The sequence below is a fragment of the Perna viridis genome, chromosome 2 (assembly GCF_037379345.1).
Source record: "Perna viridis isolate PV_CMFRI_1.1 ecotype Kerala chromosome 2, ASM3737934v1, whole genome shotgun sequence".
Classification (NCBI taxonomy): domain Eukaryota; kingdom Metazoa; phylum Mollusca; class Bivalvia; order Mytilida; family Mytilidae; genus Perna; species Perna viridis.
In genome coordinates, this window is record NC_142446.1 from 54584343 (window position 1) to 54639623 (window position 55281).

The 55281-nt window shown below is 33.1% G+C and overlaps 4 protein-coding genes and 1 long non-coding RNA gene across 7 annotated transcripts; 2 read left to right on the plus strand and 3 right to left on the minus strand.

The window, feature by feature from the left end:
• Positions 1 to 267: 267 nt before the first annotated feature.
• Positions 268 to 10164, minus strand: LOC148626074 (ADP-ribosyl cyclase/cyclic ADP-ribose hydrolase-like). The gene is made up of 8 exons (XM_088569697.1): positions 9798 to 10164; positions 6732 to 6861; positions 5589 to 5676; positions 5133 to 5275; positions 4272 to 4345; positions 3117 to 3209; positions 2355 to 2441; positions 268 to 1437 (listed from the first exon to the last, which is right to left on the minus strand). Exons 1-8 carry the CDS (start codon positions 9989 to 9991, stop codon positions 1278 to 1280), a joined length of 969 nt encoding a protein of 322 aa, XP_088425823.1. The 5' UTR covers positions 9992 to 10164; the 3' UTR covers positions 268 to 1277.
• A 7777-nt stretch (positions 10165 to 17941) lies between these two features.
• Positions 17942 to 25234, minus strand: LOC148626075 (uncharacterized). The gene is made up of 4 exons (XR_015919984.1): positions 24769 to 25234; positions 24118 to 24267; positions 22867 to 22962; positions 17942 to 18146 (listed from the first exon to the last, which is right to left on the minus strand). It is a non-coding gene; the product is annotated as an uncharacterized LOC148626075 (long non-coding RNA).
• Positions 25235 to 29881: 4647 nt separating this feature from the next.
• Positions 29882 to 39741, minus strand: LOC148626076 (ADP-ribosyl cyclase/cyclic ADP-ribose hydrolase-like). The gene is made up of 8 exons (XM_088569698.1): positions 39497 to 39741; positions 36829 to 36958; positions 34576 to 34663; positions 33676 to 33824; positions 32658 to 32731; positions 31617 to 31709; positions 30612 to 30698; positions 29882 to 30261 (listed from the first exon to the last, which is right to left on the minus strand). The coding sequence occupies exons 1-8, from the start codon at positions 39688 to 39690 to the stop codon at positions 30117 to 30119; spliced, it is 960 nt and encodes a 319-aa protein (XP_088425824.1). The 5' UTR covers positions 39691 to 39741; the 3' UTR covers positions 29882 to 30116.
• Positions 39742 to 43476: 3735 nt separating this feature from the next.
• Positions 43477 to 49030, plus strand: LOC148626077 (uncharacterized). The gene is made up of 5 exons (XM_088569703.1): positions 43477 to 43651; positions 44786 to 44819; positions 45446 to 45589; positions 47326 to 47580; positions 48603 to 49030. The coding sequence occupies exons 1-5, from the start codon at positions 43649 to 43651 to the stop codon at positions 48635 to 48637; spliced, it is 471 nt and encodes a 156-aa protein (XP_088425829.1). The 5' UTR covers positions 43477 to 43648; the 3' UTR covers positions 48638 to 49030.
• A 755-nt stretch (positions 49031 to 49785) lies between these two features.
• LOC148626078 (uncharacterized) lies at positions 49786 to 55055 on the plus strand. Of its 3 annotated transcripts, none has more exons than XM_088569702.1 (6): positions 49786 to 50011; positions 51897 to 51951; positions 53029 to 53056; positions 53354 to 53497; positions 53900 to 54154; positions 54893 to 55055. In XM_088569702.1, exons 2-6 carry the CDS (start codon positions 51949 to 51951, stop codon positions 54970 to 54972), a joined length of 510 nt encoding a protein of 169 aa, XP_088425828.1. In that variant the 5' UTR covers positions 49786 to 50011; positions 51897 to 51948; the 3' UTR covers positions 54973 to 55055. The 3 variants fall into 3 exon arrangements, with proteins under 3 accessions (XP_088425828.1, XP_088425827.1, XP_088425826.1); XM_088569701.1 differs by lacking the exon at positions 49786 to 50011 and adding an exon at positions 51716 to 51799; XM_088569700.1 differs by lacking the exon at positions 49786 to 50011 and having other exon boundaries at positions 51806 to 51951.
• Positions 55056 to 55281: the final 226 nt, after the last annotated feature.

Here is a 55281-nt window from a genome sequence, read left to right on the forward strand (position 1 = left end):
AATATATAATTTTTTTTATCATTATTGCTCAAATCTTGGTTTCCTTGATTACCCTTTCTTTTTACAATAATATAACAATGACATATACTCGACTGCGACGCAGATCCATATATTTTATATGTCTTGCTCACTTCGAAAATTTGAAATGTTGTGGTATTTGTGATCACAATACAAATCAATCAATTCTTTTTCTATTGATGTACAGATTGAATTGTTCGTCAGAATTGACATTTTTGATATTCAAATATTGAAATTATATAAAAAGTATTGCTGTTTTATATTTTTATTTTTAAAAGAAACTGGAGGTTTTGAAAAAAAATCTCAATTTTTAAGTAGCACTCCACATAAGAATCATGCAAAATGTGATTCATGGTTGGAGAGCCTACATATTTTTATTTTTTTTACTTTGCTTAAATTGTCATAGTAAACAGAAAGTAACATGTGGTAGTTCATATAACCTTTGTTCATAGGAGAAAAAAATAAACAGAATGTAATGAAGACTTCAATATAAAGGGAGATAACTCTGTAAATGGCACTAAAATACAGTAGAAACCATTGGACTTTCAATTATTTCCTAAGAGCAGACAGATATTGGAATGAATAATTATACATTTCATCATATACATGTAGATCTATAATGCAACTTAATTACAAAATAAAAAAAATGTGTAGCTTTTTTGGATGTGTATCAAGTATTACATAATTTGCATGCAACAATGGTAAATGTTATTGGTGATCGAACTAGGCCATATGACTTAAAGCAGTCACCAAATTACATTTTCACAAACATGCTGTATGATCATTACATTTTAGTTATTTAAGGAATGACTGTCATATTTTTTCGGTCTATGAAGAAATAACCTCAATCACGTGGTGTAAGCCGGATATGCTGGTTATTTTCAAGTGTGCACCACTGGTATTGAGGTTATTTATGACTAAAAGATGTAACTGTCATTTCTTATAATTAAATTTAATTATCGAAACATCAACGAGTAAATCATTAAAATAGGACGATGGCGTCATAGTCACTTAACTTTGATCTATGAGATGATGGACACATTTTTTGTCCAATCAGAAAGCATGTTACCTCTGAAATTAAATTATCATATTCATGTTCGGAAAGCAATGTATTGAATGTATATTGAAGACATTTTTAATGAAAAACACAAAGAATGATTTACTATATTTCTATAAAAAAAGGAGAAAGAAATGAAACACACAAAATAAAAACACTAATGGAGCAAAATTGGTTTGCAATGATTTACAAATTCAAACATTCAAACGAGTAAAAAAGATTTAGTATACAAGTATAAAACCATTGCAATTTGAGTAAGAAGTACAACAGATTTCGTTGTCTCCAAAGAATTGGATGATGACACTAACGATTTACAGTTGTCGTTGTCTGGCTGTTCAGAACACATCAGGTACTGTACATCTCTTCAAATAAGAAAACAAAAATACACGGTCACGAAGGTACTTCACCCAAAAACATTATTATAATAAATTGAGCATACATAATTTTATTCCTACGAGAAGTATTTTTTCTGCAGTCCGTCAATTTCCATAATAACATGCCAATGACTGTCCGTTTGCAATAAGTACTTTTTTGGTTATTTTATGATAAGTTTTACAAGTTTATTTTACGACAGATTTTGCAACCAGAATATGTTTGTACCTTTAAACAGGACAGGATATACAGGGAAGATAACGCAAGCATAATTATGAGGATCTGAAAACTGCCCAACGATGTTAGAACTATTAAATTTGCAAAGTAAATTTTAGGTTGTTCCCATGCATGGCACGACTCGAACTCGTACTCGTGACATCTATGGCAGCATCACCTGCACTCAGCGCCTTACACCACTCGGCCAGATAAAAATATAGCTTTTGCGTCAGAAGCTTTGCAAGATTTGAGTCCTGTATCAGCTTAGATTATCGTCCCTGTATTTAACATGATCCGATGGATGAAATTGGTTTATAAAGAAGATTTACAAATTCAAACGATTGTTGACATACTAGTATTCAAATCATTGTCTCGTGAATAGCATCAGTATGGTTCTTAGATTCTAATACATGTATGACTTATGGTGTGCTTCAAAACTCTTTAGACCACAACCATAGCAAAAGAAGTGATGAACATATGACCAACATTTCGTGCAACTCATAGGCTGCGTCTATTCAACAATATGAAGAAACTAGTCATATTAGAATCGAAATAAATCACGGAAACTCCATTTTACTTATCACGGACTGACCGTTCATGTCGTTATTTAACTCCTCGCTATTTGACATAAATGGCCAGCCCGTGGTAAAACAATGATAAAATGGATTTATTTCTTAATTAATCAACCTACCTAGGATTATCAATGCAGTCAACTTGTATTCCTTTCTGTTCAAATCTCGAGTGTAAAGTTTTGATCGAGGGACTGTCACATTTCTCTCTATCAAAATATAACTTTTAGAATAACGTGTTCTTATGGATTTTTTGTTGTTTATTGTAAGCCGTGGTGGAATTTATTCCCTATTTTCTGATATCAGTAACGCATTCATTGAGATAAGGAAATGAATAATTGTTGTCAAATATGTATTATTGATATCAGTAAATGTGATTATTTGATTGGTTGACCAATTAAAATTCTGCTTCCATATTTGGTCATGACTGTATAGACATATTCTGAGGACAATAGTTTGCATGTACTTTCAAGCTTGAAATGAAAATCATGAAATATTAATTTGTTTTACAACATAAATTCTGTTATGTCCGAAGAAATATATACACGTAACTAATAATCAGAAATACAAAATGCAAACAAAATTTAGGGCTATAAAAATGGAATTACAATTTCCGTCCGACCATGAAAGCCCATTCCTACTATACTGTTCCATTCATTGCGATTGAACTTTCTATGTATGTTTTTTTTAATTATTGTGTCATTGTAAGGTTTATACAAGCATCTATCAATCAGTAACATTATCTATAGTTCGAATTCTATTGTGTTATTATCTATTCACTTATTCATTATCACACTTATCAATTATAACATTTATTTTGTCATTTAGTGATTTATTTTAAAAATATGATTTTTGATCTTAGTTATTATTTATATAGTACTTACAAGACTTGGTCTGATGGATAATGTACCATTAAAATAGTCGCTTTGCTCACTTTAGTTGCGTTCAAATTTGGAAGTTCATACTCTGTAAAGTATCTGAAATGCATCTATATTCATCTATTACAGTATTACTATAGGATTCTATCAAAATAGAGCACATATACTTGCGATTAGTTATGGAGCAAAATCGGCGAAGATTAAGTTTTGTTTATTGTATACTGAGATCTGGACAATTAAAAATCCTAGATAATAAACATGTTGAATACAAATCTTTAAAATGTTTCCAGTCGACATTACTCAATACTACCATCAATGTCAGTGGATAACTTTAGTGTTAAAGAGGAATTTTCCAGTAATTAGAGTATTTTTTTTTAAATTGTTACGGCTGAATGTGAAAAATAAGCAAAGTAGAATCTCCCCGTATTTCAACCACTTAAATTGATAATTGAGAACCAATGACGTATAACACGAGGTACAGTTTGTACTGTACGAAGAGAAATATGTCGTTATGGGGTAATTGAAATGCATCAAAATTAAAAAACACGACATGATCTTGAACATAGGAAACAAAAACCATCCTATAGATATCTCTGTTTGTTAGCTGGGGAAATGTCCATTACCGATACATTGAATAAATGTCATAAAAAGGAGTGCGATCCACAGCTGACGTTTAAAGTTAAAATGAATGCAAACTTGAAAGAAAATAGAACAATTTTAGTGAAAAAAAAATGACAAAAACAAACATACAAAACTCATTGCTTACTTTTGAAAGAACGACAATGAAACATTTAGTATAATAAAATAAATAACATATATCTAAGAGGGTGATAGAGAGGTTACCATCCTTTGAAAATACATTGTCACCCTCGGCTACGCCTCGGGGTTATATCGATTTTTTTTGGGTATCAAACTGCTCTATCACCCTCTTAGCTATATGTTATTTATATAGTATCATATTTAAATTGAATAAAAAGTTTCTGGTTTAGACATGTTTTTGTATTTTCAGTTTTCGGTTACGACATGCTTCACTGTAAGTATGTAATGACAGAAACTACAGCTGAAAATTAATAAAAAGAGATTTTTTTCAGATTTTTTAAACATCGACTTTGTATTTTTATAAGTTAAAATATAAAAGTTCATGCCACACGTATTACTCACGAAGATGAAACAAATGCAGGTGACCTGCTCGCATTCATCATCACGTGGATTTCCCCATTGGCCTCACGCGCAAACTATAATACAAGTGACAATAATCATAGTATTAGGTACCAGCGTATAAAATGCAGAGACTTCCTTTAGAAGAGATGATTCATGGTATAAAAACCCAAAAGAACAAGCGATATCTTCTTGGTCTGCATATGATAAATCCCTTTATGCAACAATAGTCATTCATGTGTACAGAAAACCCTACATTCATCCCCAACTAAAATCAACCAAGCCAAACCAAATCAAGTACAATAGCCCTTGCGAAGTGTCAACTTTATACACAATTTATATATTTTTATCTTGAAAGTTTGGTGGTCTTTAAATGTTTTTGGTCTAAATCAAAAGAAAATTAGGTGGTTTTGCAGGCAGCTGTGGTGCAATTTAGTAGCTTACTGGTTGGTTAGAACAAATATTCATGTACAAGAAGTGGAAGGAATGCAAGATTACAATAAGAGTCCCCAACGTTTATTATATAAGCTAATACGATGTAACAATGTCTTTAGCTTTGTTTTATAAGTATAATACTACGAATGCAAATATTTTCATCAATGGCGGCTGAATTGTTTGTGTATAGTCATCATTTTCATATTGCTGTTTCGGTTATTTGAAAGAACGGTTTTCTCAATCACGAGTGACCAACACAACCCAAAATTGTTCAGAAATATATATACACATACTAGTCACTAAGAAATTCCATACTCGCATATATGCTTAATCCAATCGTGTAATAAAAACAAAATGGCAAAAACCCACCATCCAACCAACCAACCAAAATAAATTATATCAGTTCTTTATTTTATAAGTAAAACTTACTTGTGTTGAGGCCGTTGCCCAGAATGTTGATTGCGCTGATTGTTGGCATCCTCGATTGAAACCCGGACAAGATTTAGGATATTTCTCTATTCCGTCTGGTTCTGTTGAGTTTCCACACCATTCCATGTTATCAAATATATATCCTAATAACACATTTTACTTTAATCAAACCATTCACACACTCAATGATTGTATTGTTTGTTTTTAATTTAAAGGCACAAAGATTTTCGCGAAAACCAAAAGAATGTACTTCAGGGACAAAAACATAAATCACGTGACATAAATGTACTTGGTGCATAATTGCATTATCTTGTTCGAGTCAATTGTGTTTTGTTTTCAGCATTTCATTTTTATGAAATGTACACCATTGTAATTTAAATGCAATATTTTTAGGAACAACAGCGTCAAGATATTTAGTAAAGAGGTAATTCATTAAATAAAGGCGAGCATATTTACCTGTCAGTGTGTCTGATATCGTGTACAATTTTCTTCCTTTGTTGCTGTATCTCATAACAAATGGATAAACTTTTGACCAAAATAAATGCTAAAAATACACACCGGATCTATTCGTATTATATACCATATATGAATATGAACATGGCTTTCAGAACATTTTTTTAAAATTAGATACACCTTGGTTAAGGTGCATAACTCTTACTGATCATTGGTTCGTATGTATTATTTATCGTACTTAAATCTCATGTAAGCATTTAGTCAACTAATATTTCTGTTTCAAATGAATGATTGACGGGCAGGCGAAACTGAATATAGTACCAATAAATCATTTATTATAATAGTTACGTCCCTGAGCCCAGGTCTACCTCCCTAACTGATTTTTAATCTTTTCATTTAGTTCTGTTATGATTTTGGTCTTGGGTTATGCGACCTCAGAGTTAATCTCATCTCTTCATATCGCTTTTCTACGACTACAAGGACGAATTTAATTGATGGCCGGTATGATGTATCTATTTGCATCCTGAAGACCAATGTATTACATTTGCCTATTTTCTCTTTCCTGTTATGATATTGGCATGTGTAATTTGAAAAAATGAATCACGCTTACCCGATAGTTGCAACATGTGTATGTTTCAATTTTTGTTGGTGAGTCGTAGTAGATATTTTTTAAAAATATTTTATGAATGTTGTTTATTGTTTTAAAATGTTTTTGTTCACAAAAAATATACATATCCATTCGTATTTTGATAACAACTGAACAATGCCAAGGATGATGATATCTATTAAGTATGCAATATGATAAATGTTGATCACAGAGTTCGATGAAGCAAGTTCATCACTGTCGTACGTTTTTGCTTGTCAATAGTCAGCAAAATCTATTCATTTTAAGTTTTTTATGTAATTTTAAATTTTGAATTTTTTTTTTCTAACGATAAGAATATAGTATGTAATATGTAAGATGCCAAGTATGATGAACTGTTTCAGGGCCAGTTGAAGGAGGTTCATAATATGGGAAATTTCTCACAGTTCATTAAAGGCCCATAGCATGCACTTGGATGTCTTGTTAAAGGATCGTCGTTTCTTCGATTATTCATGTTTCACCTTTCAACTTTATTCCAAACTACCATTTATATTGATATTTACCTTGTTGGTCGGTACAAAATGTTGACTTGACATAACAAATTCCTCATAGTTGTTGGTTGGAAAACTACATTTTGGTTGATTTTCAACTGCTGTCTTTATTTGCAACCATAATTCAGTGCAATTAATTTGGCTAAAATACATTGATTTAGAATATTTCTTTAAAACAACTGTTTAAAGTATTATGAGAGTAAAATAATACATTGAAACTCAGATCAAGATTTTCTTCATATATTTAAAAAAAAAATAGCTGGGCAGTCAAAGTATCCCTTTGAATATTTTAGTTAATAATAAACTCGACCCGTTTCACGCTAAATTTGTAAGCAATTCAAAAAAAATATTTTTTTTAATACTTATTTCAACTTTTTCACTTTAATAAAATTTGCATATGGTCTCAAAATCCGGTGACAATTTTCAGGAACCTGTAAATCAGCAAGTGTTTATGGTACTAAGGTTTACTTTCGTTATAAGTGATTTTACAAATGCATCGATACTACTAACAAAAACAAAAACAAAATCCACTTTGCACGCTGTTGTTATATGTTACAATAAGATACTATTGGTTTGTTTTTAATTTTACGATGAATTTCCGATTAAAGAGTCCCATTGGGCATTTAACAAGGGACAACGCAAACCTATTGAACCAGAGTTACAACGTTAATCAGATAGTACATAATGCAAGAAGAACGACAACATAAAGAAGTATACACGCACAAAAAATAACATGAAATAATTCGCACATAAGATCAAAAGTAAATAAGCAACCCAGAGAACACTTAAACTAGGAGCGGGCATGAACCAGAAGCAAGTCATCACTTGAAAAATGCTGCAGTGGACATGATGGAATCTTTTCTTTATCTAAACCACCATTGTTCTTAATGTTTCTCTCTAGCATTTAAACTATGCTTTGACATTTTATGAACAAATCGGTAGATGCATATAGAAATGCAGAGGAAGCTTACTATATCGGTGCTCTTGGTGCTTACACCTAGTTTCAAATGAGTTCCTGTTTGCTAATTTTTTCTTTAGTTTCTGTGTTTTTTATTTGTATAACTATACATTTAATTTTATTTTCTTGGTATAGTCTTTGTTGCTATATGGTAGTCACATTGCTTTTACCAACGTAAGCCTTCGCCAGTATTTGCAAAATGACTATTTTTCTATGATAAATGATTTAACTCTCTTAATGTCACCTTTCCCATTAAATGACGCTATAAGTACTTTCAGAATTAGTAGTTGCATATAATAATAATATCAGTAAGAACCGGTAATAATAGTTAGGTTTCATAGACTTGCGCATTTAAGTAGCAGTCTTTCTAAAGATAATAAAATAGACACAAGGTGATTCAAGCATGGCAAAAACACAACAAGTTCAGATAGATTTCTTGTTCAGAAACATTTACTGATCACATAACCAGCATTAGTTGTTGCACTTTTGGGATAATGATTAATTAGACATGAAATTAGCACTTCGCAAGAGTTATCGTTCTTGATTTGCATTCATTTTGTTGTTTCTATGGGAGATGACTGCATGATTTTCTTAAAAGGTAGAGATCCTATTGCAGAAATGATTATCATAATGTGAAAATATAGCACATATAGACTGAAAAAAGCATCGTTTGTTGGGCAGGTTTTCTACACCATGAATCACTTTACCATTGACAGTTTGAATTTTATGTGGACTGGTATTTAAAACCACATAGAGGCAGATAAACTACGCTTTCTCTGAAAGAAGAGACAAGTGTACTTTGTGTGCCTGTATTAGATTTTATGTGTTGTTTTTATTAAATTTGATTTAATGAATATTTATTTGCATTTCAAATGTACAATTCCATTTCAGATTATTAACTAAACTTTGAATTTGCAGCCTCTATATGTACATACATGTACATGTATATTATCATACATATATGTTCTTTTCTTGACATTAATTGTTTTATCATATTTCAGAATGATTATGATTATTTTATATGATTTGTATATTAATCATTCTTATCTTTATTTCAGCAATCAACATTTTGAGTAGTCTTATGTTAAATATCTAGTTCTATCTGGTTTTTGTATTTGCTTTATAAACTGTACATTTTTTAAGAGTAATCAAGGGAACCAAGGTTATAGCGTAAATCAAAAGAATGTAATCCAGGGACAAAGACCAGACATGGAAAACAGACATACACAACAAAGAACACAAAGTAACTAAAGTCATACGTACAAAGTAACAAAAGTAAATGGGCAACTCGGACTCCACTAAAAACTGGGAGCATGAACCAGGTGCACCGGTAGGGTAAGCATCCACGAGTTCATGATGACGACCATAAAACTTCTGTATCAGTGCCTTTTTCTGTTTGATAAATTACTATTTTCTGGAATATACTGTTACTGTGATTGTAAGTACTTATTTTGAACTTTTGTAACTTTTGTAACTTTATTGTAAAGTAATTTCTAGATTTTAATTTAGCAAGATAAATGCTTTATGTATTTCAATAGTAATAGCTAAAGTTCTTATATAGTACTTTGTATAAATATTGCTATTGAATATAATGTGTTAATGTTTATTTAGTCTGAATTGTTTATTCTGTAAATGCTTGTTTTGTTTAACAGTAAGATTTCTTTTATATAGGATTATATTGGATCTGTGTATTTAGAGATGATGTAAATCCATGACGCATATATTACGCTAATTCACTTCATCACACTGTTGGTACGATATGTTTTATATTATTCCTGATCTTATTGTTTTAAATGAATTTCGTATAACATGTATAATTGTAATATCAGAAGCTCTGTAAATTTCCATTAGAATTTACAAGTATATGTTGTAACTAAAATGATTTCATATTTCATTTTCAAAGTTATTAATTTGATATAATTTATACCTAATGTCTATGTATTGTGCCAATATATGAATACATGCTTATATTTATATATATTTTTGTTTCTTTATAGTTGGTGTTTAAATTTAGCATTCAATAAATAATTAAAGAATCGTAGAAAGGACTTCCGTATTAGTGTCTTACGAAAGCCTGTTATTTGACACCAAGTTAAACTGTGTTACAAGTTAAATCTTACCTGTTACAAAGTAGTTGTGGATCAAAATTATTTTTGTAATTTAGACATCTGCCGACTACCAAATCTTTCCATTGTTCGGCGGTCCTAAAATTATTTTCACCAGCACATTCACTAAGAACAACATCACCGCGGAGAAACAATGCATTTAGAAGAGATATGAAAGTAAAACCCTGCATGTGTTCGAAGATATGCATTGTTTAGTATACCTGTTGATCGAGGGAAAATATACAGATGGTTATCGTAAACACATGTCTATTACATGAAAATCCTGGTTGGTTAATTTGGGTCACAAGTTTATATGATTAGTTCCACTTCCGTTTGGTAATAATACCCATAATATGGTATTTGAAGTAATTACCGGTTGTTAAATCAAGAAAAAGAAAATGTATCCTCTTTCACGGTTATTGAAATTTTAATATATAAAATATTTATTTAAAAGTCACAAATTTTCACCTTTAGTGTAAAATCCGCGAACGTGTATCATTTCTCAAATGAGTAACATCAATAAGTAACACCAGATTTATTTGACAAATAAAGAAAGATTAATGCAAATTGATATCTTTAATGAATAAATATATAAAATGATGCTTACAATATAAAATGGAAAAGATCGAATAATTAAATTATTCAATCAACAGAAAATGCTTGATCAAGAAAAATCGGCATGTGAGTATAGGATGCTTACCCTACCGGTGCACCTGGTTCATGCTCCCAGTTTTTCGTGGAGTCCGAGTTGCTCATTTGCTTTTGTTACTTTGTATGTATGATTTTAGTTACTATATGTTCTTTGTTGTGTATGTCTGTTTTCCATGTCTGGTCTTTGTCTCTGGATTACATTCTTTTGATTACCGCTATAACCTTGGTTCCCTTGATTACTCTTTTATTTAAGAAAATTTATACGACCTTAAAATAAAACAAAATGCGGTCGTATTATGTTATGATGTTGTCTCCGTTTTTGTTTTTGTTTCCGTGCGAAAACTAGTTGTAGGGAACCAAATGTCATGCATTTCTAAACATTGTTACTTGCTGCTACACGAAGGTTGCCATTTAAAATGGAGTCTCTGACCCTTACTTTTCTACAAAAGGGGTCAAAAAGAGTTAACTAGATTTTTATTTCAAATTGATGTGGATAGTTAATTTTATTTTATTACATTTGACTATTTGTTTTTTTTTTTAAATTGTTTCTTATTAAGTAGCAGTCCGCCTAAGAATCATGCAATTTTCACTGAAAGTGATTTATTGATGTCAGATATGTTACCCAAATTGACTTTAAATCAGATGGATATACAAGAAAAAAATGAATAAAACGAAAAATGAAAAATGTTTTCACCGTTACGATAGCAACAACCACTCCTTAGCAACCACCAACTTAGGGCTTTATAATCACAAAAATGTCACAATTTGAATGTATTTTTGTATTTTTTTGTAGATATGTATATCTAATGGTGAAAATTGACATTATATCCCATTTCAATTTTTAATTCCTGTTTTACTGAAATGCACATCTTCATATCAAAAACGTCCCAGGATTACATTCTTTTGATTTCCGCTAGAATCTTGGTTCCCATGATTACTCGTGTAGGTTCTTGTTTACAGGATATTTCAAAATGTTTTATAATGTTGTTGTTTAAACATAATGTCACAATACTGTGACTTACTAAACATGGAATTTTGTGCCAGAAATATAGATAAGAACAATCGAAAAATCAACATTTGTAATATATTATAGAAATATTATAAATGGATAAATAGAGGCTTAAGAGAGCCTGAATCGTTCACCTGGTTTACCATTTGCTTATTAGAAAAAAATGGTAATGAGACAGGCTAAGTTAAAATTAACTGAATAGTCAAATGCAGGAAATTTTTTTAATAGCATTTTATGACCTGAACCAGAATTTTGCTGAAGGCAACAGTTTTTGAATTATTAAAAAAAAACTCTTCTGTTCCCTATGTTCCATTTTTAGTATAGGCAGCCATATACATTTTTAATGGATTAAAAACATTTCAGTCATTTCGAGCACAATACACTAAAGAATTAATATGCTTTATTTCCATTAACTGATCTTAAATGGTTTTACAGAAGATTTTCAAAATTGCACATGTACATGTGGAAAAATTAAGAATTGTTTCAGGAGCCATAACTTCTACATTAGTAGATGAATCGTTTCGAAAACTTATAATGCTGAACTATATAACCCTCCAAAAAATGGCATCAACCTTTGAGTGGTTCGCAAAAAATTGCCTTCTGACACCTATGTTCTGTTTTAATAACAGGGGTTATGTTTTTGTAAAGGGTCAAGAATCCCAACATTTATTTTGTGTGGAATACCATACAGAAAGAGTAATCAAGGGAACCAATGTTATAGCGGTAATGAAAAGAATGTAATCCAGGGACAAAGACCAGACATGGAAAACAGATATACACAACAAAGAACATAAAGTAACTAAAATCATACATACAAAGTAACAAAAGTAAATGAGCAACTCGGACTCCACTAAAAACTGGGAGCATGGACCAGGTGCACCGGTAGGGTAAGCGTCCTCTGCTTTTCTAGAAACACCCGCCGAGTTGTTCATAAAAAGTCAAGTCCGGGGGAGACAAACGAGGGAAGGAAAACTATGACCCGTTGAATAAACCAGTTTTCATGGTGCTGATGGATACACCATAACGATCCACGAGTTTATGATAACGACCATAAACTTCTGTAGTGATGACTTCAATCTTGTAGCAACATGACCCTGTTCCAGAAGCCTATCTATTTGCGTAGAACAATTGTTTTTTTAGGTGAGTATTTTCAAAGTTGTACGTAGGAATGCCAAAAAAAAAAACTTTTATAGGTGTCATAACTCCTACATCAGTTGTAAAAATCGTTTGCAGAATTTCGGCGTAGGTTTTCTCTTAATCCTGGACAACATTATCCCCTGCCAGAATTTCGCTAAAGGCAACGGTATTTTTGAGTTATTTAAATAAATGCCTTTAGACACTTATGTTCTATTTCTAGTAACGGCGGGTATGTTTTTTTTCACGGATCATAAATCCAAACGGTCATTTTGTGCACAAGTATCTAGAGGAGGAGAATTTCGAAAATGTTTCGATGACGAGGGACGCCAAGTGATGGCATAAACTTACTTGGCCTTTGACCAGGTGAGCTAAAAACAACAAATGTTTGTTTACTGGCCTGTTACCCTGCATCTATTACTTGTAGTTGTGTAGAAACTATGTGAGAACCAAACATAGATAACCTAAAATTATACATTTCATCTTGTCGTGGCATTTAAGAATAAATTGCATAATTCTAAAATGCGAACTACTTTTATATTAATTTAAAGTCAACAAGTTTACATGATCTTTCTACTTATTACTGCCCATAGATGAGATCAGAAGTAAACTTTAATACAGTCAATGAAATGTAAAATAAAGTTTGCAGACTTCGTATGGATGCTGATTCAATATCCTTGATGCATCCGTATATGACTTCAGTTATATAATCCTGCCTTTTATATTTAATGAGATATGAAACCAAAAGTACTAAATCGTGATGTTTTTACAACAAAATACGTTTTTGTCTTCTTTGGCATATTCCTTTATATATTTTCCCTATATTCAACTATATTGGAACACAGACATAAACATGTAGGTAGATTTATATGAGAAATACATTTAGAAGGACCTAGATAAAAAAGGAATTAGAGTGTTAAAACAGGTATAGAAAAGATTGCAAGAAAAATGAAATTTAAAAACGATTTTTGAAAATAAAGTTTATAGGCATTAGAAAAGATTGCAACAAAATAAAATTTAAAAAAAGATTTTTGAAAAAGTCAACAATGGCAGCAGACAACTACAACGAACACAAAGTGATAGCAATAGCTCACACTGACCTTCGTCCAAGATGATCTTAAATATACGATGAGAAAACCAACCTCTTCTTACTAAATTCTGTTACTCAGAATTTTAGTTTAAAACGCCAGACTTTGATTAATTTAAGTTTGAATTAATCTAAATTAAATATCATCGTATTGGAACAAAATGTAAACTTGACCTGTAACTTATCATTGTGAACTTATCATGTCATTATCTGCAAGCGAAAAAAGTCCTTTAACGATTATTTCTGTAAAGTTTGCTAAGTTCAAGGCCCGTAATTTCGGTAAAATCATCGAAGCGAAACCAAACACAAACTTGTATTGTAAATTATCACGGTTAATTTATAATACAAATCATGTCAATATCTGCAAATGTTCAGAAAAAAAATGTCATGAAAACGGTCATTTCTGTGAATTTTGATAAATACAAAGCCCGTGATTTCGGTAAAAATTATCGAATAGTAAACGTGACTTTTAACTTATCATGGTATACTTATTAACCAAAAACATATTTCAATATCTGCAAGTGTTTAAAAAAAACCCGGAAAACTTAAGATGGACTGATGGACTGATGGTCAGACGGACGGGTCCAACACATTATACCCTGCACAACTGCATTGCGTGGGGTATAATTATTTAAACTCACTGGAGTTACGCACAATCAGGTGATAAAGGGCAAGTGATTCTTTACATTTACGACATACTGTGAGGTGAAATATTGCATGAAATCAGTCATTACCTTAAGCCAAAATCGTGTATGTCGTTTGAGCATAAGGTCAAAGGTCATGTTAAAAAATCTCACACCTTCGTACATGACACTCAACCTTGGCGTGAAATACCCAAATACGAAATGTCTAATATCATAGTAAAAAGGCAAAAAAGTTATGGCTCAGGCAAAAATTTGGGTGGTATTTTGCCAAAATGTGTATCTTATTTGACCATGAGGTTGACAGGGAAGGGTAAAATTTCATCTATTCTGGTACGCAACATTCCACATTGAAAGGATATACCAACATACTAAATATTAGAAGTCTAGGTCAAAAGACAAAAAGCGTTATGGTATGGACAAATTTTTTATGAATGGCGTCAAAATTTGGTTTGTTATTTGAACATGAGGTCAAAAGTCAAGTCAAAACCATTTTAGTATGTGATGCCTGGCCTTCTGGTTTTATAATCCCATACCAGTGAAAATACAAAACAATTTTAGCCCAGACAAAATTTTGTATGGTATTTGGCCAAAGGTCATGGTCAAAAGTTACCGTATATTGAACATTACACTCTATCTTAATGTGATTTACTTACATACCAAAAATCAGATATCTTGGTAAAAAGACAAAAAAAAAAAAAAAACAATATGGCCAAGACAAAGTTTTTATGGTATTTTGCCAAAACTTTTGTTATTTGTCCTCAGGGCCAAAGGTCAAGGTCAAAGGTCACCTACCTATAACATAACTCCTGCCTTGGTGTGATATACTTAAATGCCAAAGATCAGATATTTAAGTAAAAAGACCAAAAAATAATAATACAGAAAAAATTATGTATCGTGTTTTGCCAAAATTTGTATGTTATTTGACCATGAGGTTAAAGGTCAAGGTCAAAAGTCTCCCACCCTGGTATGCGACAGTCTACCATGAGAGGATATACCAACTTACCAAATATTAGAAGTCTAGGTCAAAAGACAAAAAAATATGGTCTGGACAAAGTTTGTATGAAAAACGTTAAGAAGAAAAGTCCTTATGGGGATTATTTTTGGGTCCAGATGAGCAAAAAACAAAGATATGCTACATATTTTTATTTTTGATATGTCTCAGTGGAGAGAACCTACCACACATCCATGCATATATTCAATTGATATCCTCTTGCTCCTGTTAGCAGAACGGGTCTGAACATATTTTCGTACATTTCAAATTGTCAAAAATTAGGAATTTTGGTTACTGTGGTAACCAGATCTAATCCAATCAGATTGCTTTGTACTTTATTGTAAATTGTTTTTCCTAAGACATACTTCATTATATAATTATGTAGTTTGACAAATTTCCACAATTAGATATAAAAAATACATTCAAATTGTGATTTGTTGTGTTTTTAGGCCCAAAATTGGTGGTTGCTAAGGAATGGTCGTTGATGGTTACGGTGAAAACATTTTTCATTTTTTTATATTAATTCTTGTTTTTCCATTAAATCCTATATATTGCAAGTCAATTTGGTTCAATTGTCTGACATCGATTATTAGGTGGACAGTTACTTAAATTCTGTTTTAAGAACATTGAACAGGTTTTTGAAATAGCATTTAGCATTTTCAGACTGAAGGGGGCAAAGTGGGGACACATCCAATAGGCCACACAATGGAAATTAAATTTTCTTTTAAATTTCTGGTCCGATTTTGAAATTTTGTTTTCATTAAGTTCCTTTTGGATGTGTAAACACGTGGATTTAAGCATGAACAGTTTTCGAGCATTATAACTATATATATTTATATCGTAATACACAAATGTGTATAATTCGATTGTATTTAGATTGGATTAAATATATGTGTAACCTCATTAATTATCCCTGTGAATGAGTATTGTCAATTTTACAGGGAACACTTCATAGTTTTTTGGAATATTTTGAAGAAACTTCCCAAATATCATCTTTATACCGAATTTTTTATAACTCGTGTCGATTATGAGGGCCGATTAAGAAATATTGTTATTATATAGATAGCAGTGTTTTATCGTATGTTCCCAGTGAAATAAATGTCGATAATTCACACTGTGAAATAAATTCGGTAATTTCACTCTCGGACTTTCTCCCGCCAAAACATCACAACATATATATTAATCCTCCAATCACAGAATTTAAAATTCATGTTGAAAATATCGATAAATTATGAAGAAAATTATATAAAAGTAGGATAATCAATTGGTTATCGTGAATAACCAAAATATGATCACTCGTGCCAAAACGCTTGAGGATTTAACTCGTACGCGGAACAAGTTCAATCTTTCCAATCGTGATAATAATTTGGTTAGTCACTCTTTCCAATTAACTATCCTATCATTTTTTATAACACGTGTCGATTATGAGAGGATTTTTACATATAAAGGGTCAATTAATCCTCATTTAATCTCTATACAAAGGATGATCATTCATCAATGGATTGGATACATATACAACCCAAGAATCCGTATAAACAACACCTATACCTGTATCTAGGCTAAACACCACTAATTCCACTTTCCATAGGCTTCTATGCTAATTTCACAATATTCAATGGCTTCTCTGGACTTTACGTTAACTTTAACCTGCAGAGGACTAATATCAGCATGATTCTACATATGTCAGCTCACAATCCTCAGAATATCATGTGGGGTTAGCAGACTTGCAGTGCAGTACTGGTCACCGGAAGTGAAGGGTCTATAAATAGCATGGGAAATCCCAGTGTCTTCACAAGATAGGGGTATATTTAAAAATCATTATGGAGATTAGGCTTCACATCACAAGAAGCAAAATGCACCTATAAAATGTACAGAAATATTTTTCCTTTCAGAAACTGTTTAAATGTTTTAAATAAGATGAGAACTTTTTTCACGGCACTATGAGGAACAGGGGTAATTTCTGCGTAGGACTATTTTTGCGTACGTTCCAAATGCTCATTGGCTGAATTGGTGGTCTGTAACCTAAATCTAGAAAATGTTGATATGGAAATGCTGTTCGACGTTTTCAACTAGTGTATTATACTGGCTGTAGACCTCGGTGTCCGAATGTTTTAGGTTTGTTGATTGTGATGTCGGTCTTGTTAGCGTTTAAACATTCTTTATTAAAATGTCTATCTAATTCGTCCTCTATATTTTCTCGTACATATTCAAGTAATGGTGCTGCTAGCTTAAGAACTTCTGCATTGAATATATCAGATTGAACGCCTTTATATGACAATGGTCTCATATATTTAAGTAGATATGAGGAACAACTGCAAATACTGATATCTCTAAATTACGTTTACGTCATGTTGTAACCTTATTATCAACGGTTTGGTTTTGAATTTCATTCAGTATGTCAAGCATTCTGTCAAGTGAATATAGATGTGGCATTCTTTTGTCGAAAATCTTTGGAAATGTGTATTATATGAACAAATGTACAGTACCGTACCGGTATTTCGGGAATCAACAAGTTCTTTTTTATTGTTCTGAACCGGTATTTCTGTTATCAAAAATACTTTACTTGTTTTTTATTGATGGAATATAGAAGACATGCTCTATAAACACAACAAAGAATTAAATGTCATCGTTAAAAACCCAACACAAAAATTATTAAGTGACATGAAGTTACAAAATAGATTTACAAATTCAAACCGGTGTAAAAATCTAAAAAATCATGTATAAAGCCACTAACATTTGTGTTAGAAGTAGAACTGTTTTAGTTGTTCCCTAAGTCCTTGCTGATGACACTAACGTTTTACAGGTCTCGTTGCCTGGCTGTTCTGAACACATCAGCAACTGCACATTCCTTAAAATTAGAAATATCATCAGTCGCAATGGTATTCCCCAAAATTATAATAATAAAACTTTACATAAAAAACGTATATACTTTCATTCATATGAGTTTGGTTTTCTGTAATTTGTCTATTTTCATCTCATTCAATGCCTTAATGAGACATTATTCAATACTTTGAAAGTTCGTGGGAACAAATTTTCGTTGTTTTTGTGAGTGAGCCAGACCACGAAAATTAGTTTCCAACGATAAGGAGATTCCCATTGATGCGTATACTGAAAACCTCAAAACAACGAATTCTAGAATCCACAAACTTGTGTATCTTCATTTAACATAAAATTGTTATCCACGAATTAATATACTTTCACAGTAAGTATTTTTTTCGTCATTTATATAAGCTTCTACAATTTAAATTTAAATTGAAGGTGCTATAACCGAATAAATGCAAAAGATTAATAATTGTAACTGTAACTGGATTAGAAATAAAAATAGATTTCTGTATAATATTTGTAAATACTACTTCTTAATTAGCATATCATTATCTCGCGATAATTATTAAGACTGAAATACTGGCGCAGTTAACACAGGCCCTTCCATAACCATCAATATGTTTCTCAGAATAAAAGAAAACTACCTTGGATTATCAATGCAGTCAACTTGAATTCCTTTCTGTACAAATTTCGACAGTAAAGTTTTGATTGAAAGACTGTCACAGTTTTCCGTACAATTATACAACTTACACAGTCAAGCATGTACATGGATTCTTCATTGTTAATTGTGTCATACATAAATTATTGTTGTCGATGTTAAGGGGTACTAGTGCATATGATTCACCATTTAGATGCAAGTCAACTCCTCATTAGCCATTCAATAAATTTCATGAAACTTTTATATACGTTGAACAATCATATGTTAGAGTTAATCAAGATAAATAGCTGTTATCGGCACCGTGCAGGTCTGGGTGTCAAAAGAATAGGCCTGCAGCAGCGCTAAGCTTGTCGTAAAAGGCGACTAAATAGTGCTTAGAACCCTAGCCGGGAGCTAGGGCGTTCTGCCCACAGAGCAACTGGGTTGTGTGCCCCAGGTGGTGGAATGAGGTATCCATGGGGTGTTACATGCTGGGGTTGTCAGGCTATAATACGGAAACCTGACCGCAAACCATAGTGGTGCACCGTGTTGGGAAAGATGCCATGTTTCGCGCACGTTAAAAACCCTACTGTGGTATTCTCCCGGAGTAAGAACTATAGGGCTCCGCCACAGGAAGCTAAATTGCCCGACCCTACCCACCTCTCCCTATTTCCACTGGCCTGAATATAGCTGAAATATTGCTGCTCGGGCGTTAAACCCCAACAGACAAACAAACAAAAAGCTGTTTTCGAGTTGTTTTAAAGTAGGTTATCAACGTTATGTGTGTAAAATGGCCGGGGATTATTTTTTTTCGAAAAGTGTTAAGGCCTCCTTTAACTGCATTCTGAGCGTATTATATGTATATGCGCACTAGATGCGGTAAAAATCTACATAAGTACCACCGAACACTTTTAAATAGAATTTTCAGCGAAGTATTTCACATCTTTAATTTGTCAGATATTCCAATTCCTCTGCCCTTTCCTATTTCATAATATTATGTACATTTAGTCATATTTATGTGACCAATATTTCTAACGTGCCACACGAAGTGATTTCGTGATGGCCCCAATAAAAGTTTAGTTGAGTGTTCATCCATCTGTCGCCTAGTGCATTTTGTAATGGTAACACAAAAATAATAATTTTGCAATTTCATTATACAAAGTATAAAAGCAACACAAAAAAATAATATCTTACAAACACACCATAATATTGACAATATCGAACAAGCAAGACTCATCTAGGGGATAACAGTTTATTTACGGAATGTAAGCCATTTTAGTTTTTAAAGTGACTTAACCCACCAGCACTCGAAAACCTGGTTTGCGGTGTCATTAGGAAAAGGGAGAACAACAAACATTTTACTTTGAAAATCAAAGATTAATCAAGGGAACTAAGGTTATAGCGGTAATTAAAAGAATGTAAATCAGGGACAAAGACCAGACATGGAAAACAGACATACACAACAAAGAACATAACGTAACTAAAATCATACATACAAAGTAACAAAAGCAAATGAGCAACTCGTCCTCTGCTTTTCTCGAAACACCCGCTCATAAAAAGTCAAGTGTCCGGGGTAGACAAACGAGGAAAGAAAAACTATGACACGTTGAATAAATTTTTTTTCATGGTGTAGATGGATACACCATAACGTTCCACTTCAAGACTTCAATCTTGTAGCAACATAACCCTATTCCAAAAGCCTATGTGTCAGAGTTCTAGCGCGATATAAAAAGTCTGCGTAGTTTCGGCAAGCTCTGGCATAACGTATGAGTTGTGATATGAACACTCCATACGCAGGTGCTGAAGGGATGTTGCCACAGATGAAAGGAAATTTGGCAATTCTGAATGAAAAGTCATCACGTTTGTCGTAAAGTTTGGTCAAACGTTTTCCTTTACTATCAAGTTCTAAGTGTAGGTCAAGATATCAGGCTGACTTCACAGTGTCTGTTGTATCCTTTAAATCAAGTTCTTTGGGATAGATGCGATGTATCAAATCCCCAAAATTAGGATTGTTCAAAGATAATACGTCATCTATACAGTGGAAACTGAGATTAAAGGATCTAGTCATACGATATTCTTTCTTTCTGATCAGATCAGCTATAAAGTCAGCCTCATAAGAATGAAGAAATAGGTTAGAAGTAAAAGAGCACAATTTCTTCCCATTGGAATGCCGACCGTTTGCTAAAAAACACGATTACCACACTGGATAAATGTGTTGTCGATTAAAATTTCTAGCAATTTGTAATCATCTTTTTCTGCAAATTTAGAAGATGATATGGAATTATTTCTAGTAAGTATGAGGAATCTCTACCAAGAACTTTATATTTGTATCTAGGTGTACCATCTTTTAAAAAAAGAACAACGATGTATAATGATTTTAAGTGGGGATTTTAACTGAGTATGGAGAATAAAAGTTTAGTGTTGACAAATCATAGGTTTTAATGCCATTATATTCAGATAATAGTCTTGAATTGATTGCCCCCCCAGAAGATCTTCAGGATCCACATTGAATTAATACCACTACGGGAGTAACAAGTGTTGTGGTAGGACTGCAGACCCTCTTTGACAGTTGTGAGTATAGAAGTTAAAAGTTTTGGAAGAGATTTGGTGGTATATTTTGCTGATCAAGCTATGAAACATTGTTTGTATGGATTCTTGTGGAGTTTAGGAATCCAGTACATAGACGGTAAATAAAAAAAATCAAAAGAGGATAGCACAGATTTATGGTTTTCCACAATCTCTTCTTTGGAGAGTGTGGTAGCAGTATAGGTGTTATCATTGCTATTATTTTCTACATCTGCCTCTGATAATAGACATTGGATGTAAAACGTTTTGCAGACAAAAACAATATTGTTGGTACGACTACATATTTGTCATGTATAATAGTCAATGTTTTTGCTATTTCGGGGGCTATGAAAGCTGATGTAATCTTGATACTCATTGACTACTTAAAACTTTCATTCGTTACAAAATTAAAGACCTCACGGCCTTTAACCACTCTGACAGAGAATCAATGTCTTCTTGTTCTCGTTTTATTCATTTTCTTGCATAGTCCTCCACGGCAACCATAGGAACTTAAAAGTTATAATTCCAATTTCTGGAGCGTGGTTCACGGTACTTGGGACCTTTAGAAAGGATATTGCGAAGAGATTCGCGTTCGATAATGATTAAATCTCCCGAAACGACGTGACCAAAAGGACCTTCTTTGAATGGAGAGTTTTTACAAGAACAGTCAGATGGTTTAGCCTTGAAGTCCTCAATCTGGAGGTTCTGCAATAGCCTTTAATAACTGAAAATTTTGGATGCAATGGGTGAAGTATAAAAATATGAAATAATTGGTATGGATTTGTCTTTGAAATATTGGGGAATTTTATTGGTAACGTTTTTGTGATGGAGGACGTTAGCCAAATAAATTGCATCTATACCTTTGTTGACGCACGATAGTGGAAGAAATGATCGTTTTTCTTCATTTTGACTTTTCACACAAACTGGTTTAAAGAGTCTGTGGAGACCAATATCCAAAATGGTGTCAAGAAGCCTGTATAATGATGAGGTCGGGTCAGAAACAGGAGTGTCAAGACTTGTTTTATAAAGGGAGTGTAGGAGAGGGAGAGGTACAGAATAAAGTCTGGTTCTAATGTGATGGAGTCTAAAAGGGTTTTGTACGAAAGAAAGAACACCATCCATGGAGACATCATGTAATTTAGGTGACGTATAGTGGCGATGGCCATGACTCCTTTCCCGTCTTGGATTTTTGTCAAATAAATTCATCACATTTATGCTATTGTTATATTGGCTTGAAAGGTTTCCTATACTTTTGATGTTGTCATTGCATCCGTAAGGTATTGCAGTACCTAGTCTGCGTATCAAGTACTCCTCTCTTTCCCTTCGATAGTTTTTACTTAGAAAGGGACTTTTCGAAGGATGCTATTTTATTCTAAAATACGAACTTCCATAGAAAGGATTGAATGATCTTGTTGATTAAAATATTGATAAACTGTCGGGAATTTAATTAGCGAACGATGACCGCTCATTCTTAAACAATTTACACTTCGGTTAGTAGCTAAATGGTCAGAAATTAATTATTCAAAAATAACCAAGTACTTACCGCAGCTACAATAAGTCAAACAGTTGAATTTGAAGACTACTGTTTGTTTCATGACACTACAAATTAATCACCAATCTGCTGGCCCAAATGGAGAACCTATACAGGAGCCGTAAAAGATACTCAAACATCTAAAGTAAGGTACTAAATATTATAGCATTTCATAAACCAACCCATTTTACTGTTTAATACCAGTAGAAACTTAAACATGCCAAAAATATAATGTTTATAAAATAAAATAAAATTTCTTAATTGAAATTCAAAAAAAATTTCTAATAAATTCTAATAAATTAATTTTAAAACATATTTCTATCTATAAACATGAGAAAAGTAGCTCTGAATTTAACCGAATAGGGGCGTGTCAATATTTTTTTATCCATTGAGATATAACAAAATTATTTTAACCAATCAGATTACAGTATTTATCTCAAATTAATTTCTATTAACTTATAACATTAAAAACAAGCACGCGATCTTGTATACATGAAGTGTTTGTGTATGTAGATAAGCATCATATGGCATTTAACGATAATTCAAGGAATACAGTGACCGATAATTTCATTAATAGTACACTAATCACGAGTCCGGAGAGCTCTTTGATAACATGCAAGTTAGCATGATGTAGGATGTTAATCAAACTCATCACGCATAAGTGACTAATCTCTCGCGGAATGTCTATATGATAATTTAAAATTTACTTTTTTTTATTAAGAAATATGAATATTTAACTATATGTGGTGGCTACACTACGACTCATTCGCCTACAAATTTTCGTTAATTATGTTGAACGTGTAAATATATTTATACAGCAAAAAATTACTCAATTACTTAGGGTCATCAAAATACATTGACAGTATATTTACTGATAAAAAGGGCATTGACTATGTATCAACCAATTATATTTTTAACAGAATCAATCGCATTATAAAAGAGTGTTTTGAAAAAAAAATTAAAAAAAACAAAAACAAAAATAAAAACAAAAACAAAAACAAACAACCTCTGCAAAATCCTGTGTTTTAGAAAGAACATCGTTAATCTAGACCTCTTAATCTCTGTTTCCGCTATATAGAAGACGTATCACCGTTAAACAATCATAGTTTCGGGGATTTGATATATCGCATCTACCCCCAAAGAATTTGAGATAAAGGATACTACAGGCACTGTGAAGTCAGTCTCATATCTTGATCTACACTTGAGATCGATGGTAAAGTATTTACTAAATCAGTTATTATTTTGTATCAAAGTAGGACCTACATATGGTGATGCCGTGGCCCATAATGTTGCCTGTGCTGTTCGTTGACATCCTGGTCCCAGATAATGTCTCGTACATAATTTCGGATATTTTTTCTATTCTGTCAGGTTCTGTTGTGTTTCCACACCATTCCATATTATTAAACATATATCCTATCAACACAAAGATTCACACATCAAATTGATTTCTTTGCATATATACTTTGACTACAGAGTTTGTAGGTCTCGTTTTAGTTTCATTTTCCTTTTCAGAATTCCAGGTGTAGAACGTATTGAAATCCGAAGACCGTTTTGCAATAGTTTACTTCAGGGAACTCAAAACGCTACATTACAATACATAATCTTCTATTTTCTGATTTTCATATTTTTTTATCATGTAGAATAAGATATTTGTCATTTTTATCGGAATTTTTACTATAACCTTGGTTCACTTAATTGCTCTTTTACACGAAAAGATGTTTATGTTTTGTTTTTAATACTGAACTAGAATATATTGCATAGAGCATATAACGTAGAATTTGGTCCATACTCTCATTCAACAGTATTTATAATCTTTGACATGTGTATCATATTTACAATATGCATATTATTTCTTGAAAAATGTCACATTTATTGATAAATGAATATTCTATTAAGAGAGTCAAACATATTTACCTGTCATTGTATCAGAAAGAGTGTAGAATATTCTTCCCTTGTTGCTGTACCTCATAACAAATGGATAGACTTTTAACCAAAACAAGAACTACGAAAATCAGACAGGATGTACTTATCGAACGAAACATAAGGTAGTAGATCTAGGATAAGGGACATTACCTTACAAATCATTGGAACGTTTGTATTCAGCATTTTACAACAATATGATGTAACATCATGTAAGTGACTTATTTATTTGATTCTGTTTCAAATGAAAGCTTGAAAGGCTGTAGTGAAATTGAATATGATACAAACATATCACTAATTTCAAGAGGTGTGTCTCTTACTGTTTATCTACCTTATTGAGAGATTGTCTTTATAGAAATCAGACAGGTCATATGATATTTGCGACCCAAAAAATAGTTTTACAGGGCCTAATTTTGTTTGTTTGTTTGTTTGTTTGTTCGTTTTTTTTTTTTTTTTTTTTTTTTTTGGGGGGGGGGGGTTAACTAGTCCTTTAAGAATCGAAATAAATCAGTTTGTTTGTTTGTTTGTTTGTTTGTTGGGGTTTAACGTCCGGGCAGCAACATTTCAGCTATATTCAGACGATGAACATGAAGTGGATGATAAAATGAACATGAAATTATGATGAAATGAAAAATGGGATGGGACACGAGGATAATGGGGTCGAGAAATTTTGATTGCCACTGGAAATAGGGAGAGGTGGGTAGGGTCGGGCAATTTAGCCTCCTGTGGCTATGGTTCCTACTCCGACAGAATACTACTGTAGGGGTTTTTAGGAATGTGGCATCTTTTCCAACACTGCACTACTTTGGTTTTCGGTCAGGTTTTCGGTATTAAAGCCTGACAACCCCAGGATGTAACACCCTAGGGGTACCCCTTTCCACCACCTGGGGCACACAACCGAGTTGATCTGTGAGCAGAGCGCCCAAGCCCCTGACTAGGGTTCTGAGCTCTATTTACTCGCCTTTTACGACAAGCTTAGCGCTGCTGCAGGCCTATTCTTTTGACACCCGGACCTGCACGGGTCTAATCTAGATGGGGAAAAAGGCAAAAATTACTCCCTGTTTGTGCTCACCTCTCCCATTTGTCTTTTAGAAGGAGAAGTGTTTGAAGTAGATCACATAGTCAAAACATTCAATACTCAATACTCGATATCTAGAGAAGACCCTGGTTTGAAGAGAGAACATAATTTTGTTCTCCATCAAAAGTTGATGACTCAAAAACATTATCTTAAATTTAGTTAAAATTGCACTGGATGAGTTGCAAAAAGGGCACGGTTTGACCAAAGAATGATTTATGATCAAATCGGGAGATGTTTCTGGAAAAGCCCAGGACGCCCTGATACATACAGGTAGCAAGTTTTCAATTAAAAGATATATTGATATATTGCGATTTTCGTATTTTTAATCAAATATTACTTTTTTGATCCGAGAGAAAGATCTTTTAATCTCTGTTTCCGCGTTATAAATGACGTATTACCGTTAAACAATCATAGTTTCGGGGGTTTGATATATCGCATCTACCCCTAAAGAACTTGAGGTGAAGGATACTACTGACACTGTGAAGTCAGCCTCATATCTTGACCTACACTTAGAGATCGATGGTAAAGGAAAGCCATCGACCAAACTTTAGAACAAACGTGATGACTTTTCATTCAGAATTTTAAATTTTCCTTTCTTCTGTGGCAACATCCCTTCAGCACCTAGGTATGGAGTTTTCATATCTCAACTCATACGTTATGCCAAAGCTTGCCATAACTACGCAGACTTTTTGTATCGCGCTAGACTTCTTACAATTAAGCTTCGGGAACAGGGTTATGTTGCTACAAGATTGAAGTCATCACTACAGAAGTTTTATGGTCGTCATCATGAACTCATGGATCGTTACGGTTCATCCACCTGCCCCGCGAAAACTTATTTGTTCAACGTGTCATAGTTTTCCTTTTCTCGTTTATCTATTTCGGACTCTTGACTTTTTATGAACACCTCGGCGGGTGTTTCTAGAAAAGCAGAGGACGCTTACACTACCGGTGCACCTGATCCATGCTCCCAGTTTTTAGTGGAGTCCGAGTTGCTCATTTGCTTTTGCTACTTTGTATGCATGATTTTAATTACTTCATGTTCTTTGTTGTGTATGTCAGCCTCATGTCTGGTCTTTGTCCCTGGATTACATTCTTTTGATTACCGCTATAACCTCGGTTCCCTGATTATTCTTCAAAACATGGAAAACGGATACCTAACCGATTTCAATATGTTTTCAACTTTGTGTACGAGTCCCGGTTCCTATTTAGAACTTTTGTTTGTTTAAATATTTCTATTTTTTTTCGTTTTTTTTTAAATTTTGTTTCGGTTTTTGTACCTTTGTTGCTCTTGGCTATGTACCAAATACATGTTATTTCTAAGAATGTAATTCACAACTTCAAGTGACAATTCTTAAATTGCAATGGTTGTATGCACGGTTGGTTTTAAATCTTCATAAAACACTAGACCCCTGTTAGGGTTTATTTTACTTAAACAATAATATATACATTTATATTTTGAACAAAACAATATAGAGCAGGGAAGCAGTTCATTGATGAAACATTGACAGCATTTTCATTTTATGCGGATAAATAGGCTTGTTTTTCTTCGACACGTGAACCTTTCTTCTTTCTGCTATTGCAACAACAGACACAATGTATATTTCACTTTATTTGTCGGTACGCAATGTTGACTAGCTCTAACAAATGCATCATAGTTGTCGGTTTGAAAACTACATTTTGGCTGATTTTCGACTGCTGTCTTTACTTTCAGCCATAATTCAGTGCAATTAATTTGGCTGAAAAGACATTATTTATAATCGATTTTACCTTTGTTTGATAAGTAATTTGTTCTGAATATGTATTGTTTCCACCTCAATTGATTTGCAAATTTAATCGATATAATCAAGTAATGTCTTTTATAAGAATCCCATTAGTTTTGTCATATCTTCTTCATTGAATATTGAAACATTGCAGCTGATTAATTGTGTTATTATTTAATGAGCAGTCAAAAATGGCGACGTCATGGATGTTTAAGGATAAATTAAAATAGCTTTTAAGTTGTTTTCAAAATGTATTAGATATATTTGAGGCAAAAAAAAACTAAATTGAGAAAAATGATGTGCCAACCGTTGCCCTATTCCTACACGTAATGGTACTTAAAATCTTTGTTTATCTTTAATTTAGTTAGAATTCGTAAATATATTATAACCATTTTTAATCATTATTCTAGACACTGTGAGCCCATACCAACTAATATCACCCTATTAAGGACATACTTTTGAAACCAGTCGTCCGGGTTTAGTTTTTTTAACAGATATTTGATTTTGTCCGAGATTGCCTACCACTTAAACTTCACAATTAGAATTTGATGATACTAGTACGCACTATTTAAAATGTGTCTTTATCCTTTAGCATCGTTAATTTGTAGATTGGTTTTTTAGATATATGCATTAAAAGCCGAAAAGTAAAACGTAGTTCAAGAGAACATTTTACTAGACGTAACCTAGAAATATATTTTAACATATTTAAATATAGTAAGCTCAATTAAAAAATATACACATTTCACGATCGGACAAAACTATCTTATTCAAAATGTTCCAAATATTTTACATATTTTTAACATTGCAGACATAGTGCAGTCTTCTTACCCGTTAAAAAATAGCTGTGGATCAAAGTCATTTTCGTAAAGGAGACATTTGCCAACTACAAGATTTTTCCACTGTTCGGTGCTCCTATATCCACTTTCATCAGCACATTCACTGAGAACCATAAGAACAATATACAACAATGCACGCAGAAATGACACTATCATTAAACCCTGCCGTTGTTTCCTGAGATCCATTGTTTATTCACTTACTCTGTTTGTAGATATAGGGAAATTAAACAGGTTTTTATTTTGGATATAATTATTTATCCAAACACAAAAATCCTATGTAGTTCATATGTTACTAGTGTTTTAAACGGCCGATTATTATACACAGGAAAATGTTTGGTTATCTCACTTAGGCACGGACATATTCAGAGATCAAAAACATTTACTTTTTAATTTCAAATCGGTAATCTTGTGTAAGTATTTGAGTACAATGAGAAATCAGTTTTATTTGAAATAAACTAGTTAAACAATTAGAGGCCAATAATGAAAACATGCCAGTGGTTGTATCGAGATTTGTTTTCAATCTTGATGCTTTTCAAAAACATGCTGATGTTTCGTCTTTATATCGAGACACATTACGCGAGGGCTTAATATTATTAATTAAAGACAAATTATTGGTATTACGCTAATAAAATAAACATGTTAGAATACAATTGATGTAAATTCAACATATTACAAGCTATTATGGTCTCCACACTAGAGTTCGAGGAACATATGGATTTTTCTCAAAAATAGAAAACTCTGTGTACGCAATTCTTAAGAAGCCGCTCGAAGGAATTTGAATTTGGATTTTCGTACTGTCATGAAATGTAGACTCTGATATAAAAAACGTAGAAGTACAAACTGCTCCGACATTTTGAATCGACAATTTCGTTTTTTTAAAAAAGAAGACCATTTGACGCAACTGTTCAACTGGTGGATTTTGTGTCTATTTTGTTTGATGCAATGTTATGAATTGAAGATGTGCATATTACACTGCCAATCAGTTTTGGTCGAAGGTGTTATGGATGCAACTCCTCTGAAACATACTAATAAATTAATAATGACAATGGGTTTGGTCTATAGATGCGAGCACTAAGAGATTCAATATTTTTGTACACTCACTTTTAACTATACTATAACCGGGTCAAATTCAGAATAATAACAGTCCTCTCTGGATGGTGGGAATATTTAAACATAACCTCTGACATAAACGCAACTGACATCTTTTAAATTCCAAATCATCATGAGTATGATTGCATTCCCAATTTTAGAAAAGCTATGCTTCTATTTGAACAATGGAGACGAGGCTATATTTTTTTCAAGGCTGGAAAGGTGCTTGAACAGCAAGTGGAACAGCAAAGAGAGACGCGTAGGTACACTTGTCAGTGCATTCAACCTTTCCCGTACTTTCCCATGAATATTTCACGAAGCAGGAAAAAAATTAAAGGAATGCATTAAAAACGACTGTATATATTCAATGTTAAAATTATTTCTTATCAATTTTTGTTTACTGATCCAGATGAATGTAAATTTCTGATTTTCTTGCTGCGGAACTTCAACTTTATGTTTCTGCTGTTTACCGAACGTATTCCGGTTTGGCTGATATAATCAATGCTTTTTTTTCACGTACACAAACGTTGCTGATGAGCTCACTTTGTGCTTGCTATAAATGAAGTTTCATAAACACATCTAATATAGCAGGAATAAAGTAAATAGTAGCAATTGAGCAAAAAGTAGAACATATTTTGTTGTTTCTAATGACTTTGATGATGACACTAATGATTTGCAGTACTCGTTGTTTGGCTGTTCTGAACACATCAGAAACTGCACATCCCTTAAATTAGAATAAAGTAAAGGTGAGAAAGGCATTATTTGTTATGTTACAGGTAAAGATAGATGAAATATTACATTTTTTTAAAAGTGAAATACCAAATCATAAAATCATTACACCACGTATGGCATTCAATTACTGTAGAAACTCGACATCAAATACTGAATTGAACATATTAATTTTGTTGTCGGGCCCTTCAGAGTTTACTCAAAGGTGTGTTTATACTTGTTGAAGAACTTTTGTTTATCACTGGAAGTACTTACTATTTTGAATTTAGGTAATGCATTTGTTAGGTGCATTTGTTGTCTCCCCCTTTCAAAGGAAAGAATCTTTTTTAGGATCAATGAACCTACCTAGGGTTATTGATGCAGTCCACTTGTATTCCTTTTTCCACAAATCTTGACTGTAACGTTTTTATGGAAGGACTGTCACAATCCTCCCTAAAATTTGCATATTTTATAATTAAGCTTCTACATGTATGCTCAATTGTACATCGTGCCAATAAGCCATCAATCAGGTAAAAGATAATTATTCGTAATTATACCTACAGAATTATGACAAATAATTTTGTGGGCATATTTCTTTCTTAAAAAAATAAACTATTTATATGAACAGAAGAAAATGTCAGCGCTACACTTTTTTAATACGAGAACATGGCAAAAAGTATTCTCAATAGTAATATATATATATACAGTTTTAATTGTAACCATGGTAGCCAAAAGGTTTCTGTATTGCCTCTTTTTGCAAATTGTTTATGTCAAGCTTTGTATCTTATTAATTGTGTTGCGCTGTATCCACTATCGACATGTATTATTTCTATTTAATCAAAAGTAAAAAAGCCATGGTGTATGCAAACTTCTCCTTGTCCATTCAATTGATATCGGTAAAAAGATATGAAATTACGTTGGAACCATACGTAATTGCTCACAACCAAAACTATAATTGTCAGGTGCTGGCAAAGTGAGTAAATCCTAATAAATGTTTAAAGTGAGATCTTACATCGTATAGAAGTAAGCGAAGTCAATGAATTATGATTAAATTTTAAATGTACTGGATATCATATGTGGATATGATAAATAGCAGATGCTTGCAAAGGGAAAGGAAGATAATCAAACGTCTACATGTTTAGTATTGCTTACTTGTTACACATGCATCATCCAGTTAGATTACTCAATTTTAACACATAAAAAGAGACAACTCTACTTTACGTTTACGTGTTTATCATCTGCTTACAATTGCTTAAATTTTACTAATTTATCTGAAATATATATTTTCACTTTGTTCGGTGTACTTTAATGAGTACTTTTAATAACATAATATTTCGTAAAACTAAATTTAATCATTTTAAAGGTACTCACAGGACTCGATCAGTAAGGTAATGCACCAGTAAAATAGTCGCTTTGTTAACTTTTGTTGCATTGATATTTGGAAGTTCAAAATTTCCGAAGTATCTGAAATGAATTTATGAATTTATGAAATTATTATATATTATCATGTCATTCCGTTAGAGTAGACCAATACTCGAGGACTAGGAAAGGCTGGCAGTGTGAATATTCCATAGTTCTATGAATTCAGATTAATTTCCCGGGGTAACGGTGAAATTTTAAGATGTAATAAGTTTTTTGTCGTGACTTGTTTTTAATTCAGCGTCAGCCTGTTTAACAACATTTGTTTAAAATTTAAGTTTCAAAATACATCCATGATGCAAACAAACATTTAACCCCAAGGTAAATATGAGACTCGAGGTCTTTTAGGCAAGAAAATAGAATAACCAATAAAAGCTATGACGGAAACTACATAACAAGCATCTAAAACGGCTATTCATTAGGCAATTAAAGAAAACCGGTACCTCTTAAATGGTAGAAGAAACAATTTATGAAAAAATACATTTAAGTGTAATTTTTTTGTAAAAATCAGGCAAATGAAAAAAATTAGAAATATGAATGTAAAAAACCCACCAATATGACGACTATATAAATTCATTTAATGATGCTTTCTCTGTTTGAAAATACTATTATATATGATCTCTGCATCACTGGATTTGCTCAAACATTTTTCAATAAAATATGAGAAAAATGAATTAATGTTTTTACAGAGTTGTCTGCCCTTGAAATGTTCATTTTCATTGCATTTAAATGAAATTATAACCCAAGTTGCCAAATTGATATGGAAAATCTTGTCTTTTTTACTTAATTTTGATGCTGCAAATAGTCACATTAAACTTTCAAAATGGTGGATTTCATACCTTGTTTCGCCCACCAACTGGCTGATTCTTACAGAGACTGACACTTAATTACAAGTCATATATATATATATATATATATATATATATATGACAGTCACTTCTTTTGAATATATAACCAATAAATACCACGAGTGCATGCCAGCGTATTACTTACGAATCTGATGGAAATGCGGGTGATCTACTTGCATTCATCATCACGTGAACTTCACCAAATGCATGTCGTGCATACTGTAAGAAAATTGACATTCCAATATAACGTCCTATAAACTCGGTGTGGAAAAGCAATGGATTATTTATACTGGTGGATTGTATTAGGGTAATTATGAACAGTAATTGCAGCTCACAAAATAAAGAACTCTGCATTGTACCGTGGAAAATCTATTCAAAACCGTTATACTAAACAGTTTACTTCCTAACCATTCATTTGTATGTGATTTGTTAAACGATCACGAAAAGTCCGTAAGGGTCAATAAAAGTTAAAAACATCACAATTATTCCGTTATCATTTCACAACATAATAAATCTAAAACGAGGTATTACCCGATAAATCTATCCTGATAAAAAATAGTCTTTATGTCATATTAGGATGGAAATAATTCATATAAGGTAAAGTTTTGTACTCATTTAAATGAATTTATGATATTACCATTTAAGAAACGACTTTTTAAGCAAACACACATGCATACATGCATTATGTAAAAGACATGTATGTACATAAAATACTTGGATAATTCAAAAATTATATTGGCCAAAACATTTTTTTCAATAAATCGAAAATGTTAATAAAAATAACAAAAACAAAACAAAACAAAACAAAAAAACTAAACTGGAAACTAGAAAACTGTAAGCAGTGCTCATTTCTTCCTTGATTGATACTCCACTCCCCGTTTGATAACATGCACCTTTTGATCTTTAAATTGATTTGTAACGGAGTTTAAAGTAAATGGGGCACAATAAGAATATGTAACGAAGATTTATGTAACGAAGTTCTATCAAGTTCTATTTAGTGGTTTTAGAGGAGTGAATCAAAATATGGATCAAATATGGGCATTATGCGTAACAAAACGAAGGATGAACGGACGGACTGAAAGAAAGAAAGATACCTCCATCTCTCTACAGAAGAGGGAAAAAATATAGATATACTCATCTTTACAATTAGAGGTAAAACCTACATATTTTGAGGCCATGGCCCAGAATGCTGACTGTGCTGATTGTTTACATTCTGGTCCAAGATTGAAACCCGGACATGATTTCGGATATTTCTCTATTCCATCTGGCTCTGTCGAGTTACCACACCATTCCATGTTATCAAATATAAATCCTATTAACATAATTTACTTTCAATTAATGTGGGTCATGCATTTACTTACTGACTAACAATAGGGTGTAAGCTTAATGAGATAAAAAAATTTCCATACAATAAAAATGAAAAACGATACGCCAATACAAAAATACCCGTCCAATAATTCGTATTGGCCTAGTTCTGACCGATATTATATCATCATGTGCCATTGTTTTTATTGTATCCCTTGCGATAATGTTTGAATTTCTGACATATCGTTGCTCGGCGTTTGCCTCAGTCCAATGAGGCTTTCTTTAGACAAATCACCAAAATGAAAACATACCGCATTAATATTGTATTATTTGATGTTATTGATGTCTATATTTTGACTGTCCGTACATTGGTGTACATGGTCCATTATGTATGAAGTATACACTTTTATATTATTTAGAAATGTTTGGCGATATACGAGTAAACAAGGTAACCAAGATTCGAGCGGTAATCATAGGAATATATAGCAGACTAAGACTTTACAGAAAAAAAAAAACAGCGAAGAATGTCAAATAACCAAAATAACAGATACATAGAATTAAAGTAAATGAGCAATGCGGATTAAAACAGGGAGCATGGACCAGGTGCACCTGTAAGGAAACTCCATCTGCTTTTCTAGAAACACTCGTTTTGTTGTTAAAAACTGTCAGTTCAGGGCATACGAAAGAAAAATTTGAAATGTTTTAGGGACAACAGTTTCAAGACATTTAATGAAGACATATTTTATTAAGATATTTACCTGTCATAGTATCTGATATCGTGTAGAATTTACTTCCTTTGTTGCTGTACCTCGTAACAAAAGGATACACCTCTTCCCAAAACAAGTGCTAAAAAATTAAACCGGATCTATGTGTATGATGCACTGCAACTAAAAGTAAATATCGTTTTCGGAAATATTTTAACATTCTTAACTGCACCAGTAAATGTATGTGTACTGGTTAATGTCTGAGATGAGGTAATCCAAATATTAGAGTCATTTCTTCAGAAGTTTCAATGTCACAATAACACATTTGCCAACAGATATGTAGTTTCCATCGTGTATTATGACTTGGGAAGTGGTTTCTAGAGAAACAGGTAACTCTTACTCTATTGGTGCGCATGCATTTTGTCTGTATTTCAAGACATGTAACTGAAACCGGGTTTTTTTAATTCTTATTTATGATTCAGTGTTAGTTCTTTCTTGAATCATCTTAGCTCTTTGGAAGTGGTCCTTTTTTCAAAATATATTGCATTTTTAATTTTCCCTCATACTAAAAACTTTACGTTTCAAATTTCCATCTTACAATGAATGGTTTAGTGAAAAGAACTTTTTCAGATAGCGCAAAATGGTTGATGAGATACAATTTGGTAAAACAAAATGGAACATTTTAACTATAAACATTAACCATGTAGTAGACCATGTATAGCGTATTATTCGACATAAAGTGACGTCTGTACAGTTTTCTTGAAAGAATAATCAAGGAAATCAAGACTATAGCGGTAATCAAAAGAATTTAATCCAGGGACGAAGACAAGACATGGAAAAAAGACATGCACAACAAAGAACATAACGTAACTAAAATCATACATACAAAGTAACAAAAGCATGAATGAGCAACTCGGATTCCACTAAAAACTGACAGCAATGGACCAGGTGCACCAGTAGGGTAAGCGTCCTTTGCCTTTCTAGAAACGCCCGCCGAGTTGCTCATCAAAAGTCAGGTCCGTGGTAGACGAAAGAGTAAAGGAAAACTACGATACGATGAACAAATCAGTTTACATGGTGCAGATGAATACATCGTAACGATACATGAGTTCATGATGGTGACCATAAAACTTCTATTGCTATGACTTCAATCTTGTAGAAACATAGCCCCGTTCCAGAAGCCTAATTATAGAAAGTCGAGCGATATAAAAGGTTTATGTAGTTACGGCAAGCTCTGGCATAACGTATGAGTTGTGATATGAAAACTCCATATGCAAGTGTTGAAGGGATGTAGCCACAGATGAAAGGAAAGTTGACAATTCTGAATGAAAAGTCACCATGTTTGTCGTAGAATTTGGTCAATAATTTTCCTTTACCATCGATCTCTAAGTGTAGGTCAAGATATGAGGCTCACTTCCCATTATCTGTAGTATCTTTATCTCAAGTTCTTTGGGGTAGATGCGATGTATCAAATCCCCGAAATTAGGATTGTTTTAAGATAAAACGTCATCTATATAGCGGAAACTGAGATTAAAGGACCTAGCTAAACGCTATTAGTTCTTTCGGATCAGATCAGCAATAAAGTCAGCCTCATAAAAGTGAAGGAATAGGTCAGCAAGTAAAGGAGCACAATTATTTGTTCCCATTGAACTTGCATTTAGAACAAAAAAATATATTTCATTTTTAGTAACTCATCAATGCAAGATTGTTTGTTTGTTTGTTTGTTGGTGTTTAACGTCCGAGCAGCAATATTTCAGCCACACCCAGACGATGAACATGAAATTGATGATAAAATGAACATGAAATGATGATGAAATGAAAAAGGGATGGGACACGAGGACAATGGGGTCGACAAATTTTGATTGCCACTGGAAATAGGGAGAGGTGGGTATGGTCGGGCAATTTAGCCTCCTGTGGCGAAGCCCTATGGTTCCTACTCCGGAAGAATTGCACAGTAGGGTTCTTTAACAAGCGAGGAACGTGGCATATTTCCCAACACGGTGCACCATTACGGTTTGCGGTCAGGTTTTCCGTATTATAGCCTGGCAACCCCAGCATGTAACACACCAGGGGTACCCCATTCCACCACCTGGGGCACACACCCCAGTTGCTCTGTGGGCAGAGCGCCCTAGCCCCTGGCTAAGGTTCTGAGCACTATTTAGTCGCCTTTTACGACAAGCTTAGCGCTGCGGCAGACCTATTCTTTTAACACCCGGACCTGCAAGGGGCCATCAATGCAAGAAAATCCAAATGTATGCAATCTCATAAAGTTGAACATCCACGAATAAACAAAGGATAATAGTTTACCTTGTCTTTCGGTATAACATGTTGACTTGACATGACATATGCTTCATAGCTATCTGTTGAAAAGTTACATTTTGGTTGATTTTCAACTGCTGTCTTCACTTGCAACCACAGCTCAGTGCAATTTATTTGGCTGAAAAGGGGATTGAATAATTAACAAGCTTTTGTACATTCAAAACATTTATATAGCATTACAGTATTCTTATGAGCCATAATAATGACTTTATAAACTTACTGAAGGCCATTAAGGTTAATAAGTGGTATCCCTACCCCGCTCCCCCGTGCATCTCAAGGTGTCAAAAGAATAGGCCTGCAACAGCGCTAAGCTTGTCGTTATAAGGCGACTAAATAGTACTCAGAAACCTAGCCGGGGCTAGGCGCTCTGCCCACAGAACAACTGGGTAGTGTGCCCCAGGTGGTGGAATGGGGTACCCCTGGCGTGTTACATGGTGGGGTTGTCAGGCTATAATACGGAAAATCTGACCAAAAACCATAGTGGTGTACCGTGTTGGGAAAGATGCCACGTTTCTCGCACGTTAAAGAACCCTGTTGTGGTATTCGATAGGAGTAGGAACCTTTGCGCTCCGCCACAGGGGGCTAAATTTTCCGACCTTACCCATCTCTTTCTATTTTAAGTGGCAATCAAAATTTGTCGAGCCCATTATCCTTGTGTCCCATCCCTTTTTTTCATCACATCATCATTTCATGTTCATTTTATCATCCATTTCATGTACATCGTCTGAATATAGCTTAAATATTGCTGGACGGACGTTAAACCCCAACAATCAATCTCTTTTAAAAGTAAGGTCATTATTGTCACCTCAAAACTATTTGGGATAATATTTTCAACTTTCAAAGATAATTCTTACATGAAAATAAGGTTTTATGGTTTTATGATGTCAAATTTGAGACGTTTCCGTCATGCAGTATGAAATTTGTTGAATCGAACTGATAAGACTTATTATGGAAAATTCAGTAATCCTTTTTTAGCCATTTTTTGTACATTCTTACTTTGAAAATCGCCACAAGTAATCAAAAGAACCAAAGACAGTATTAGTTGTGATGGAACTAAATAGAAAATACCAAATAAGCCATTTTTTACTGAAGCTGAATACTCTAGATGTTTTGACATGGAAAACTATGTTAATTTAAGTGATTTTTTTTTCTCGGAGGGTAGGGGTACATGTACATGTATTGTATATAACTCAATAACTAACCGTAAGTGTAAGTGCAAATTTCATGGAACCATTGGAAGTTAAGTCATTTGGCTGCCTCGTGATACTAATATAAAGGAATTTTGCCGCTACGAGGTATACAATATGGCAAAAAATACTAAAATGCGACAAATTTATTCGTAAACAGGAGGTATTGAAGTTGAAGAGTAGGAGTGCACAGGGGGAACGGAGGGGTATCTCAGCCCACGTTTTAGTATGGTTTGATCAGCAAACCATCATGGATACAATGTAAAATATAATTAGGAACATTAAGTACATCCCATATGGTTCACTTTGAAAAACTAAACCTATTTTACAAGGTAAAAGTGCATAGTACTAAGTTAGTAGTATTACGCCTAAAGGTAAAATATTTGTAAGTGCTTATAATACAGGCACGAATTTAACATTCTTGAATACAAGTTTACCGGTCACAATGTCATGTGTACAAAATAATAATTTGTTGACAAAAATTATGTTTCTTCATTGTTGAGTCGAATAACAAGATTATCAATTAGGACAAAAAACGAGTAAAATGTTGAATTTGTTTATATTGGCGTCCCAAACAATGTTGAAATGGCAGAAAATAAAAATAAAATACTCAGCTATATAAGACCCCCGTTTTCTTTCAATAGTTAAGTAGCACTCCATATAAGAATCATTCAAAATGTGATTCATGGTAAGAAAGCCTACATATTTTTTATTTAAAATGTTTTAGTAAACAGAAATTAACATTTGGTTTTTCATATAACCCGTGATTGCCACTGGAAATAGGGAGAGGTGGGTATGGTCGGGCAATTTAGCCTCCTGTGGCGGAGCCCTTTGGTTCCTACTCCGGGAGAATACCACAGTAGGGTTCTTTAACGTGCGAGGAACGTGGCATCTTTCCCAACACGGTGCACCACTATGGTTTGTGGTCAGGTTTTCCGTATTATAGCCTGACAACCCCAGCATGTAACACGCCAGGGGTACCCCATTCAACCACCTGGGGCACACATCCTAGTTGCTCTGTGGGCAAAGCGCCCTAGCCCCCGGCTAGGGTTCTGAGCACTATTTAGTCGCCTTTTACGACAAGCTTAGCGCTGCTGCAGGCCTATTCTTTTAACACCCGGACCTGCACGGGTCTCAAAGGAGATAATTATATAGAATGCACTGTGGATTTTAAAATTAAGGGAGATAACTGTAAATAACACTCAAATACAATACAATCGACTGGATTTTCAATGTTGATTATCTCCAAAGAGCAGACAGATCGGAATGAATAATTACACATTTCATAATATACACCAATAAAACAACTTAATTACAAAAATAAAAATATGTAGTCTTTTTTGGAGTTTATCACATTTTTCAGATTTTGCATGATTCTTACGAAGACTGCTACTTAAATATTTAAAGAAAAACATACTATCTTAATCAGCAAATGACCTAAATTGCTTTCGTAAAAATATCAGTCTTACCTGTTACAAAGTAATTGTGGATCGAAGTCATTTTTGTAAAGAAGACATTTGCCAACGACTAAATCTTTCCATTGGTCGGTGCTCCTATAAACATTTTCACCGGCGCATTCACTGAGAACTAAATCAACATTGAGAAACAATGCATGTAGAAGTGACACGATTATTAAACTGTGTCTGTGTTTTTGGAGATACATTGTTTATCATCCGACACCACCTGTTGATTTATAGAGTAAGATAAATGTCTATCGTGGTAACCTTGGTATTAACCAATAATATCTTGGTTTGTTTATTTGTTACACATATATAATTTATTTCAAACCGGAAATCTTTCATACAAAAACATAAATAGTTTTGTCTTCAAGTATGTGTATTTTACTACGATAAATTCTGTCAACGATAGTGTGAGGTGAGACATTTTGTACGAACGTTTGAATAAATAAGTGAAAAGTAGCCACATTTAAAAGGTAAAACGGAACAAAATACAAATATGTATATATTAAACGTCTCAGACTGTGACGACTCTATTCGCTACACTGCTCCATCAGATCTAATTGATACAGGGAAGATAATGTAAACGTATAGAAAGGTCTGGAAAATTCCCAACGATGTTAGAACTGTCAAATTTGCGATGCAAATTTTTGGACTCGAACTCGTACCGCTGTCGCATCTATGGCAACACCGCCTGCACAAAGTCCAGCGCCCAAGACCACTCGTCCAGCTAAGCTATATAGGATTGATTGATTGATTGATTGTTGGGTTTAACGTCCGAGCAGCAATATTTCAGCTACATTCAGACGATGAGCATTAAATGTATGATAAAATGAACATGAAATGATGATGAAATGAAAAATGGGATGGGACACAAGGATAATAGGGTCGACAAATTTTGATTGCCACTAGAACAAGGGGAGAGATGGATATGGTCGGGCAATTTAACCTCCTGTAGCGGAGCGCAAATGTTGCTACTCCTATCGAATACCACAGCAGGGTTCTTTATTGCGCGACGAATGTGGCATTTTTCCCAACACGGTGCACCACTATGGTTTGCGGTCAGATTTTCCGTATTATAGCCTGACAACCCCAACATGTTACACGCCAAGGGTACCCCATTCCACCACCTGGGGCACACAGCCCAGTTGTTCTGTGGGCAGAGCGCCTAGCCTGGCTAAGGTTCTGAGCACTATTCACTCGACAGGCTTAAAATATAGCTTCCGCTGGCCGGGTCATTCCTCCCCATAGGATTAAACTAGTATTAATCGTCTAAATAGAAGTCAACAATCAATCTTACGGGGTGATGGATCGTTAAAAACGATGCGAAACCAAACAATAAATTAAATAAACGTCTAAATATGTTAAACATCACCAAAAGATAGTAAAATGTACATTGAATATTTTGGATAACCGATATCTTTCTTCAGCATAAAACTAATAAAGTTCAATATCAAAGCAGAGATTCAGAAGCTTAATCACGTACACTGTGGGTGATTGTACCTTTATCAAAGACACACATAAGCAAATGATAAGGAATCTGAATGTTAATAACCAAGGGAGTGTTTTATCAAAATTAAGAAATGAATTAACTGTGGAAAACAATTAAGAAAAGTCAAAATATAGTAGTACGGCGTATTAATGTATAGCATGTCGTGCTCTACCAGCCTTAGACCAAGACCTAAAAATGAATCATTTTTTCTCGTTTATTCCATCTGGAGAAGTTGTTTGTAATTTTGTTCATCCAAAAGCTTTCCCGAGACACTCTTTTACATTTTGACCAGTGTTTATTTTGTTCTACGACCGTAACAACAATGGTGTGGAGATCCTCCTGGGTGTGTCCGGCAGATCTAAGATGGCAACCTAGAGGGAGGTCTGGTTTTCATTTGTAGTCACTGTGATTACCATTCATGCGGCTGTTGAAAGGTTCTGTTTCGCCAACGTACTGCATACCACATCGGCATTGGAGAAGGTATATGGTATTTTCGGTTTTGCAAGTCACGTCGCAAAAAATGGCAAATTCTTTTCCAGTGCAATAGCATTTAAACGTTTTGGTGTACAGTATCTGGGTACAGGTCTTACATTTTTTATCTCCACATGGTCGACAGTGCCGATATGGTATCCAGTACGTTGGCGAAACAGAACAATGTTTCAACAGCATGCCAAGAAATACCCCCTACAAGCACTAATTATCTTTGGTAACGTGATAGTACAGATGTGGTCATTAATGTTTCTATTATCTCAGCAGGGTCTAAAGTTTAATTTTGGAGCGGTTTGTCTTGGCATGGTAGAGACGTTAGAAATTCGTACATAAGAAACGTTTTCTTCATTTTGTATTTACTTTTTTTCGTTTTTAGGGGGGGATTTTAAACGACGGTCTCAGATTGTTATATATTTACAATCGCTGTGAGTAAATAGAATAATGAAAAATAATAATAATTAAGAAATGTTATCTGGCTATATTACAGTTGTGAATATGCAAATATACATATACAACGAAACCTGTCTAAAGCGGATCCCTTTCGGACTTTGTTATTCGGTTTAGAAAGGAGTTCAAATTATTCAGGTTAAAATACACCAAAATTGACACAAAGGGTCTTCAAGAAGTATATTGTTAAGACAGGTTTTCGGATTATTCAGGGTTTTGCATTAGACAGGTTTCACTGTATATAAAAATAGCCAATTGCAAGGCCTTTCTGACAACCTTATTTTAATTTACACAAAAGCCACGGTTTAACATGGCCGCCGTCGGACAATGAAAATTATTCATAAAAATAGCCTAAAAATCGTAAAAAATAGGAAAAAGTTCGTTAAGACTTGATTTCATTTCTTAAAGAGTACCTACATGTAGGGAATAGAACAAGCGCTGGGCAGACCTCCTAGGCTCCTATTTATCACCGCAATCAAATTTCAAATTTTGTTGGTAATTTTTATGTTATTTATTATATTCCTGAAAGGAAATGGGAAAACATATTATATTTTGTCGGTTTCGTCTTCTTATTATTATTACAAGTATTCAGTCTCTCAAACATTTCTCCATGCCAAGAAATACCCCCCAAAAATTTCTGTTCTGCCTCCTACAGGCACTAATTATTTTGGGTAACGTAATAGTACAGATGTGGTCATTAATGTATCTATTATCTCAGCAGCGTCTAAAGTTGATTTTGGAGCGGTTTGTCTTGGCATGGGCGCATGAATGGTCATCGCAGTGACTACAAAAGCAAACCAGACCTCCCTCTAAGTCCCCATCTTAGATATGCCGGACACACCCAGGAGGATCTCCACAACATTGTTGTTACGATGATAGAACAAAATAAAAACTGGTCAAAATGTAAAAGAGTGTCTCGGGAAAGCTTTTGGATGAACAAAATTACAAAGAACTTCTTCAGATGGAATAAACGAGAAAAAAATAATTCATTTTTAGTGGTACAATCACCCACAGTGTACGTGATTCAGCTTCTGTGAAAGCGGGAAGACTTGTTTCACTCTTAGCCAGAAAACAGTGTTGATAAAATTGGAAATCACTTCCGCTAATGTCGATATACATTTTAAAGACACGTTCAACTCTTAAAAAAACATGTAGTTTTCCACCCATAAAGCATTAGATATGAACTTAAATACATAAAATTCCAACCTATAAGGCTATAAGCCTAGTAGACTTATACATAAGTTAAGGCAACAATGGCCATAATGTACTACTTAATATTGAAAAGCCCATTCAGTTGTTACAAAAATGTTTACGGATTTGGTGCTTATAAAATTAATTTGTTTTGTTCAACATTGATTTAAAGAAAGGCAGTTTATAAACATTTAGCATATTAATTAGTAAAGACAAGCTCATAAAATAATCGTTTCATTTTTTTACCTGTATACCATACTGAAATGAAAAAGATATATTATTTTTTTCCAATTCACCCGTTCGAACACCTCAAGCAAGTGTAACTAAACATAATGTAGATCAATTGAAATGAACAGTAATTAACAACACTGTGTCCTAACGAGACTTGTTTAAATGTCTCAAATAATGTAGGTACCCCAAAAGAAAGGTATTCAATGTATGTATAAAGAAGGGATTTAGGTTAGACATTGAGGCACACAATTATCTAGTATTCAGATGTTATTTTTGAATAAACCCGGTGACAATATCGACATTACTCAAACAATATGGTAAGTTCATATTTTTCATCAATGTCATGCTTTGTACATGTCGTAATTTTGCTTTAAATAAAAATTATTATGCAGACTGTTTGAAATTAAAGTGTAAAAAAAAGATTGCACTGAAATTAACCACGCAATTATTAGTATTCGGAAACACATATAAAATTGTGTAGTAATAGTTTCAACGTGACATTAGATAATTAAACTATAGATCCAAGAAGGTATATAAAAACTAAATATTTGTACAACTGTACAGTAAGACAACTGTCCATTAAGATTATTTTTATCGTCTTGAAATAGACAACACTTGACACAAAGAGGAGCAATCGATCAATGCATTTCTTTCCTTCATTCGATCCTATCCTACCTGCTGTTTAGCTGTTGTCCTTATTTCTTGGTTTGAATTGCACATTATTCTAGGTATATTACTATGGTTTTTATTTATGCATTGTAATACAGTGAAACCTGTCTACACTGAACCCTAAAAATTCCATGAAACTGTCTAAATCAGATACTCTTACAAGCCTCTAATATCAGTTATTATGTATTTTTAATATGACGTGCTTCATAACTCTTTAGACCACAGCCATTGTACAGAAGTGATAAACACGAAACCAACATTTCGTGCAAAACATTGGCTGCGTATATTCAAAAATATGAAGAATCTAGTTTTATAAGAATCGAAATAAATCACGGAGCCTCCATTTTATCATTGTTTTACCATCGGCTGGCCATTTATGTCGTCATTCATCCCTTGCTATCGCTCAGGGTAAAACAATGCGACATTTATTCGTGTTTATTTCTTATTTTGAACCTGTATAAATCGAGCCGCTTTTATAGTCCAAAAGGGTTTCTCTGTAGAATGGTTTTACTGTAAAACAATTTAAAGTATTACCTGACGCTTGACATCAAGTGCTTAAATATTTAATGGTAATTCAATATAAAAATTTGCATGAAATACGTTCAGAATAAAAGTACCTTAATAGTAGTCCATTTTGCTACTTTATCAGCGTATTGTGACAATATGAGCAAGAGTAAAACAAAATATGTCAATGAGTGCCATGCATGCATTATTACTGTAGTATTGTAGCATTGCCGTGTAACTTTATTCTGGTATTCCCATTATTTAATCTCTATTAACAGGCAGTAAAAGGACTCTCAAAAGAAGAAGTACAACGTAAATATTTTGAATATACAGAATCAAACTATATTTTTGTCAATGTTTGTTTTTTTTTTATGAAAAACAAAAGTTATGAGTAATAAACTAAAGTATACTTAAATATTTGTAACCACTAGTTTAATCCAATTTTGAATGAAAATCACACAACCACATTGCCTTCTAATTATGAGAAATTGAGTTCTATCAAACAGACAATTTAGGGGTCTCAACGTAATAAGTTATCGTTTTATTGATAATATCTTTTTTATAAATCCGCGGAGGAAGTGCTAAGACAATATTCGATAAATATGCATGATCAAAAATATACATACAAGGGGTGCAATTAATATCTTATGTGTATTAGTAAACACGGTATGAAAGAGTCATTCATAAATAATAAAAATGAACTACAGAAACACATTCTATTCTCAACACTTTCTAATTTCTACATCGAAACATACACATAATGATATCATGTTTTAAGACATTACTGTTGTTTCAAATTTCCGGTTTTTGACTATTTTGCAACTTGTAATATTGATGTTTCTTTTTACTACTCTTTTCGACTATTAAACCTTGCGGTAACATTGTTATTACCCTTTGTCTATTAAGCGATGAACTTTAAGTTTACAGGTTTTTTTTAGAATACGAGGAAGCATTTAAGACATTTGATGTTAATGGTGATGGTAGAATAAGTTGTAAAGAGTTGAGAAATTTCTTGAAGTCAGTAGGACAAAATGCCAATGATAAAGAAGTCAAACAGATTATGGACAGAGCAGATCAGGACAGTATGTATGATTTAATGCTACATAATCAAAAGTGCAACGCATACGATTCAATCGTAATGCTACATATTACCACATGAATCAGACGTGATATGATTATCGTGTGTTTCAGTGTACATTTGAAAACGTTACCAATATGTTGTGTTAACTATGTATTGTTTGGAATCATGTTCGCCTGAGTACACCTTAAAACCATAAATCTTTGATATCCCCTTTTGGTCTCCCTACAAAAGTCGATGACTGATCTACCGTCTATGTACTTGATTCCTAATCTTCATAAGAATCCTTACAAACAGAGCTACTAGCTAGATCTGCAATGTGTACCACCAAACCTTTCAAAACTTTTAACTTATATACTCACAGTTGTCAAAGAGGGTCCTACCACAATACTGGTTACTCCCGTTGTGGTATTAATTCAATATGGATCCTGAAAAATCCGACAGACCTTCTGGAAACCCTCAATTCAAGATTATCGTCGGAAAAGAATAGCATTTATAGCATTTAAACAAATGATTTTTCAACTCTTAATACTTCTATTCGTCATACTCAGTTAAAAATCCCGAGTCACAAACATATATCGTTGTGACTCCAGAAAAGATGGAACACCTAGATATAAATATGTAGTTCTTGGTATAGATTCCTCATAAAAAAAAAGCAATTCCAAATCACCAGAAGAGGAAGTTTTCAAAATGTTGGAATTTTTTGTTGACAACATATTTGTACAGTGTGGTGGACGCGTTTTTCAACTAACGGTCGGCATTCCAATGGGCAGAAATTGTGCTCCTCTACTTGCTGACCTATTCCTTCACTCTTAAGAGGCTGATCTGGTCCAAAAGAAGGAAAATCGTTTAGCTAGACCCTTTAATCTCATTTTCCGATATATAGATCCGACGTATTATAATTAAATATTCCTATTTGCGGGGATTTGACACATCGCATCTACCCTAAGGAACTTGATATAAAGAATACTACAGACGCTGTGAAGTCAGCCTCGTATCTTGATCAACACTTATAGATCGATGGTAAAGGAAAACTATTGACCAAACTTTACGACAAACGCGATAACTTTTCATTCCGTATTGTCAACTTTCCTTTCCTGTCATCTGTGGCAACATCTCTTCAGTACATGCGTATGGAGTTTTCATATCACAACTCATACGTTGTGACAGAGCTTGCCGTAACTATGCCGACTTTTTGTATTGTGCTTAATTGTACTTACAATTAGGCTCCAGGAACAGGGTTATGTTGCTACAAACGTGAAGTCATAACTACAGAAGTGTTATGGTCGTCATCATGAATTCGTGGATCATAACGGATCATCTGCCCCATGAAAACTGTTTCGTTAAATGTGTCATCGTTTTCCTTTCCTCTTTAGTCTACCTTGAGAATTGACCTTTTATGAACAACTCGGTGGGTGTTTCTAGAAAAGCAGAAGATGCTTACTCTACCAATGCACCTGATCCATGCTCCCAGATTTTAGTGGAGTCTGAGTTGCTCATTTAGTTTTGTTACTTTGTATGTTTTATTTTGGTTATTTTTATGTTCTTTGTTGCGTGTGTCTGTTTTCTATGTTTGGTCCTTGTCCCTGGATTACTTTCTTTTGATTTCCGCTAGAATGTTGGTTCTCTTGAATACTCTTTCACCATGAGATAACCATGAAAGGTATTAAAATGGTTCGGGTTAAACAAATTTTTAGATTAAAAGTGTTGATTTTATGTTTGTTTAACCTAAATTTGCAGAAAGTGGTTCAATCGAATTTAGGGAGTTCTTAGTTCTGATGGGAGAAACCCTTCAAAAGTCAGCACAAAACTCACAAAATACCGAAGAGTTACGACGAGCTTTCAAAGAATTTGACAAAGATGGTAACGGAGTGATTACTGTCAAAGAATTTAAAAAGGCAATGGCTAAAGTGGGACAAAAACTTTCTGAAAAAGATGTTAAAAAGATGATGAAAGACGTAGACGAAGATGGAGATGGGTGTATAAACTACCAAGGTACATGATTTTGAAACAAAAAACAAAGACTCCTCCGGTGTATCTTATTCAAAGCTTCCTGTTAAGGGTTAGTCCAGCTTTTGCCTTTGATTTAATAAATGTGCGTCCTCATTGAAATATATTATGGAGGTAGACCTAGAGTATATTGGACATAACTCTTGAAATCAGTAATATGTTTGTATCATATTCAATTTTACCAAAGCCTTTTAACCTTTCATTTGAAACAGAATGAAATCTATCCAAGTTACTTTAATGCTTACATCAGATTGATATTAAGAACCTCAATACAAACATTCCAATGATTTTTAAGAGTTTTGTCTCTTACCTTAGGTCTACCTCCTTAAGTGTCAGTCTCTGTAAGAATTGAGGCAGTGGGTCAAATATGGTATAAAAAACGCCTTTTCGAAAGTTTAAATTGACTATTTGCACAATCAGAATCGTGGAACAAAGACAAGATTGCCGATATTGTTATGGTAAATTGATTATAATTTCTTTGAAATACCCTAAAAGGGTCCATAACTTTCAAAAACGGATTTTGTAAAAACATTTTTTTTTTAAATTTCTGAGCAAATCAAATGATTCTGAGTTAAAATGGTGGTCTTTTCAAATATTAAAAGCACCCTTGAGTTAAATTATTTTGTCATGGAAACAGACATACATGCAAGTTAAGAAATTATTCATACTACTAATAATAAAGAGTAATCAAGGGAACCAAGGTTATAGCGGTAATCGAAAGAATGTAGTCCAGGGACAAAGACCAGACACGGAAAACAGATATATACAACAAAGAACATAAAGTAACTAAAATCATACATACAAAGTAACAAAAGTAAATGAGCAACTCGACTCCACTAAAAACTGGGAGCATGAACCAGGTGCACCGGTAGGGTAAGCGTCCTCTGCTTTTCTAGAAACACCATAAACGATTGTGTTACATTCAAATGTTCATACAAATACATAAACAAAATAATACTTATCAATTTGTCGAATTGATATTCGCTAACACCATCTTTTTCTTTCAGAGTTTGTACAGATGATGAAAGCACAAGATATGTAAATAACTACGGAAGATATTAACACTAGTTTAGAATGTTAATTTTAATTACATCACGACGAAGAAGTGTAACTATATGGAAAATGTTAACTAATCGAATAAGTATGTGAAAGTAAAGTTTTACGAATGTTCATTGCGAAATAGGACTTGAGTTTACTAAACTTGCGATATCAGGTCAACAGTTCCTGCATTGTAGAAACAGGTGTAAAAGATAATCATGATTGTAAATCATTACCGTTTGAAATACGCCTCTTATCCATTTAAATCATTTGATTATACCGAAATGTTCTGTAGTTGGTGCAATAGACATTAACATCGTCATGACCCAACAATGAGTGTCCCATGAGCATGTCTAATCATTATTCTATTTTGAATCATAATAAAGTGGAAATTCGTGTTCTTAGTCTATTGTATGGAGGTATATAATTAATTGATTATCTGAAAGACATTGCACAAAAGTTCGAAATATAAAACAATTATGATACTATAATTGCGACTATTATACTCTCAACGATTTCTAGCTCCGTTGTATTTCAACTGCGCATTGTTTTTCTATGAATATTATTCTAATTAATAAGGAGAGAAAACTACGCACTCTTGTAAACCTTGACCTCATCTGAATATCACTAGAATATGAATTATTTTAAGTCTCATAATAGCTCGACATATTTGTATGTTCGCTATTTGAAAATGGAATGTATATATAGTAATCACTGTGCCCGCCTTTCCTTCCGCCTGCCCATCCCATCGTTTATCCATCTACCTTTTATGTAACAATGATCTTCCCTGCAAGTAATTATTACAACCATTTGGTATATTAACATATCATGAAAATCGGTTTCAGACTGAAAAGACATCAATTACATATTGAGAGCAGGGATATCCTCATTTGAATGTGTTAAAAACAAATTCCAAATAGTATATGTCATTATTTATATGTTCGAAGGTATCTACCTTTATACATAGATTTTCTAAAAAAAGAATGAAATAAACGTTATCATCAAAGTAGAATATATAGATCGATTGAGCTGGATAAATTGATTCTGAAAACCCAAAGACCTATTTCATTAAAAAATATTTTCTCAAGCCTATAATAGGCGACGAGGGAAGTTTTAATAATTAATCAAATCCCTTCAATTGATTCTTATCCCAAACAACATAAAGGCTTGGTTTTCAACATGGTATTGTCTGGCGTTCATAGAATGAAGGATTATTATAACGTTACCATGGACATAAGAAAACAACAATAATTACCTACCACTAATTGACTTACAAGAATATAGGAAAGCGTACAATGCAAATATCGATGCAGACTTTAACAGATATGACTCCAAGGTAAAACAAGGAAATAGTTTCCTGACGACTGGCAGAGAAAACGTGAGTATATGAAATAATTAGCTGTTAATCAACTGTAGCAATTTTAAGTCCGTGCATGATATCGATACGGCTTTAGGCAATGTTATTTTTTATAACGGTTAATTTGTTGATTAAAACAAAAGTTAAACACGCAGAGATAAGATATGCACAAGCAGTTGTGTTCGTTTATCTTTTTATTGTTAGCAACATTTTAAATTGAATTCGTCATGCTGAAAAAACTTTAAATGCGATATATTGGTTACAGCTGACACGATTAGCGTTAAGGCATGACATATTTTAATGTTAGATTTTGCTGAATGTATCTAAATGTCTAGCTTTCTTCAAGTACAGATTTACATAGATTTACATATTGTTAAAAAGTAATCAAGGGAACCGAGATTCTAGCGGACATAAAAAATGTAATCCAGGGACGGACAAAGACCAGACGGCGTAAACAGACACACACAACAAAGATCATAAAATAACCCAAATGATATGTACAAAGAATCAAAAGCAAATAAGTTACCCGGACCCCACTAAAAACTGAGAGCATGAACCAGGTGCAACGGCAAGGTAGTATGGCAAAGCACAGATATAGCTAAACAAATGTTTTGGGTGTGCCCCCACTCGCTTCGCGTAAAAACTTATAGAAACGGACTATTTCATATGCGTCAATTTAGAGAACTGTACATTAGAGAGAACAAAATTGTCAGTCTAAATTGAATAAAAGCAAGATATCGGTAGTACGTTTGCCTTTAGTAAACGACGTGTTTTTATTAAATAAAATTATATATTTCGAATAGGATTATGAAGTATATGTTAAATGACTTTGGAAGTTAGTTTAGTTGCACTAATAGATACAGAATGAACAGTAAAAACGATGAATGTATTCAAAATAATTTTATGTCTCCTTGCTTTTCATAAGAGACTGTCATTGAAGCAAGCAATGATATTATATCAAACCATCAATAATATAAATCATTTAAAGAACTAATTTTGTAAACATTCAATACAAGGAGACTTTATAAATTATGTAAGGTAAACTTAATGACAAGTACACGATAATCCTGATAAATTAAATACAAAATTTGTATACGCTAATAATATGTGCCCTATATTGTCAGTATACCTTATTGGTTGTAGTTGCAAGAAACATACACTAATATATCTTCCAAGGAATCACAGGTAGTTAAGTACATTCAGTTTAGGTTCTAGCAGCATAACAATTATTACTCTTCTTAAGTTATCTTTGTGTGTGTGTTGGGTGGGGGGGGGGGTGGGTATTTATGATATCATAACTTAAAAACTATATTTGCAGAAGTATAATATAGAAATATACTGCACACTTTTTTGTGTTTTAAGTTGTTAGTTTTATGGCCCATTTAATAAAGTATGTATACATTACATTTATCCATTCTTTGAAACCTCAGAAAAACAATTATTGTTACTAACTTATAAACAAATGAGTTCCTACTAAATTAAATAAGTTAAAAGTTCTTTTTTATGAAATAAACTCTAATTAACTTTCGACTTAGGTTTAAATATTTGTACTTCTAAAATATATATGTTGATACATATATGCTCAAGGATGGTTTATATGTAAATCACTCTATGAATAGGAATTTAAAAACTTTCTCAAATATTTTTACACGATGTTTGATACTTATTGTACATAGCAACTGTTGCCAAGTTCTATAACAGGTCTAATATTAAAAAATTTTAAATTTTTAATTATATTTTAAATGGTAAACTCAGTGTTACTGTAAATATACAATCTAAAGCTTTTAAAATCATAAACCAGCGACAAAGGTAAGATATAAGTGTCTTTGTGTACACGTGTAAATTGTTGTTAATTCATTATCACAATACAAATTTGAGGGATTATTACAATTTTTATTATTTGTAGATACAACGACGATTATTTAACGTGACCTGAAATAAACAATCGGAATTCTATAATGGTACGTAAAAACATAGTGTTTCTTTTCATCTCCCATCTGCATTAGTTTAGAATAGTATAATAAATAATACTATCTGAAATTTTCTTTATCATATTTTTTGTTCATTACACATTGTGCATTACACCTGATTTCATCGTTCGTTTTCCTTTGTATTTCGATATAGCATATCAGTAAACCTTTGATGATGGGAACATCGTTAATTAAGTACTGCTGCGTGACGTGTAAGAATCGGGCTAAATGTGTACAAGGTGTGGAAGATGAGAAAAACGCAGAGATTTAAATGCATTGAACAAGTATTTATACCTGATCACTTCCATAAATAACCATTAAAGTATTTGTAAAATTTGAATTTTTATGATAATCATAGGTCAAATTTAGTTGAAAAGCACTATGGAAAAATGGTGGGAAATTGGTCCGCATTTTTCCTTATATATTCAGTCAAAAAATATCAACGTCATAGGTAATAAATTTGAATAGCTTTTCAGTTGTTTGCTGGAGGTGTGGAATATATATACCTGATTCTTACACAGAATGGTACTTAAATAGGAATTTCGAATAATGGAAAGAAAATCATACCCATTAACCATAGTTGTTCTATATAAGGGATTTGTAAATAGTGCCTGAATATATTCAAGTAATATGAATCTTTAGAAATGTCTTTGTGTAATTGACAAGTTCATAAGAGACTCATCTTAATAAAAAAAAAAACAACTTATATACTTAGAAAGAAAAACAACATCTATTTATTCAAACAGACATTAAATTATTACAATTGTAACTTCCAATCATTTCATCTTAACTATCTCCCCGAGAGAAGGTAGTGTACGTATAGGTAAGACATACTGTAAAGCAGGGAATTCTCGCGATGTTTTTGAGAATGGGAAAAATGCTCGCCAATTTTATGTTCAGATATTTAACATAAAAATTCCATTCCAATGAATCTGAAGACCGCGAAAATTTAATATTCCTATTCATAAAGAGAATCGATAAATTTTGCACCAGCTAAAATTACCTGCTTTGTGGTATCAGGAATGAAAAATCTACACAATTAAATAAACAGTTGTCTTTTGTTTATAGGCTTCTATGACAGAAGAACAGCTGAGAGGTGTGTATTATACAATTTGAGCAAATATTGCAGTAAAAACAGAAACTTTGCAACTCGCATTAGATACACAATACGAACAGACCAAACCAATTAACAATGCGTGACATGCACAAACCCCTAAACATGGCATATTTCTATTTTTCACCTTTCTATTTATTAACAACATCAACAAATACTGTACTAACATAGAAAGTTTTTTTAATTTCTTTCATGAACTTGATTTTTAAAAAATGCCACAATTACAAGAAAGAAAGGGTGTATGATACTGAAATCAGTTTATTTTGATTTATTTTTCAGATTTAGACGAAACATTTGACTTACTTGACATGAACCATGATGAAGGACTTGATTTCGATGAAGTAGCGAAATTGATAAGGTCAATTGGAGCTAATCCAACGCAGGCTGATATACAGACTGTTTTTGATGAAATTGACGCTAACGGTATAAAAATCCATGATTTAATAATGATTAAATTTCAGTAATGGTCGAATAAAACGATGTATGTTTCCTTTTACCCAATCCACCAATCCACCCTTTTTTGAGCTAAAATTAGCGAACCTTAAAAACAGTAAAATTTAAAAACAAAAAAAAACCTACCTAACTACCCTCTCTTTTCAAAGGCGAAATAGGGAACTCCATTATTGATCGAGTACAATATTTTATATGGTAAACATATAGCAGAAATATATAACAATTAATTGAAGAGCTACAACAGAAATAAGTATTTGGCGGTACAAGCATTAAATCAAAATAATATATGTTGTAAAGTAGCAATAAGAAATAAGTTACACAACAAATGTTTAAAAAACATATGACAAAACAAAAAGATTCATTTACTTTCAGGTAGTGGAAAAATTGACAAAAATGAATTTCGGGATTGGATATCGGTAAACGGCAATAAGTATTTAGAAGGAGACTTGGAAACACAAATGAAGGCTGCTTTTGCAATTTTTGATGTTGATAACAGTGGTACTATTTCAAGGTCAGAATTGGAAAGAATCATGAAACATATCGGTGATGAACCACTCTCAGAGGAAGAGTGGAATAACTTTATTACAGATATTGACACGGATGGCGACGAACAAATTAATTATGAAGGTAAATTAATAAAATTATATATTGTATATATGATTTTAGAGTCTGAAATTCGGAAACATATTGAGTAAAACTCCAGCTAAGAATCATGCAAAATGTGATTCGTGGTTGGAAAGCCTACATATTTTTATTTTTTGATATTTTGTTTTAGTAAACAGAAATTTACATGTGGCTTTTCATATAACCCTTGTTCTAAGGAGATTAAAGTTATATAGATGCAGTGTGGCATTTATAATAAGGGAGGTAGTATATAGTAAATGACATTGTAAGTGTTGGATTTTCAATATGGAAGGAAAACTATGACACGTTGAACAAATCAGTTCTCATGGTGCAGATAGATACACCGTAACGATACACGAGTTAATGATGACGATCATAAAATTCTTGTAGTTATTACTTCAATCATGTAGCAACATAATCCTGTTCTAAAAGCGTTATTGTAGGAAATATAGCGCGATACAAAAATAAAATGCATAGTTACGGCAAGCTCTGGCATTATGTATGAGTTGTGATATGAAAACTCCATACGCATGAGCTGATTAACCAGCCATAGTCGCTGAGTACAACTCCTTCGTTTTATATGTATTTATTGTGATTTGTTCCTCGTGTATAGTGCTTTTTTTGTTCCCGACTATTTTACTCACTGCTTTTCCGTCATTTTGCACTTCGCTATATTTTTTTTCAAACAATTCGTAAAGTATACAAAATTATCTTAGATGTATTGCTTATTTGCATTTTAAGAATTCATACCAGTATTTGTGGCAGCCGCATCAAAGAGAGGTCTTGAGTCAGAGGAACCACAGAACGAGAATGAATACTGACAAGGCTTAGTTGAAAATTTCCATGCATTTACTACGAACTTATTCGCAATATGTTTTTGTTATATTAAATTTATTAAAAGACATATGTATCTTATACATATTGGTCGAAATCATAGAAGCATACCATTCAAGTTTTGTATACACTTTAATTTAATAAATCTAATATTGTAAAATTATACAGCTTTAATCAAACACCAAACAATTTAATAACAATGTCATGACAGTGTTATAAATTTGATATGTAAAAAAACATACAACATTAACCAAACACCAACCAATTTAAGAACAAAATTAAAAACAAAAAGTAGA

Bases quoted from the DNA above. Each gene is read 5' to 3' on its own strand.
- LOC148626074 (XM_088569697.1), bottom strand. From the start codon at position 9,991: ATGCATATCTTCGAACACATGCAGGGTTTTACTTTCATATCTCTTCTA. The intron at 6,862-9,797 runs GTAAGATTTAAC...AATGTATTTTAG, and splicing joins CCACAACTACTTTGTAACAG to CCAAATTAATTGCACTGAAT. The intron at 5,276-5,588 runs GTAAATATGCTC...ATGTGTTATTAG, and splicing joins GATATCAGACACACTGACAG to GATATATATTTGATAACATG.
- LOC148626076 (XM_088569698.1), bottom strand. From the start codon at position 39,690: ATGTATCTCCAAAAACACAGACACAGTTTAATAATCGTGTCACTTCTA. The intron at 36,959-39,496 runs GTAAGACTGATA...TCCCCTTTTCAG, and splicing joins CCACAATTACTTTGTAACAG to CCAAATAAATTGCACTGAGC. The intron at 30,699-31,616 runs GTGAGTACCTTT...TGCAAATTTTAG, and splicing joins TACCTTACTGATCGAGTCCT to GGAGGATTGTGACAGTCCTT.
- LOC148626077 (XM_088569703.1), top strand. The intron at 44,820-45,445 runs GTAAATATTTTG...GGTTTTTTTTAG, and splicing joins CTCAAAAGAAGAAGTACAAC to AATACGAGGAAGCATTTAAG. The intron at 45,590-47,325 runs GTATGTATGATT...CTAAATTTGCAG, and splicing joins GGACAGAGCAGATCAGGACA to AAAGTGGTTCAATCGAATTT.
- LOC148626078 (XM_088569702.1), top strand. The intron at 53,057-53,353 runs GTGTGTATTATA...TTTATTTTTCAG, and splicing joins GACAGAAGAACAGCTGAGAG to ATTTAGACGAAACATTTGAC. The intron at 53,498-53,899 runs GTATAAAAATCC...ATTTACTTTCAG, and splicing joins TGATGAAATTGACGCTAACG to GTAGTGGAAAAATTGACAAA.